Below are 72,089 nucleotides of genomic sequence, written 5' to 3'. Positions count from 1 at the left end.
TAGCCTTTGCTGGCCTCTTCCTTGTGTCATTGTGGAAGCCATTTGCAGATAAGGTCTTAGCTCGCAGAAAGAAACAATTAGATTGTTTTGGGAAGAAATTAATGTCTTCTGGTCTCAGCCTACATGACCCTTCCTGAGTATAGACCCACATGGGTCCATTGGGTGCCGGCCTCCTCATCACTCATTCCCCGCGTATCCTATCTTCTAATTACATGCTATTCGCTGACTTGTAACATTCTTGATTATCTCCTGTTTATCTGAGGGAACAGGGAAGGGGAAGAAAAACATATATGAATCACCTGTCATCGTATAAAAGGATAACAATGGCTACACAATTACTACATGTGTTAAGTGGAGAACAAATTGCTGGAAATAGGTCACAGGGAACTTAATGAAGGAAGGAGAAATATTTGGGTTGTGTATAATGTATTGTGCTTGTTGTGTCTGCTTTTTATTACAGCAAGACTGTGCTATTGTTATGTGCTTAGTCAAAACGTCACTTTTTTTGCTATGGAATAAAACACAAGCTTTTTTTCACATTTACTTTGTGTGCTGTGGGGAGATTTCTTTTTGAGATATATATATATATATATATATATATATATATATATATATATATATATTGGCCCATATAAGAACTTTACCATGATACAACATGTGGATGGCCAGGTACATAGCACTGGCAATATAATGCTCTAGGAGATATTCTACTGGGAAACCATGGATTCTGGCAGTTATGTGGATGTTACTTTGACATGTACCACTTACCGAAACATTGATATGGACCAAGTACACTCCTAAATGTCAATGGTATTCCCTTAGGCTAAATCTCCACTTGTTTGTTTTTTTCTGCAGTTTTTGAGCCAAAGTCAGAAGTGTATTCAAAAGGAAAAGGCCACATAAAGGAAGGATTTGCACTTCTCCTTCCTTATGGATCCACTTCTGACTTTGGCTAAAAAAACTGCAGTGGCAGTATTCCAAAAACTGGCAGAAAAAAAAACCAAGTGGAAACTTATCCTAATAGCAGCAGAATTATTTACCCTGGTGCACTGCAAAAATTATTCAGGAATGGCTTGAGAAACATAATAAAGACTTCTAGGTACTGACTTTGCCTCCATATTGCCCACATCTCAATATGAATAAGCATTTGTGACATGTACTGCAAAAAGAGTTACTTACAGGACATTAAAGGGGTTATCCAGAATCAAAGATAGCTGCTTTCTTAAAAAAAAAACTCGGCTCCATTCACTTCAATGCGACTACGCTGCAATAGGACTCCCAAACTGAGGACAAGAGGGGTGCTGTTTCTGGAAGAAATCAGCTTTGTTTTTCTAATCCTGGATAACCCCTTTAAATATCTACTCCTAATGTCTTGGTGCCAGATACTGTACCACAGGACACCTTCCGAGATTTTGTAAGGCCCATATTTTTGGTAACACGAGGGGACCCAACATAACTGTAAAGATGTTAATGTTATGAATGTGTATATAGCTCAGGTTTCACTGACACCGAATATGCTGGGTTTTCTGCCATTTAAATAGTCACAGTTTCCCGCCTTAACGGGGCTACAGTCTTACAGTGACCTTGGTCATGCACATAAAATAAGAGCCCAGGTTTCAAGTGTCAGAGAGTCAGCTACTGTGACTTCTCACTTCTCAGAGACAACACCATTATACTAATTGTGGGATTTTTTTTAAGCCCAAACATGGTTCTCGGAGCGTTAACAATACTTGTGGGAATAAGGTCGACGTGTGTAGCAATAGACTTGTGTAACTCTTCGGGGATTTGAATATGATGTGATTTCCCAGTCATCAGTATCAATGTAGATATTAGAATTGCACCATTGACTCCATTGACTATGTTGCGGCTATTTGCGCTAGTCTTGAGAAACCATTTGTCTATATAGTAGAAAGTGAATCAGTGTACAGTGCTTACAATGAAAATGTGAACGGCAATGAACAGATAACAACCGGCTCAAGGGACCATCCTGAGAAATGAGTTTCCAACGTGCTTGAATTGTTTTCTATGAACTCAACATGTTACTTATACAATCACTGCTGACTATGGATGAACATACCTCCAATCTCAGGTAAAGTTGTACTGCATATAAGATAAAGAAATGTGTCTTACACTTGGATACTTAAAGGGGTATTACCGGCTTTGTACATCCTATCCCCTATCCAAAGGATAGGGGATAAGATGTATGATCGCAGGGGTCCCGCTGGGACCCCTGCGATCATACATCTTATCCCCTATCCTTTGGATAAGGGATAAAATGTATAAAGCTGGAATACTCCTTTAAGGCTAGACACCTTCCCAAGAAGGTACCTATATCGATGAAGCCTAAAATCCACCTGCAACATTAAAATCATAGAAATCTAGACATAATATTGTATATCTAGTCTCATCTAAAAGACACCAGTGTACAGTTTCACCCTGCACCAGCGGAAGGAGCTGACTTTGGAGTTTTCTTTTTGTATTATTCTCTTGCTTTGTTTAGGATCTTATCAGTGATTCAGAAGCCTTTGATGTGAAATCCCAGCTCTTGTGCACTATGTACTTAGTGCAACACTGATGGGGGATGTATGTTCTCCTAACTTGGGCTTAGTTTTTATTTTGATTATTAGAAGTCTGACAAGTGTCCCTGGAAATATTTCCTGTAGTGTCTGGCTGCAGATCTTCATATATATATATATATATATATATATATATATATATATATATATATATATATATATATACACACACACACACACACATATATATATGGTATATATGCGTCTGTGTGTATTAGTCTTTAGCAGTTCAAGAGCCCTACTCCTAGAATCCATTTCCCACTGACTTACATTATATATAAAAAAAAAAATAATTGCAATATATATGTGTTTTTTTTTTTGCTGTATACAGTATTGTAGTTGACTACAATACAGCAAACGTACTATAACGGACACAGTACAACAGAAACAAAAATGCAGAGTGAGCCCAGCTATGGAATATATTAACAATCCTATCTATTCACATACATTTTAATAAAATAAAATCTCTCCTGCTAATAGCAAACACCACAAAATAAATACCGGTAATAGGAATGTATTTTAAATGTACTGAACGAGTCATCCCTTCCGACACGAAAGTCATTAGGTGGCAGACAGGGCTTAGTTGTAATAATAAGAGGAGACTAAATGTTTTTAGCCCGTATAGAAGTAGTAGAAACACACGGCACTCGCGTATTGCTGCCAAAGAGGTGCTGGTTTTATTCCAAAAGCAGGTGCATACAGCCGATCACTTAGAGGGAGCGGAGCAAGATGGACAACGTCCGTTTTGCGGCGTCAGCCGCTTCAACCGGTCCTACGTCATCAGCCCTGGTGGCATCCTTAAATCTAAAGCAAACTTTATGGTTCCATACGCATGGTAGCAAGACATCCTTCATTAACCCATGCGTTACTAGTGTTAAGTTCGCCGCAGCCAGGGTTGCTGATCGTTCACAGTGCTTCTATGAAGGAACAATCCGGTTCAGGCACTTACATTCAACACAGTGAAATATAATAAATGTGAAATAAAACATGTGCATCAAAGTGTCTAATATTAATACAGTTATACAATCCTACTTTTTATTATATGTAGCAGAGAAGAGGGCTCCATTTTTATGTGAACACATTAAAGGGGTTCTCCGGTGCTTAGAAATCTTATCCCCTATCCAAAGGATAGGGGATAAGATGCCTGATCGTGGGTGTCCCGCCGCTGGGGACCCCCGGGATCATGCACGCGGTACCCCGTTTGTAATCAGTCCCCGGAGCGTGTTCGCTCCGGGTCTGATTACAGATGACCACAAGGCCGGCAGCATGTGACGTCACGCTCCGCCCCTCAATGCAAGCCTACGGGAGGGGGCGTGATAGCTGCCACGCCCCCTCCCGTGGGCTTGCATTGAGGGGCGGAGCATGACATCACACGCCGCCGGCGGCGTGACGTCACACGCAGCCGGACTTGTGGTCGTCCGTAATCAGACCCGGAGCGAACCCGCTTCGGGGACTGATTACAAACGGGGGGCCGCGTGCATGATCCCGGGGGTCCCCAGCGGCAGGACTCCCGCGATCAGGCATCTTATCCGCTATCCTTTGAATAGGGGATAAGATGTCTAAGCATCGGAGAACCCCTTTAATATCGCTGTGCTCATTTAGACCGCCCAGGCCTAATACCCGAGTTTTAATGATCATGGCTGTCTCTTTTTGTAATAATTTATTCCGATCGCCTCCCTCGGGAATGTTATCCACATGGACGAGACCCACAAATTGAATGTCGGTAAGCCTACCATCATGTACCTCACATATGTGTTTGATGAAGCGTGAGGAACCCTTTCCTGTGCTTAGCGATCTTACATGTTCGGAAAACCGCACATTCAATGCACGGATTGTTTTCCCATTATTGAACATTCCGCATGAACATCTGAGGGTGTAAACCACAGACTTTGTGCGGCATGTTATATAATGGTCAATACGCAGATATTACGATCCTAATTGTATGCTCTGGGCACGAGCACTGACACCAACGGCAAGAGCCACACTTAAAGTTCCCTTTAGGTAAATCCTTGCGCAGCCAATTGTCACTCACATTAGAGAATCTGCCCTTCACAAGTGCATCACGAAGGCTTTTTGTTTTCTTTAAGGTAATTAAAGGCTTATTGTGAACCACTTGTGAACCACTTTTTTAAATATATCGTCCTGAGCCAGCACATGCCAGTTCTTATGAATAGAGTTTTTAATCATTGTCCCATAGGACTATGCTGGAACGAAAAAATGAAGCGCCTATCACTAGGAGTGGCGCTGCGTTTTTTCTTCTTCGTAAACAAAGTACTTCTATCAAGAGCCCTCGGGCCCGATGGTGCGCTTTTTCCAATAACGTTTTTGAGTAGTTCCTCTCTTCCAAACAGGTCATTAGTTTGGTCGCCTGTTGGTCAAAGGATGAATTATTATCATGAATGTGGCATAATCTAACCAGCTGTCCATATGGTAGACGTACTCCTGGTACTAACTAAATATCAAAATGCGTGAGTGAAAATCAAAGGATCTGGCACGCTTTGCACTGAGCACCACGGCAGGCGCCCTGGCCGGGAATTGTGAGTACATGCACCTCCTCTGTTTTGGGGCATTGTGGGACTTGTAGTGCGGAGCCACCATCATCTCTCCTGCAATTGTTACTTAATGTTTTTAGATGGTGTGTGTCATGACTTGGAGACCAGGCAGCAGGAAGGTAATAAGTGTGTTTAGAGAAGAGGCTGCTCAGCTCTACAAGATCAGGAGGCAGAACGTTTACCTTGTAACCAGGAAATAATGGAACTAATGGGGGAGAAAGTGACGGCTTCAACACCCCCGACTTGTTCTACAATATACATCTTAAATCATCACACACATTCATATGTACATAGAGCTTCTGCTTTGTGTCTCCTCTTCATACTTACATCTTCTCCAATGCCTTACATTTCAAGGAAAATTCCCTCATACTACATAGAATTTAAATAACTATGTCTGATCTTCTGGTCTTGTTTCATATTTTTATTTCTGCTTTTAACAATGGGACACACACACACACACACACACATATATATATATATATATATATATATATATATATATATGTTTAGGAGGATAATAAAATCCTGCCACATTTTATTCAATATAAAGAAGCTTTAGGGTATGTTCACATGTGCGGATTTACAGTGTATTTTACGCTGCAGATCCGCCGCTGAAGGACCTCTGTATGGTGCCCTTAAATGTGCCTGCTTGGAGAGGCAATAGGCCGCTCCGAGTGACCCACTGCAATGTGCGAGTCGCCGCGCATGCGCGGTGTACTCGCACACATTGCGGCCGCTTCCCCTGCTCAATGAGCTAGGCCAAGAGCTGCCGCGATGCACGAGTATACTGCGCATGCGCACGGCGACTCGCACATCATAGTGTGTCTGCTCGTAGCTGTGTATTGCCGCTCCGAGCAGGCACATATAAAGGCAGCATATAGGAGGTCCTTCAGCGGCGGATCCGCAGCGAAATACACAGCGAAAATCTGCACGTCTGAACGTACCCTCAATTTGGATTTGGTCTGCTGGCACTATTAGTCCTTTAGTTCTGCTACAGTGTGCTGCATCTATTTACCCCCCCTGTGTATCTAATCTAATCAATCTTTCTCACCACCTTATGTGTATCAGTAATATCCTACTAAATTATTAATATTGTTCATATGGAATGCTAAAGAAATGTTTATAAATGTCCATGCTATTCCCATACTTCTTCACACAGGACATGTGTGTACACATTTGTAACAACTAGGGGAGATATCAGCCAGTGTATGCTTATCAGAGCGATTGTTTTGCAGGCATATTTTTAGCAATAAAAGTTATATTTGGAACCAGTGGAAGATCTCCACTTCCTTTAGTTTACTTGGAAGAAGGATGCAGCGAAGAGAGGTCACAATTTACTCACACTCCTTACACATCTGTCACACCGTGTGCTATTTAAGACAAAACAAACAAGAAACAAGACAGGAACTGAAGAAAGAAAATATCTCTATTTTTCCTAAGCGGTAGACAGGGTCTGGCCCCAGATGGGCATTGCAGTGTCCGTGTCCTGTAGGGATGGTTCCCAGTCACATTTAAGCACAGGGCTGGACACATGAGTTGCTTATGTTAAAGCTTGTAATTACTCATAGCTGCTGGTTTTGTGTTTGGGTATTGCTTGTTTTGTGTACACTAGTTGATGGATATCTGTCCAGCAGGGGCCCAGTCTCCAAGTAAATGTGATCTGAGAGCCAGACCCTTTATCCTGATGAAAACCGGATCCACGACCTTTGTGAAACTGCAAATTAAATTAATAGTTTTTACAAAGGAGCCCTTTGGAAAAGTGAGTGTCAGAGACAAACTGCTCCCTGTCTTTGATGGTGCAAAACACATTTCTTAGATAAGAATCCACATTCACTCTGCAGCCTGGAAATATGAGCAAGGCCGGGTAGAATGGGATGGATTGCAGGTTAAGAGAAACGGAATTTGGATCTCTTTTCTGTACAAATCCTTTAGGAATGGCCCCTGCATCCCTCAGTAGTAACAATAAAATAAATGAATACATAAGTAAACGTTATGAATCATGTGTCAGGTATTTGTTATATCTAATGTCGCCTTTCACTTCTGTTTTGTCTCCGGAGAACGGCAAATTTACCAAACACTGTGTCTTCAGCAGCTGTCAATCAAAGCCCTGACAATAGAAGCTTAGTCAGAGCAGTGAGCACTGAATCCAAGTCTTCAGTTAAAAAACTAGACTGGTCACAGCGCACCCATTGTCACTGGAGACCTCTGATGACTGATGAAGTATTGTCTCACAGTCACACCCTCCCCACCCATTATCTACAACACTCACAGGCCTACTTTCACTGACATTCACAAGCAGGAATATATATATATGTATATATATATATATATATATATATATATATATATATATATATACATATATATATATATGTATATATATATATATATATATATATATATATATATATTCCAGAAGAGCAGCACTACTACAAAAAGAAAAAATAAATAAAGAGGGTGCTCGCAGAGGCAATAGCCTTGGTCAGGGGCTCATTCAGTATAGCAATCCAATGATTCCACAGCACACCAAAACGATTCTTTCCAAAATAAACGGTGATTTTATTCCATATCTAGTGTTACAAATACGCTACGTTTCAGCAGCCTCTCGCCGCCATTTGGCGACGAGAGGCTGCTGAAACGTAGCGTATTTGTAACACTGGATATGGAATAAAATCACCGTTTATTTTTGAAAGAATCGTTTTGGTGTGCTGTGGAATCATTGGATTGCTATATATATCTCTCTCTCCTCATTTTCAATAGAGAACCTGAAGTATAGCCAGAAAGTATGCAAACCTTTTAAGAAGGAGAGGTTAATATCCTGTTGCTCCTGTTAAATTACCCTTCTAAACTTGTCAAGACTAGGGGTCCCATCCATAGCTGCTGAAGAGTTACTTATGCCTTCAATTAAAGGGGTACTCCGCCCCCTAGACATCTTATCCCCTATCCAAAGGATAGGGGATAAGATGTCTGATCACAGGGGTCCGCCGCTGGGGACCCCTGCAATCTCCCTGCTGCACCCGGTGTTCGTTTAGAGGGTCGGGTGCAGCACCGGAGGCTCGTGATGTCACGGACATGCCCCGCTTGTGATGTCACGGCCAGGCTACCTCAATGCAAGCCTATAGGAGTGGGCATGACGATGTCACGCCCCCTCCCATAGACTTGCATTGAGATGGCATGGCCGTGACGCCAAGAGCCTCCGCCCTGCATCGCCAGTCATCCAGCACGGAGCAAAGTTCACTCCCTGCACGGATGTCTGGGGTGCCACAGCCGAGATCGCGGGGGTCCCATCGCTAGGGAAGGGGATAAGATGTCTAGGGGCAGAGTACCCCTTTAAAGACAGCGGCAGCCATGCATGGTACACATGACTACTCTACACTGAGATACCCGTCATGTCACTGAGATACACTTCTGTACAGTACATGTACTGTACTGTACACTACATTGTATCTTAAGTATCCACAATTCTGTAAACAGACGCAATATAAGGCTGGGTTCACATCTTCATTTTTTTTTATTCCATGACTCTGCTGGATACTTGAGCAAAAATGTAAAAAAAAAAAAAGCCAACGGATCTGATGCACAATGGACTTAAACATTGCCTGATGGCCCCCATTTACTTTAATTGGGCCATTTGGTTTCTGACATAGTGTTTGGTATGTTACCAGAAAAAAATAGAGCAGCATGCTGTAATACTTTGTTCAGATGTTTTGGCTGCTCCTTCAAATGGTGTTTCTAACATAGGAACCATATGTGTGTGTGAGTGTATATGCCTGTGTGTCTACAGGTATGTGTCTAACGTGTGTGTATACAGTATGTGTGCACTGTGCATGTGCCTAATGTGTTTGTTTATGTGTGTATAACTGTGTGCACTGTATATGCCTGTGTGTCTACAGGTATGTGTCTAACGTGTGTGTATACAGTATGTGTGCACTGTGCATGTGTCTAATGTGTTTGTTTATGTGTGTATAACTGTGTGCACTGTATATGCATGTGTGTATATAGGTATGTGTCTAACGTGTGTGTATACAGTATGTGTGCACTGTGCATGTGTCTAATGTGTTTGTTTATGTGTGTATAACTGTGTGCACTGTATATGCCTGTGTGTCTACAGGTATGTGTCTAACGTGTGTGTATACAGTATGTGTGCACTGTGCATGTGTCTAATGTGTTTGTTTATGTGTGTATAACTGTGTGCACTGTATATGCCTGTGTGTCTACAGGTATGTGTCTAACGTGTGTGTATACAGTATGTGTGCACTGTGCATGTGTCTAATGTGTTTGTTTATGTGTGAGTATAACTGTGTGCACTGTATATGCTTGTGTGTATATAGGTATGTGTCTAACGTGTGTGTATACAGTATGTGTGCACTGTGCATGTGTCTAATGTGTTTGTTTATGTGTGTATAACTGTGTGCACTGTATATGCCTGTGTGTCTACAGGTATGTGTCTAACGTGTGTGTATACAGTATGTGTGCACTGTGCATGTGTCTAATGTGTTTGTTTATGTGTGTATAACTGTGTGCACTGTATATGCTTGTGTGTATATAGGTATGTGTCTAACGTGTGTGTATACAGTATGTGTGCACTGTGCATGTGTCTAATGTGTTTGTTTATGTGTGTATAACTGTGTGCACTGTATATGCCTGTGTGTCTACAGGTATGTGTCTAACGTGTGTGTATACAGTATGTGTGAACTGTGCATGTGTCTAATGTGTTTGTTTATGTGTGTATAACTGTGTGCACTGTATATGCTTGTGTGTATATAGGTATGTGTCTAACGTGTGTGTATACAGTATGTGTGCACTGTGCATGTGTCTAATGTGTTTGTTTATGTGTGTATAACTGTGTGCACTGTATATGCCTGTGTGTCTACAGGTATGTGTCTAACGTGTGTGTATACAGTATGTGTGCACTGTGCATGTGTCTAATGTGTTTGTTTATGTGTGAGTATAACTGTGTGCACTGTATATGAATGTGTGTATATAGGTATGTGTCTAACGGGTGTGTATACAGTATGTGTGCACTGTGCATGTGTCTAATGTGTTTGTTTATGTGTGAGTATAACTGTGTGCACTGTATATGCATGTGTGTATATAGGTATGTGTCTAACGTGTGTGTATACATTATGTGTGCACTGTGCATGTGCCTAATGTGTTTGTTTATGTGTGAGTATAACTGTGAGCACTGTATATGCTTGTGTGTATATAGGTGTGTGTCTAACGTGTGTGTATACAGTATGTGTGCACTGTGCATGTGCCTAATGTATTTGTTTATGTGTGTATAACTGTGTGCACTGTATATGCTTGTGTGTATATAGGTATGTGTCTAACGTGTGTGTATACAGTATGTGTGCACTGTGCATGTGCCTAATGTGTTTGTTTATGTGTGAGTATAACTGTGAGCACTGTATATGCTTGTGTGTATATAGGTATGTGTCTAACGTGTGTGTATACAGTATGTGTGCACTGTGCATGTGTCTAATGTGTTTGTTTATGTGTGTATAACTGTGTGCACTGTATATGCCTGTGTGTCTACAGGTATGTGTCTAACGTGTGTGTATACAGTATGTGTGCACTGTGCATGTGTCTAATGTGTTTGTTTATGTGTGTATAACTGTGTGCACTGTATATGAATGTGTGTATATAGGTATGTGTCTAACGTGTGTGTATACAGTATGTGTGCACTGTGCATGTGTCTAATGTGTTTGTTTATGTGTGTATAACTGTGTGCACTGTATATGCCTGTGTGTCTACAGGTATGTGTCTAACGTGTGTGTATACAGTATGTGTGCACTGTGCATGTGTCTAATGTGTTTGTTTATGTGTGTATAACTGTGTGCACTGTATATGCCTGTGTGTCTACAGGTATGTGTCTAACGTGTGTGTATACAGTATGTGTGCACTGTGCATGTGTCTAATGTGTTTGTTTATGTGTGTATAACTGTGTGCACTGTATATGCTTGTGTGTATATAGGTATGTGTCTAACGTGTGTGTATACAGTATGTGTGCACTGTGCATGTGTCTAATGTGTTTGTTTATGTGTGTATAACTGTGTGCACTGTATATGCCTGTGTGTCTACAGGTATGTGTCTAACGTGTGTGTATACAGTATGTGTGAACTGTGCATGTGTCTAATGTGTTTGTTTATGTGTGTATAACTGTGTGCACTGTATATGCTTGTGTGTATATAGGTATGTGTCTAACGTGTGTGTATACAGTATGTGTGCACTGTGCATGTGTCTAATGTGTTTGTTTATGTGTGTATAACTGTGTGCACTGTATATGCCTGTGTGTCTACAGGTATGTGTCTAACGTGTGTGTATACAGTATGTGTGCACTGTGCATGTGTCTAATGTGTTTGTTTATGTGTGAGTATAACTGTGTGCACTGTATATGAATGTGTGTATATAGGTATGTGTCTAACGGGTGTGTATACAGTATGTGTGCACTGTGCATGTGTCTAATGTGTTTGTTTATGTGTGAGTATAACTGTGTGCACTGTATATGCATGTGTGTATATAGGTATGTGTCTAACGTGTGTGTATACATTATGTGTGCACTGTGCATGTGCCTAATGTGTTTGTTTATGTGTGAGTATAACTGTGAGCACTGTATATGCTTGTGTGTATATAGGTGTGTGTCTAACGTGTGTGTATACAGTATGTGTGCACTGTGCATGTGCCTAATGTATTTGTTTATGTGTGAGTATAACTGTGTGCACTGTATATGCTTGTGTGTATATAGGTATGTGTCTAACGTGTGTGTATACAGTATGTGTGCACTGTGCATGTGCCTAATGTGTTTGTTTATGTGTGAGTATAACTGTGAGCACTGTATATGCTTGTGTGTATATAGGTATGTGTCTAACGTGTGTGTATACAGTATGTGTGCACTGTGCATGTGCCTAATGTGTTTGTTTATGTGTGTATAACTGTGTGCACTGTATATGCCTGTGTGTCTATAGGTATGTGTCTAACGTGTGTGTATACAGTATGTGTGCACTGTGCATGTGCCTAATGTGTTTGTTTATGTGTGAGTATAACTGTGTGCACTGTATATGCTTGTGTGTATATAGGTATGTGTCTAACGTGTGTGTATACAGTATGTGTGCACTGTGCATGTGCCTAATGTGTTTGTTTATGTGTGAGTATAACTGTGAGCACTGTATATGCTTGTGTGTATATAGGTATGTGTCTAACGTGTGTGTATACAGTATGTGTGCACTGTGCATGTGCCTAATGTGTTTGTTTATGTGTGTATAACTGTGTGCACTGTATATGCCTGTGTGTCTATAGGTATGTGTCTAACGTGTGTGTATACAGTATGTGTGCACTGTGCATGTGCCTAATGTGTTTGTTTATGTGTGTATAACTGTGTGCACTGTATATGCATGTGTGTATATAGGTATGTGTCTAACGTGTGTGTATACAGTATGTGTGCACTGTGCATGTGCCTAATGTGTTTGTTTATGTGTGAGTATAACTGTGAGCACTGTATATGCTTGTGTGTATATAGGTATGTGTCTGACGTGTGTGTATACAGTATGTGTGCACTGTGCATGTGCCTAATGTGTTTGTTTATGTGTGTATAACTGTGTGCACTGTATATGCCTGTGTGTCTATAGGTATGTGTCTAACGTGTGTGTATACAGTATGTGTGCACTGTGCATGTGCCTAATGTGTTTGTTTATGTGTGAGTATAACTGTGTGCACTGTATATGCATGTGTGTATATAGGTATGTGTCTAACGTGTGTATACAGTATGTGTGCACTGTGCATGTGTCTAATGTGTTTGTTTATGTGTGAGTATAACTGTGTGCACTGTATATGCTTGTGTGTATATAGGTATGTGTCTAACGTGTGTGTATACATTATGTGTGCACTGTGCATGTGCCTAATGTGTTTGTTTATGTGTGAGTATAACTGTGAGCACTGTATATGCTTGTGTGTATATAGGTGTGTGTCTAACGTGTGTGTATACAGTATGTGTGCACTGTGCATGTGCCTAATGTATTTGTTTATGTGTGAGTATAACTGTGTGCACTGTATATGCTTGTGTGTATATAGGTATGTGTCTAACGTGTGTGTATACAGTATGTGTGCACTGTGCATGTGCCTAATGTGTTTGTTTATGTGTGAGTATAACTGTGAGCACTGTATATGCTTGTGTGTATATAGGTATGTGTCTAACGTGTGTGTATACAGTATGTGTGCACTGTGCATGTGCCTAATATATTTGTTTATGTGTGAGTATAACTGTGTGCACTGTATATGCTTGTGTGTATATAGGTATGTGTGCACTGTACATACATGTGTGTCTATAGGTATGTGTCTAACGTGTGTGTATAACTGTGTGCACTGTATATGCATGTGTGTATATAGGTATGTGTGCACTGTATATACATGTGTGTCTATAGGTATGTGTCTAACATGTGTGTATACAGTATGTGTGCACTGTACAAACATGTGTGTATATAGGTATGTGTGCACTGTACATACATGTGTGTCTATAGGTATGTGTCTAACATGTGTGTATACAGTATGTGTGCACTGTACATACATGTGTGTCTATAGGTATGTGTCTAACATGTGTGTATACAGTATGTGTGCACTGTACATACATGTGTGTCTATAGGTATGTGTCTAACATGTGTGTATACAGTATGTGTGCACTGTACATACATGTGTGTATTCATGTGTGTAATGCGCATGTGTGTGTATAGGTACATGTGCACTGTATATGCATGTGTCTGTGTGTCTATATGCATTGTATATGCATTTGTGCAATGTGTATATGTACTATATTTATGTATGTCAGTGCGTAATGAATAATAAAAGGCTCTACAGTTGTGGTAAGTAATTGTAGTGTTTGTGTTGTCTGTGGCCCTTATTAGGGCACATGGACATCATAAAGGGGATTCCAGCCTGTGGTTCCCATCTATGATTCAGAACAGAAAGCCATTTGTACACGCTGGTGGTTACCATGTATTTATACATTCCCTCTGCCGTGTTCTCTGCAAAATAAACTGGTTATTGGGGGTGCTAGGAGTGGGACCTGGAGCGAATGAGTTCTGATGAGACAACCCTATCGGTTTTAAATGTGTTTCCAAATTATTCAGGGAGTTTAATGGGTTACTGTCATGAAAAAAAAATGTTGGCATGTCATGCAGACATCTCTCATTATAGGAGATAGGCCCTGTAATAGTCTATGGAGCTTGTCACCTGCAAAGTGACAAATTTAGCACTGAGTTGGAGAGTGAAGCACATTACTGCACCCTTTACCCGGCTATATCTAGCGATCAGTGGGGGTCCCAGCAATGAGGCCCTGACTGATTAAAACCTTTGACCTGTCTGCATGACAATGGGAAACGTACAGAACTGTATGTGCGTACGGTTCCATCCGGTTTTCACCATACAGTTTTTGACTTTGCACAGTTTTTTTCTTGGAATTTCAATTAAACAAGTGAAACTTTATTCATAATGGAATGAAAAGTTAATAACGTATACATTTTTTTCTTTAAAAACGGATGCAACCGGACATCATTTTTCAAACCGTATAACGATTAAAATTTGTACACAAGTTTTTGACAGTTTAGTCAGGTTTTGAGGAATCCGTTTTTCTTTTTGTTGTTGGTTTTTTTTTTTTGCCAAAAACCTGATACGGGAACTCTATTGCAAAAATGTGGTGTGAACCCAGCCTAAGACAGTACACTGCAATCTAGATACAGTATAATCTTATCGACAACAATGGTGCTTAGATACACCCCATTTAGGCTAGGTCACATTACACTGCGGCTTAGATACAGTACGATAAGTTTAAGGCTAAGACAGTACATTGCAATCTAGATACAGTATAATCTTATAAACAACAATGGTGCTGAGATACACCCCATTTAGGCTAGGTCACATTACACTGCGGCTTAGATACAGTACGATAAGTTTAAGGCTAAGACAGTACATTGCAATCTAGATACAGTATAATCTTATAAACAACAATGGTGCTGAGATATACCCCACTTAGGCTATATTACACTACAGCTCAGATATAGTACAATTAGTATGGGGCTAAGACAATACACTGCAATCTTGATACAGTATAATGTGATAGATTACAATGGTGCTGAGATACACCCCATTTAGACTAGATTACATTACACTGCAGCTTAGATACAGTACAATTAGTACAGGGCTAAGACACTACACTGTACAATAAATACAGTATAAACTATGGTGCTTAGATATACCCCAGTTAGACTAGATTACATTACACTGCAGCTTAGATACAGTACAATTAGTATAGGGCTAAGACACTACACTGTACACTAAATACAGTATAAACTATGGTGCTTAGATACACCCCATTTAGACTAGATCACATTGCACTGCAATCTACATACAGTGCTATTTCATTTGGTTCAGCAGAATGCTGCTGAGATACACAGTCATGCAGAAAAGGCACTGAAAGGGTTAAAAAGAGTTGAGCGTAGGACCCAGAAGAGTCTTCCTGAAGTCAGATCTTAGAAGTGAGTAGCCGCCGCTAGTGGGCGCTGTGACTCCGTGGAAAGGCAGCGTGTATAGTAATAGGAGAGGCTGCTAGAGCGGAGCTCTGACCTCCCAGGCTCATTGCCTGAGACAGCAGCGTGTATGGCAGTGTTTCCTAACCAGGGTGCCTCCAGCTGTTGCAAAACTACAACTTCCAGCATGCCCGGACAGCCTTTGGCTGTCCGGGCATACTGGGAGTTGTAGTTTTGCAACAGCTGGAGGCACTCTAGTTTGGAAACACTGGTGTATGGAGCTGTTCATAGACGGGGGCTCTGCTCTGCTGTGATAATATATATATATATATATATATATATATATATATATATATATTATTCAGCTGATCAGACATGTTATGGCACTGCTCTCCAGGCACTGCATCTAGGGTGGTATTTATTTTTTTTAGGCCTCAGTAGAAAGTGTGACAGTGTGCAGGCCTGGGAGTCCCCTGGGATGGGTGTCTGCAGGGGAGACAGCCAGGCTCAGCTCCATTCCTAAAATACCACCGCCACATACACTGCATGTAGTATTCTAAAACCCAATGGCCCAGATTTATCAAACTGTGTGAGAGAAAAAAAATAGTGATTTTCCCCCAGCAACCAATCACAGCTCAGCTTTCACTTTACCTCAGCTCGTTAGCTGAGCTGTGATTGGTCGCTGTGGTAAATTCACTCTATATATGGGCCTATATCTTTGTATCAACCGCTGTCATGTAAATGATTTATTGTTAGGACAAGAAATAGTGTGACAGAAAATGGTGACCCGTATGGTCATTGGGCCTCACAACGAATTATTGTTACCAAGCGGTCACATTGTCACATATAGCTCAGGGTCGCTTTTATTTGCCGTGCTAATGTGTGCACTCGTATCGCCGCGGAGCACGCTGAAACCGTCCATTCATGTCAAGGCAAAATTATCATTAGTCAATAATGAAATAAATAAATATATATATTTTTTTAAATAAATATTATTATTTTATTTTTTTATGTTAATATTGGACAGATCTCAGCAGGTTGTTAGCAAATATACCATATTGTTAAATATTGTTTTCTTCTTTTTAGTCTATTGCAGTATTTCCCAACCAGGATTATTTCAACTCCCAGCATGCCCAGACAGCCTTTGCCTTAAGTTATAGTTTTGCAACAGCTGGAGGCACCCAGGTTGGGAAATACTGTACTGGACCCTTAAGGTAAATCTACACAAGATGGATTTGGTGATTTGGTGCAGCCATTTTCTGTAGCAGTGTTTCCCAACCAAGGCTGTCTGAGCATGCTGGGAGTTGTAGTTATGCAACAGCTGGAGGCACACTGGTAGGGAAACACTTGTCCAGTAGCTGGAATGTCCTGAGAAGCGGGATTATAGACTTCCATTCTTTCACTTTTTATGCACACATATTATTAAAGGGGTACTCCAGTGGGAATTATTATTTTTTTTTAAATCAACTGGTGCCAGAAAATTAAACAGATTTGTAAATTCTATAAAAAAAATCTTTACCCTTCCAGTCCTTATTAGCAGCTGTATGTTACAGAGGAAATTCTTTTATTTTTTCATTTCTTTTTTGTTGTGTCCACAGTGCTCTCTGCTGACACCTGATGCCCATATCAGGAACTGTCTAGAGCCGGAGAAAATCCCCATAGCAAACCTATGGTGCTCTGGACAGTCCCTGACACGGACAGAGGTGTCAGCAGAGAGCACTGTGGACAAGACAAAAAAGAAATTCAAAAAGAAAAGAATTTCCTCTGTAGCGTACAGCTGCTATAAGTACTGGAAGGATTAAGATTTTTTAATAGAAGTAATTTACAAATCTGTTTAACTTTCTGGCACCAGTTCATTAAAAAAAAAAAGTTTTCCACTGGAGTACCCCTTTAATTATTATTTTTAGCTATCATTTTGCTCGTTTCTAAGTGAAAATATCATTGCTAGTATTAGTTCTCTCTCCACAGTGACATTTCACCTCTTCTACTCACAGTAGCTCTAGTCCCAGCTATTTCCAGGACAGGGTCAGATATGAAGCTCTCCTCTATCTGCCGTTACTTTATCCCTTCATCCAAGGTAATATCTGCTGCCGTAACCCCAGGAAAAGGTTAAGCATGCAGGATCCGGGCCTCAGATGGTCCTTCTAGAAAACAGAAGCAATAAGGCTAACAATATCTGTAACCCGCTGTACACTCAGTGCCGCCTTGTCTACACATCTACTGCTCCCTGCACTCAGGGGAATTGGGTGTCACCCCCTTACAAAATTGGCAATTTCCCGCACATTTTCACCGTACCTTAATTACTGACCTCAACTACTGTGGACACAACTGTAATACAAATAGAATGTAATGGACAGAACATTACATATAGAACGGAACAGGTAATCTACAGAGAACGTAACGGTCGGATAATAAAGCTGGATTGAACTTAACAAATGGTAAATAAATATAAATACAACGTAACTGATAATATAAATAAATTGTAACGGTCAGATAATATAAATACAACACAACAAATAATATAAATAAATTGTAATGGTCAGATAATATAAATACAACACAACAGATAATATAAAGAAATTGTAACGGTCAGATAATATAAATACAACACAACAAATAATATAAATAAATTGTAATGGTCAGATAATATAAATACAACACAACAAATAATATAAATAAATTGTAATGGTCAGATAATATAAATACAACACAACAAATAATATAAATAAATTGTAATGGTCAGATAATATAAATACAACACAACAAATAATATAAATAAATTGTAATGGTCAGATAATATAAATACAACACAACAGGTAATATAAATACAACACAACAGGTAATATAAAGAAATTGTAACGGTCAGATAATATAAATACAACATAACAGATAATATAAATGCAACACAACAGGTAATATAAAGAAATTGTAACGGTCAGATAATATGAATACAACACAAGAGATAATATAAATAAATTGCAATGGTCAGATAATATAGGTAATGTATGTGTCAGTTAATATATGTAGAGAGAACAACAGATAATATTAATAGAATGTAATGGTCAGATAATACTGTATACATATAAAAATAATATAAACAGAATACAACATGTGGACAGATTGACAGTATGTAATATACACACACACACACACACACACACACATATATATATATATATATATATATATATATATGTTACACATTGTGATATATCATCTATTATTTATCTTTACTTTATCGATCGATCTTTTTCAGCTATCATGTATCTGTCTCTATCTACTCTATCTATATCTGTTTGCCTGTCTATGTATCTAGCTCAGTATTTCCCAACCAGGGTGCCTCCAGCTGTTGCAAAACTACAACTCTCAGCATGCCCGGACAGCCAAAGGCTGTCCGGGCATGCTGAGAATTGTAGTTTTGCAACAGCTGGAGGCACCCCGGTTGGGAAACACTGAGATAGATCCATAGATATATCTCTCTAAAATGTATTGATCTATCTCTATTTCCTCTATCTTTCTCTACTATCTATCATCAATCTGTCTCTATCTATATGTCTGTCTATAATTTATCGATCAATCTCTATTATTTATCATCTATCTCTCTGTTTATCTATACCTATTCCTTTTTATCTATCATCTAGCTAGCTATCTGTCTAGCCTTTGTGTCTTTAACTTAACTTTTAGCACGTAGTTAAAATCCATGAAATGACTGTATACACTGATGTATGTGATGTCATTATGGCCAATGAGTAGATCACTGTGCAGACAGTAGTGGCCATTGAGATGTGTTTTAGTTGATGCAGTTTGCACGCACTGTATTCGACAGGTGATAACATTATAATAATAAGGTTCTAGTGTCTGGGCTCCGGGCACTAATGAGGGTGGAGTCAGTGGGTCTTATCATGAATATGAATGAGTTCATTGTACTTTGCATGGGAGGTCTGTACCTATCACATACAATACTCTGGAATACACAGTTTCAGCCTTTTTTTTTTGTTTGTTTTTTTTGTTTTTTGTTTTTTTATAGCTTTTTTTTAATTAAAGTTTTCAGAAGTATTAAAAAATAAAAAAATAAATGATAAATCATTGCTATCACCCCATGCTGTACAAAATAAGCAGATAAGGTTCATAGATTTTAAGATGCACAACTGTGTATTCATGAGGTCATATAACAAAGGACACACAAGGGGGTAAGCTGGATGGTAGGGAGAGTCACGCATAGCGTATACTTTATTCACAATCTGTTGGGACAAATATAATACCAATGGGTGTACAAAGAGTTATACCTCTTTAATATAACTCGCAAAAGACAACCAGACCGCTTATTAAAATATGTTAAGGAGAGAAAAAAAAAAAAAAAAAAAGCTTCACGCTGCTCCTGTATTGGTCATTCAGCTTATCAAAAGGTAAATCTAAACAACAAAATAATAAATCGCACAAGTATAAAGCGTGAAAATAAAATGATAAAGCATTATGTGCCACTGTGCAGATCCATCATCGCTTCTTAAACTCAAGCCATTTAGCCCAGGTGATATTCCGTACTGGTCTTTGTAAGGTGCGAAGATTGTTTAACCTTAAGGCAACCTCATGGGCACACCAAAGCATGGTATCAGACACTCGAAGGTGGTCATTGTGGTAGAAGTATTCCTTTATTGCATCCATCGTATGGGTGGTGGAGTACGTAAGAGTTAGGACACCCTACGGAATTATGAGGGACCAAATTGTTATCTCAGGTTAAGTATGATGGGGCTTTGATCTGACCATGTTATTGTACCCACCAATGTAGATTCTACTATTAAAGGCTGCTCTTATCAACAAGGAAAAAGTCTATTCTGGAGTATGTTTCAAAATCACGTTCACCAGGGTGCTGGATCCTCCATGGGTCATATAGTTGGTGCAAGGATAAGGTTCTGGTATAAGGTGTAGGTTCAGGCCCAGAGTGGGGAGCCGTGGAGTCCATAGAGGGTCATATTAAAGTCTCTGATTAGAAGTAAAGGACCTATGTGTATGGGCTGGATCAGTCTAAGGACCTTTAAGAGGCAGTGGTGCTTAGTGTCCGGGCTATATATTTCCACAACTAAATTATGGGAGGTAGTGAGTTCAACCATGTTATTTTATAATTGATTTGTGCATTCACCAATGGATGCTATATCCTCCTTCATTTTAGTGACCAGGCTTATTAAGTCTGTTGAGTTGTTGGGTTATCAGCCCTCTTCATACCCACTGCTGTGGGAAAACATTCTATCAGCTTTAGAGGATTTTTTATATTATTTTTCCCTGTCATCACATCTCTTAGTTACAAAAGGTCATATGACCAGGAAATTGGAAGTTTTAAACAGTAAATATATATATTTATAATATATATATATATATATATATATATATATATATATATATATATTTATTTTATTTTATTTATCACAGTATGTCCATGTAATTATGTTTCTCTGTTACTTTGTTGTCACAAAACACATGTCCATTAACCAAGCCTTTAACTAGGTCACATGGCTAAATTCCAGTACCACAAGTCCTTATATACAGAGTTAAGCTGTGGGGTCTCTATAGGGTCCACAGCAGTCCTTTCTTTATTCTTCTAGTATGTGTTGTGCTGCTCAGTGTGATCACAGGTGACTTTCCACCCTTCAGTGTCTCTGTAGATTTATTCTTCTGCTATTTTCAGTGCTGGGGATACAACTAACCCTTGGAAGCCCCTCTCGTCCCTGCTCCATTCACGCAGTGCCTGTACAAAGCTGTATGTCTCTCTCCTCAGTGCACAGAGTTTATCCAGCAGTCAGACCCCTGTAGGTTCTTGAGGCAGGGGCTACAGCTGATCCCCAGCAGATACAGTCCTATCTCTCAGCACTCCCTGCACTCACCAATGTGAATGTCTCCTGGGCTCAGGCTCCTTTATCTTCTCAAGGCTGGGACTACATCCCCAGCAGCTCCTTCCATTACGGCTCAGTCTCCTCAGCGTTCCTACACCTCTGTCACTCTCACTCACAGGGTGTGGAGCGTTCAGAGGCTCGACCCCGGGCTCAGGTTCCTTCTCTGCTCTCTCCCAGCTTCTTGCTGCCCCTCCCCTCCTTCACACTGCTGGGGTCGGGAGGCAGACAAATACACAAAGAGCTCACAGCACAGCACTTCTGCACTTTCTTCAGCTGCTTCAGTCCCAGAGTCTCCACTTATCTCATGACAGAGGCACTAAGAGGACAGGAGAAGCGGACCCCAAACATTCACCAAGCCGGTCAGTGCTGTGAATCCCTGCCCTGTAGCTTCTCCAGCGTGTGAGCACTCACATGCTCAGCACCAAGCCTTGATTGACTTAAAGCACAGCCAATGGTGGCAGAGCCTGCAGTCGTCAGCCAATGAGAGGGGCGGGACGGAGGGGGCGGGAGCGGTTTATAGTCACACTGCTCGCTGCTGTCTGCGGTTACTTTGGATGAGTGTGGCTGGAGGAGCAGACATCACATAGACAAGAGTGGAGGAGCTCCTGGCACACACACTGCCATCTCCAGCCACTGGCACAGGACCGGCCCAGGGATTTAGCAGCAGGCATTGTCGCCGGGCATTGGAGTATATGGACTTACCTTGTAGAGTTGGATCATTCAGTGCACTTTGGAATCATCCATCACTGTGGGCTGGTTCCCCCGAGGATCAGTGGTGCCAGGTGGGCACAGAGAGCGGATGCTGGGCTCCCGTGTAATTCCTGTGCTCGCATGTGATGCCTTAGGATACAGTGTATCCCAGCTGGAGTTTTCAGTGTGGAGTTGATTCTTTTACCCCAGAGGGAGGACTGACCGTGTTGGGCGATCTGGTTGGATAGGGTGCTGATTGGCCACTGGACTCGCTGTACGATCAGGTCCCGGGTTTCTGGATAGAGGATTCCACATTGGCCGGGGTGACACTACACTACTATGGCACTCAGCAGGGACTCCGTGTGGAAGTACAGCCTGGGAGTGTGGATCCTGTTGATCAGGACTGCTATCTCCAGATCTGCAATATTAGATCCTATTTATTGGAATTCCTCCAACCCCAAGTAAGTGTCTGCAATCAGCTGTCACCTATCTATGTGACCTCTTGTGTTGGGCTACTGTGGGCTATGCTGAAGGTTGTACTGGGCTTCTGTGGGCTATGTTGTTGGTTATGCTGGGCTTCTGTGGGCTATGCTGTAGGTTGTGCTGGGCTACTGTGGGCTCCTGTAGTGCTGTAGTAAGGGACTCATAGAGGCTTTTGCCAGGCTACTGGATGGTAGTGCTGAAGTGCTGTTCTAGGTTGTGATGGTCTACTAAAGGGATATAGTGGAGTACTGCCTGCTTCTAAAGTCTAGTGCTGAGCTACTGAAGGGTAGTTCGAGGACTTCTGGGCTACAATTATAGGGAGATTGGGGGTCTGGAAGTGGATCCTTTAAGGACTGGGGATTTGTTTTTTGTTTTTTTGTTTTTTTTACTGGGCTTCTGTGTGTAGTTCGGGGCCACTGGAGGATTGTGATGGAGACCTGGAGGGTTACTCTAAGCTTCTGAAGGGTAGTGTTGGAGTAGTGAAGGGTTATTCTTCTTCTGTTGTATAGTGCTGGACTACTGAAGGACTACAAAGGGGCAATGCAGGGACTAAGAAGTATACTAGAACACTGAAATGTTATGCTGGGATTTTGCATAGTATTGAAGTACAGTAGGATCATGCTGGGCTTCTTGGGTTAGTACTGGAGAGTCATGCTGGGCTTCTTGGGTTAGTACTGGAGGGTCATGCTGGGCTTCTGGATATAGTACTGGAGTACTGCAGGATTATGCTGGAGTTCTGGATGTAGTAATGGAGTACTGTAGAATTATGGAGTACTGTAGGATTATGTTGGGCTTCTGGGTATAGTACTGGAGTAATGCAGGATTATTCCAGGTTTCGTGGAGGGGCAGTACTGGAGTACTGTAGTGTTATGCTGGGCTTCTAGGGGAAAGTAATTAAGTATTGTAGAATTATGCTGGGCTTCCTGATGGTAGTCCTGGAATACTGTAGGGGTTATGCTGGGAAATACTGGAGTACTGTAGGGTTATGGGCTTTTAGAGGGCAGCACTGTAGGGTTATGCGGGGCTTTAGGCGGCAGTACTGGAGTACTGTAGGGTTATGCTGGGCTTCCCGATGGTAGTCCTGGAATACTGTAGGGGTTATGCTGGGCAATACTGGAGTACTGTAGGGTTATGGGCTTTTAGAGGGCAGCACTGTAGGGTTATGCGGGGCTTTAGGCGGCAGTACTGGAGTACTGTAGGGTTATGCTGGGCTTCTGGGAAGGCAGTGCTGGAGTACTGAAGGATTATATTGGGCTTCTGGGGGGGAGTACTGGAGTACTGTAGGGTTATGCTGGGCTTCTGGAGGGAAGTACTGGAGTACTGCAGGATTACGTTAGGCCACTGTGGCACTATTATGTAAACAGTGTATGGCTACATTGCAGGAGCCCCGGGTGATGCTCTCCAGGATTGTGTGTGCCCTGCATGGTTGGGTTTGCAAGCTCTTTCTATTGTAAAGCCCTGTGCAGATCTCCCTGATGTGCCGGGACTGGGTCTTAGCCATATGTACACCAGGGATATAAGAGACTGTTACAGATCTCAGGATTGTGTGAGCCCATATATGACTGTCAGTAGCAGATATATAGATATACTAGCCCCAGTAGGGCCTTGTATGCCCCGATCACACACAGCTTGCAGGCACTTGTTCTCTGTGCTGTGTGTCCCCAGTGTAAGGTGCCTGATGTGCGGTGCATAGTGATCTTCTTCATTGTAGGCTGTGTGTGGTATAGGGAACACAAAGGATGGCATATCTCTCTAGTGCAGTGTGCCAGCTCCCCTAGACTGGCACTTCCAGGACAAGCTGCTTGTGTTAGGCCATTAATCAGCTCAGTGCTGGGACCTCAGCTGGCATACAGCGGGTCGAGGTGCAGGCACAGTATGGGCACCCTCTTATTTCTTTAGTCTGTATCTCGGATTATAATCTTCTTTACACAGGGGACTTTATAGTATATGGAGTATTTATGTGTTGGATGAGATGCTTCACACCTTACTTATAAAGCTTGAGATATGACTCTATACTGTAATATTAAACTGCTGTAGATTGGACAAAGCACAACCCAAGCCTTTAGGAAGCTTTTACTAGGCGATGACTGTGTCTGGGCTGAGGTCACTGCTCTGATGTGCTGCCTGGTAGAGCATTATGCACCGAGGGGCTGTCTGTGTATTAGTAGCAGGGGCATTAATGCTTGTACTACATGACAAGGGGACTTATTCACTGACCCAATATCAATTCAGGTGGCAGTGTAACCTTTTGATATGTATTGATGAGTAGTAATGCGTTTAGTGCAATGAAGCCATCATGTATTTCAAATGCATAGACTCCTTTTAGTGTATAGTTTTCCAGAACTCAGCTGTGATCAGCTAGACCATCTATGTCCAAATTGTAGCCCTCCAGCTGTTCCAATACTACAGGTCCCGGCATTCTGGGAGTTGTAGTTTTGCAACAGCTTGAGAGCCACAATTTGAAGACCCCTGAACTAGACAACAAGGCACTACTAAGCGCATTTTCTCCAGAAATCCTTATTAGAATGGAAGTGATGTACCTACCCTGTACAGTATTGAGAGGGTTAAATGAGAAAGCAATGTTGGCTTTTTCCAATCTCGCACTCCGTGGTAGCTGGCAGAGGATTTGCCATTTAATATAGCGCTGTATGGAAGTACAAGGCGAGCTATCCACTAGACCAGTTGTGTGTATCATTGTCATTGTATAAATTATCGTGAGTATATTACCGAGCTGGCAAACCTGAACTCATCCCGTTCCTCCCAATATATTACTTTCCAAAAGGTTCACTTGTTATGTTAAAGAGACATTTGGAAAACCAGTGATCACGGCAGTCCTACAGAGGTCACTCTTTCAATGCACAATGACGGCTCTTCTTATAGACTCCTATGGTTTCAGCCCATGTTAAAAGCCAACCATTTGATGGCCTCACCGCATTTGAATTTTTACATTTTTTATTTTATATAATTATTCAGTGTTGTGTTTAGATTGCTGCACATTGTAGATTACAATATTATTACTACGATAACACAATTCTTTGCTGTTCAGTACTGCACCCCATACATGAAGCCATTCCAGTATATGGCTATACACCTATATTTAGTTTTTCAGATAGTCCAGTACAAATGGCAGCAGTGTGCTTTCTTCTCCTCTGCGTTCTACAGTAGCTACCTATCAGTCATACAGAACTAACATTAAGTGCGTCACCTATCCCTCCCGGGGCAGTACTGTGCTCTAGTTTGTTCTCTACTGTGTGTCTCCATGATGCAGAAAAGTATTCCTCTACTGCTGTTATTGTCACATATTAGGAGTTAAACCACAGTCCTATATTTGCATTCGGCGGACATTATCATTGAATAATACATGTCATCTTCTTCTTTGGGGATTGGCGATTAAATATGAATGTCGCTCTCTTCACATGTTAGTGTGGTCCAGTGATTTCTTGAAGCACATTAAATATCCAAATATGACTGTGGGGGATATGGAAGGAGGAAAACTTTCATTACTAGTTTAAAGAAGACACATCCTCAGTCTCTCCTATGATCAGAGGGCCTCTGCTTTCATGTTCCGGCCCTTTCAGCCAATATTATGGATCTGCATTATTCTCATGGCTAAACAGGGCTGCGCTTGAATAACCGCACAAGATATAAACACATTCTTCATAGTTTATCGCTTGTCACTACTAATACTCTTAGGAAAAACATCTCTTTTGTTCTAGATTCTAAAAGGAAGGTATGTGCTGGAGACGTCATAGCCATGGCAATCAAAGGTTTTTGCATAGATATATTTATATATGTCAGGCTGCTGCCTTTATGGTGTTAATTCTTGGATGAATAGTCTGATTCACAAGAGATCATATAAGGGTTGAGTATATTTGGATTACATCTAGTTCATTTCATTTTCCAACTAAAACTGGAAAGAAAGCCTTTTTAGTGTGTGTCCATGTATTGGCTTGGTGACTACTTGGTTAATCACTACTGAAGGTAAAGGACCAAGCTGAATGTATATAAGAGGCATCTAAGCATTGTATGGCTAAGGTAGAGTTCTGTGGGTAAACAAGTGCACATTCAGTTTTATGTGAATACCCCCTTGAACTCTGGCCCTGGGTTCCCATTTAGGTTAATCATGTCGGTTTTAATATAGAATGGGAAGAAAGGAGAACGCACCAGGGGTGGAATAGTTGCTGCTTTTACATGCACATTCCTCACATTTTGTCAGCATGATAAACTGAATGCGATGGTCCTTGTTCCAAGGGGACAACTGAGCCAGCCCTTGAACAAAGTGCCCGCTGAAACCATATCTCAGTCTCTGGTAAACTGCTGTAGACAAGAATTTATTTAGGAATCCTTTCCCCTGGGATGGCCCTTTTAACCCTCCCAATTACAGCTTCAAGCTGAGGAAACAAAAGCCGCGGATAAAATGGTTAGCTAAATCTCCCTCACCCAAAGTTTGGCTGAAGACACTTGGAGGACTAATGCAAACATCTTTATTTCATTATCCTTTCCCATTGCTTTGACACCTGTGCACCATATTAGCTCAGGTAAATGACTGACATCCACTAGACCCAGAAGAGGCTGAGATCTAGATATACTGATTCCCTTTTATCTTTCTTCCATGGTTCATCTGGGGTTTAATTGTTACATTATCTCTTGTAATTATCTCCAAGACTCTTATCTATAAAGCTGGCTCAGGTAAAGCGCTTTGTTTGGCTCGGTAATTGTCTTTAGATTGTCACTGCAAAGTAAAGAACAATGAAATGTATTTATTTGCAGGTACATTTTCTTGGCCCTGTTTACTAACAAGCAGAACAGTATGGGAAATCTCCTATATGCAGTGGATTACTATAAATCATGGAGGCCGCTCTCACATATCCCCGGGTTCATAAAGCGAAGGGAAATATCAATTACCAGGGAGAATAATGAAAGACCTGACCATCTGTAATCTACCATCTTCAGTCAGTGCTCACATTGGGGTTTACCTTGAAACATGTATAGAATGTCAGATGCCTGTGAGCCACAAGGCGATGCTTGCACCAAATACGCTCCTAATGCCCTGCTGCAGTAGACGACGTGTAACAAGGAAACCAAATGACACCGAGTTCTTGCATTTTCCTTGGTAATCTGTTTGTTGAAGCATTTTATTGAAGGTATTACTGTCAGCTCATCCGTCTTCCCTAAAGACTTACAATGTCAACCCTCCTAGCGATTGCCAGCCGGACAAAGCCGAGTTATGCACTTTGTCACTTTGATGTGTTGCATTTTCTTCTCATGTATAAATCATAAATATCGATTCTTCCTGTAATTCCCAGAAACACAGTTAAGCTATCCTGAGGAATATTTTAGCATGGAAATATAATGTCAGATTTTTCACTCTGCCCTTCTGGAAAATGAGGCCTGAAAGCAGTTTGTAAAGTGGTATCATGGCCCATAATGCAGATGTTATTTGTAAATAATATTATATTAGCACTCGTCGGCCATAAACAAGGTTAAGTCATCATTCCATCTAATATCCGGATAGAATCCATTGCCTTGTGTTATTTATTACAAGACACACTTTATGGAGGGCTCAAAGGGCAGTCACGGCTCAGCTGTAGTCTGTCTTGGTGAACGTGTTAAGATGATTTCGCATTTTACGGCAAGCTTTCATTACAGGCCTATAAAGTGGCTATGCTTTCTATTTGCCTACAAACAACGTCATGATCACCCGGCAATAACCAAACATCAGCATTGTCAGGTGGCCAGTAAAATGGATCAAGCAACTATCTGCCATTATTTCATGCTGTACAATATACAGTAGATAACGCTTTCACCTCAGTACATGGACTATATTAACAAACAAGAAATAGGTTCTTAAAGTAGTAAACAAAGTATCATAGTGAAATAATTCAAGAATTCTCCACTAAGGCTGATGCCAACATTTGTTAAACACAGCCACAGATAAGAAATAGGTTTCTGTAAAGTTGAGCCGTCCTCGTTACTGGATGAGATGAGGCCATTTTGCATGTCAGGTTATTGCAGGGTGATCATGATATTGCCAGTAGCCAAATAGAAAGTAGAGCAAGTTTATAGGCCCGTAATCAAAGTATGCTGTAAAATGTCATGTAAATATCATTGTAAAGTTTTAACCCTGTCCGCCTACATTTCTGTGATTCACAGTGAGCATGGTAGCCATTTTGTGTGCAATCTTCCTTCCTTAAATTTTTTATTTTTTTTTTTACTGCCGGTTATGAGTGCCAGGAGCTATGTGCACTTTTACAAATCTTTTTTATTTTTTCCTATTGAAATACTGTTCCTAAAGCATGCTGTATTTTTTTTAAAAACACCAAAAGGTGTAAAAAGTGCCTGCTTCCAGTACAGTTTATAGTTCACTATTGATCTATAGCAAACATTTGTCTATAGACATAAGACATTAGAAATCAGTATTTTTTCTTAAAACGTGTCTGATACCTCCATGAGGTCGGTAGTTTCAAGCCTCTATCTCAATGATGTTGCAGTAACAACCATATATATATATATATATATATATATATATATATATATATATATATATACATACAGTGATCCCTCAACTTACAATGGCCTCAATATACAATAGTTTCAACATACAATTGTCTTTTCTGGACCATTGTAAGTTGAAACCAGATTCAACATACAATGCTACGGACAGTCCAGATCTGTGAAACGTGTCAATGGCTGAAAGAACCGACCAATCAGAATGGGCAATTTACTGGTAAAACCCCTGTATTACTGAAGTGTATGCACTGACTGATGTCTGGTAACGCCCCCCTACAGTACAGGGAGGTATTACATGTTCTGTACTCTTTACCTGTATTACTGAAGTGCATGCAATGATTGGTGTCTGGTAGCGCCCCCTACAGTACAGGGAGGTATTACATGTTCTGTACTCTTTACCTGTATTACTGAAGTGTATGCACTGACTGGTGTCTGGTAGCTGTACACTTAACCTGTACCAGGGTTAGCTGCTCCTTTGGACACCAGGTGAGGGCGACTCCATGTTACTTTTTTAGGACACTGTGTCTACTGTACAGGACCCAGAAGAAGCTCCTGTCCTCTACATAGACCAGTGTTCACCAAGCAGGGTGCCCCCAGCTGTTGCAAAACTACAACTCCCAGCATGCCCGGACAGCCTTTGGCTGTCCGGGCATGCTGTGAGTTGTAGTTTTGCAACAGCTGGAGGCTCCCTGCTTGGGAAACACTGACGTAGACAGTGATTTACAGCTCCCAGCAGATCTTTCTTACTTTTATATGTAAGGATTTGCTTTATCTATATTAGTTATCTACTTATTTTTCTTTACTCCTCACTTTTTCCTATTTTTGATGACATTTTTGGGCTTCAGAACCAATTACCAGGATTCCATAGAGTTCTGGTCTCAACATACAATGGTTTCAACTTACAATGGTCATCCCAGAACCAATTAATATTGTAACTTGAGGGACCACTGTGTGTATATATATATATATATATATATATATATATATATATATATATATGCCATTAGTATACTTCTAGTGGTTTCTAGGCTATCTTCCAGTTCACACTTCTTGATACAGTGATGTCATTAGTTTCTAGGTTGTATCTGTTATTAGTTTTACAATGGCTTCGCCTCAAATAAATGAGAAACAAGTGTTTCCCTGGCCGGCCAGACTTTAAACATGACTTACATGTATACATAGCAGACAGGTCATTTATTGAAGTGTTGGTATGTGTGTAAGCTTCTGTACAGGCCGACGAAGGTAAAACTTGTTTTTCAGGTCACCCATCATACATTTTCAGAGACTTTTTATGTGCTTAGTCCTTGTGCCACATTCTGGTAATTAAAACGGGTGTGTTCAAGTGTTTCAAATATTTAGATCCAGGGACTAAGAGGCTAAAACTTCTGTCCAGATTTCACCTCTTCGCATTATTTTTATCCATATGGTATATGAAAGCCAATGGTCAGTATTAGAATAGCGTGGAAAGCTCCTGGGGATTCATTGTTTCCTCAGAGGCAAACAAGACAAAAGACGTGAGCATTTCAGGGCCTGTCTCATAAAGAAAAATGTAAACCATTCACACAGCTTTCCTGTTAGACTTGTTTAATTCTCATTGGAAATTCAGTGCCATACTAGCTGTGTGAAATCTGCTGATTTCTCTCGTAATCCATTTTGTAGCTTCGACTTAAAGACAAAGCTAAAACAATTTGCTTTTTATTTTTAAGCAAATCAAGCCATGGCCATAGTTAATAAGGGGATTACAAGGACTCTGGCTCGATCTATACAGAAGTGATTTCAGTCCACGACACCCTCTAAAGAAACTGATCCCTTTTGATTGAAGTGTGGAAGAAAGGCATGGTGGAGGGAACAGCCGTAACCTGATTGTACGGCAATAGAACCACCGTTTCACGTAGTCTTACAAAACCTTAAGGCAAATAAAGGGTGTAACCATAGCAACACATAGATTAGCTTGATGTAAGAGCTGACACGTATCTGAATGGGTTTATAGACTGAATAACTTGCATGGGGCCTTTGGGCATTTGTAGAGAGCACTAAACTTGGAAGCATGAAATAAACCTTGTGGAAGATGAGCCCTACTTGCTTAGTTAGGTGATCTCTCATGGGAGCCAATGGTGAAAAACAATTTTTTTATTTTTTATTCAACTGGTGCCAGAACATTAAACAGATTTGTATATGACTTCTATTTAAAAATCTTAATCCTTCCAGTACTTATCAGCTGCATTATCTTTTTACATTTCTTTTCTGTCTGACCACAGTGCTCTCTGCTGACACCTCTGTCTGTCTCAGGAACTGTCAAGTGTAGGAGCAAATCAAGAGTAGGAGTAAATCCCCATAGGAAACCTATCCTGCTCTTGACAGTTCCTAAGACAGACAGACAGGTGTCAGCAGAGAGCACTGTTGTCAGACAGAAGAACAACTCGACTTCAGCTGATAAGTACTGGTAGGATTAAGATTTACTTTTTTTTGAGAAGTGATTTACAAATCTGTTTAACTTTCTGGAGCCAGTTGATATGAAAAAAAAAAATGTTTTTCACTGGAATACCCCTTTTAATTTCAAACACACTACAGACAGAAAATAAATGTTAAGAAGAAAAGAACTTCCTCTGTAGTATACAGCAGCTGATAAGTACTGAAAGGGTTAAGATTTTTAAATAGAAGTCATTTACAAATCTGTTTAATGTTCTGGCCCCAGTTGATTTGAAATAATAAAAAATGTCACCGGAGTACCCTTTTAATGTGTCTCCTAGTACTAACAAACCTGTATTTTTGCTTTTATTTTCTATGCTATTTCTACTTGGCAGATACTATAGGTTTTTACATTAGCTTAAAGGGGTTATACAGGAAAATCTTTTATATATATATATATATATATATATATATATATATATATATATATGTATATATATATATATATATATCAACTGGTTCCAGAAAGTTAAACAGATTTGTAAATTACTTCTATTAAAAAATCTTAATCCTTTCAGTACTTATTAGCTTCTGAAGTTAAGGTTGTTCTTTTCTGTCCAAGTGCTCTCTGATGACACGTGTCTCGGGAACCGCCCAGTTTAGAAGAGGTTTGCTATGGGGATTTGCTTCTAAACTGGGCGTTTCCTGAGACACGTGTCATCAGAGAACACTTAGACAGAAAAGAACAACCTTAACTTCAGAAGCTCATAAGTACTGAAAGGATCAAGATTTTTTAATAGAAGTAATTTACAAATCTGTTTAACTTTCTGAAGCCATTTGAGATATATATGTATAAAGTTTTTTCCTGGATAACCCCTTTAATACAGTGTTTCCCAACCAGGGTGCCTCCAGCTGTTGCAAAACTACAACTCCCAGCATGCCCGAACAGCCGAAGGCTGTCCGGGCATGCTGGGAGTTGTAGTTTTGCAACAGCTGGAGGCACTCTGGTTGGGAAACACTGGCTTAATAGAACTAAACTGGATCAACATATTGTTACCTAGTTGATAAAGATCCATCAAGATAAAACCACTTCCCTGCCTTCTTATTTTTAGCTACATTTGTGGTAGCTGTGTTTTTGAAAATAAGCCCTACATTAAATGTAACATATTTAAAGGAAGTGTTTAAACAAACATGTCATGTGGCATATCTGATACATATTTATTAAACACGTTTCTATTCCTGGAACACTTCATCTCCTGTTCTCCCAGGTCTTTTGGCTGCTGAAATAAGAAGGGGGGGTTGGACCTGGTTGTTTAAGAGCAGTGCAGAATGTCACATTAAATGCATCAGGCTCTTCTTTGTTTAAAGCCATTGCTCTTTGTTATGCAGTAAAGCAGTTCAAGGAAAGATGATTTCCTGACTTCTGCTCTCCAGCTGAATACAGCCCTGTAAAAGCAAGAAAGAAAAGGCTCTTTGGCTTTTGTTTCCCCCTGCACTTTGTCACTACAGACACAAGATCCACTGAGGAGTGACACTAAACTCCATGCTGAGATGTGGTAGTACAGGTGCAAGAGCCGGAGAATATCTGTTTTATAGCCCAAATGGCTGTTCTTTATGATGGAAGAAGAATAGTCTGGGCTGGGAGAAAACACAGAAGCGAACAGTAACCGTTCTGTCTGCACAAATAATCCTAAACACGCTTTTTTGATTAAGTGCGTCTCAGATGATTTCATTAAATCATGTTCCTTGGCAGGACCACTTGGAGAAGTTTCCAGGTTTTTACATCTTTCTTTGTTGCAGGAAATTCAAGAGCATATACCCTAACGTCACATGGTCTGTATGACAGATAAGGCTAAAAAAATAACCTGTGAGATAAAACGGTAACAGAAAGCATAAAGCCAGGGAGCTGATTTATTTCCACAGATGTAGCAGAGGGGAAGTTGTCATTCATATGTTCTTATCTGAATTTTCATAACTCATCCCGCCGCTAGGGACGCCCACGATCTCAGTGCAGCCCCTGGCAGAATGCCAGGGGCTGCACCGAGATCGCGGGGATCCCTAGCAGCAGGACCCCTGCGATCATAAATGATATCCCATATCCTTTGGATAGGGGATAAGATGTTTAAACCCAGAATACCCCTTTAAAAGGGTACTCCCATGGAAAACTTTTTTTTTTATTTAAATCAACTGGTGCCAGGAAGTTAAACAGATTTGTAAATCACTTCTATTAAAAAATCTTAATCCTTCCAGTACTTTTTAGAAGCTGTATACTAAAGAGAAATCCAAAAAAGAAATGCATTTCTTCTGATATCATGACCACAGTGCTCTCTGCTGACCTCTGGTGTCCATTTTAGGAACTGTCCAGAGCAGAGGAAAATCCCCATAGCAAACATATGCTGCTCTGGACAGTTCCTAAAATGGACAGCAGAGGTCAGCAGAGAAATGCATTTCATTTTTGGATTTCTCTTTAGTATACATCCCCTAAAAAGTACTGGAAGGATTAAGATTTGTTAATAGAAGTGATTTATAAATCTGTTTAACTTTCTGGCACCAGTTGATTTAAAAAAAAAAAAAAAAAAAAGGTTTCCACAGGAGTACCCCTTTAAGTTGGTAGGTTTCACCTGAAACAAACGGATATTACAATGACAAACTCAGCTCTGCTGTATGAATAAATTCAGCTCATCTCTCCATCTACTTGGGTGTCTTCCGATACAGGAGATGTGTCAGGGTCAGCTGCAGTACTGATCCAGACATTTGGACAATATCCCTGTGCAGTATTGAATATAATAAGGCTCTTAAGCTTTATTACCTCTTATTTACCTCATATTTACCTCTTATCACTTAGTCCAAATATTTAAGATCCATTTTATAGATACAAAAAACATTCAATGGATTGTTCAGTAGGTTCCAATAAAGGGTGCACCCTTTGCTAGTGGATCTGGGAATGTGCCAACGTGTCTGTCTTCACCCTGTGCAGGTGCAGACGTACCTGCATAGGGTGTATCTCGGGAGCCTGAGGAACACCTTTAGCATATAAACTAAAGCAGTACACAGTGTATTGATATGCTGTCAGCCAGTGTACATGTAGGTAGCATGTATTTCCTGGAATAACATGACTCGTGACATTGTTTTTGTGGTCAAAGAGTGAATTTAAACAACATTAAGGACAGTTTTACACAAGTATATTTTAAATCTGTATCATGAAGACGCCCATCAGTATTTACTGTACAAAGTACGGATAGAATACTGATGACACATTGATGGGGTTTCATCTGAAATATTTCTGTATTATGGGCGTAATCAGATACGCGTCTGTGAAGCCAGCCTTATGCCAGTTTCACCCTTTTTGTTTTTGTTTTTCCCGAAAAACATTTAGATTTTTTTTCTGTGGCATTTTTTATAGCATTTTTATTGGCATTTTTTGTGTGAGCTAGATGTGTCAGCTGTATTGTTCCCTTAATACAGCATGCACTGTGTATGGTGGTTTTCTCTGAGGCTTCTATAGGATTTTAAAGTGCTACTCTATTATACATTATCGAAAATGCTTGAGAAAAAAGTTAGAAAAACCACATGAAACGTTTGCGTTCTTTTACAAGCATTAAAAAACACTAACAAAAAAATGTGTTACGTGTAGACCTGAAAGACCTTATTGCTTGTGGTGTGATGGTGTTCACCAAGGGGCCATTAAGTCCAAGTATTTATGGAGTAAGGAAGTATAACATTTTGTCTGTGTGTCCAGCAGGCTTTCTGGCTTTTCAAATGGAAACCGGTGCATATTTATGGCATTCAGATGACAAAAGTGAATGGCTTTGGCCTACTGCTTATTTGTATAAAGGAAAGGCTATAGAGCTGATGTAAAGCAGGGCCTGTCTGTCTCTCATTTCCTTTAACTACTGAATGCTTTGCTTTCTACATCTGGCATGTGCCATATCATAAATGTTGTTACGTGCCACCTATAAATGCCTGCACGTCATGCTGGCCAAGCGGGGTAAGTTGTATCCCAGCCATTAGGTACCTGGTAATCCTATTTCTGTCTTCTCTGCAGAAATAAAAGGAAGCAGGCGCCTACAATGCTATTCACTTGTCTGCATTCATTTCTTCACTGACAGTCCACAAGGTTTGGCAGCCTGTAAAGAATAATTCTATTCTACCATTTTCAAGCATTAAAGGGGTTATCCAGGATTAGAAAAAAAAATAAAAAGAGTAAATTTCTTCCAAAAACAGGACCACTCCTGTCTTGAGGTTGTATGTGGTATTGCAGCTCAGTTCCTTTGAAGTGCATGGAGCCAAGTTGTCATACCTCTGACAACCTGAGAATAGGTGTGGTGCTGTTTTGAGAAGAAATTTGCTCTATTTTTCTATTCCTAAATAACCTATTTATGTAAAATCCAACAATGTGAAGACATAATGTATGATGGGATGATGGCGATCAGCCAGTGTGGTAAATGAGCGATTGATAAGCATAATGAGACTAGTGCAGATCATGCATTTTAATGTGTGCACATCTAATGAGGGGCAACTGGCGTTTGGTATCACCCTCCCTTTTTTGGGTCTAGCTGGCAGTTTTCTCAACAGTGTGGCGACATCTGCTATTCAGCATACAGGGCACTGCGTCACCTGATAGGGTGGCGTGACTCACACATTGACTCAGTTAATTGCCATCCCAACCACATTCTTCTTGTTCCTTATCACTGGTTTGGAAAATACTGTAAACTGAAAGTAGGGTAATCTTTAGATAATATTAGCATTATTCTATATGCCAGTCATCAGCTTTCCTTTCCAAACAAATATAGTTTCAAAGGCTAAATGTTTCTCCCCCCCCCATCCTGGCAGCTGCCACCGGCCAACACCCTGTATTTCATTGCGGGATATGGCTGTTAATTACAAAGCAGCTGATTTAGAGCACGACATAAATATTAAGTTTTCTTTCTACCCGAGATTTTAACAGAATTCCCAGGCTACCGAGTCATATATTTCTCCGTCTGTGGCAGGAATATATGTGTTCATGTGGTGAAATAAAAAAACAAAAAAATCTTAAAATTTTGCACAATATCAACAAACTACATATATTTTTATCCTAAGTGATGTCAGCCGCAGCATAGTAGGCCAGACAACTCGCATGGCAGTCTGGAGGGGATATTATGAAGGAGACGGGTAGTCAAACAAATCTAGCAGCGGAGCAGAATAGGAAAATTCAAGGGAATAGAGGAGCACTGTGAACGTGCATATTGCGAGAATACATTTTATTGAAAGTGACACTAAGTAAGGACGGGAAAAAGAGCCCATTCTTGGCACAAGGCATCGCAGCCAACGTAGAGGCGTACAGATCTGGAGATTGAATATGTAATAGAGGTAGAAATTATGATGTCTCACCGAGAGGTTTCACCAGAGATAGCCGGGCAGTGATGTCAGCAGTCAATCTAGTTTAGGCTGAAGTGTGCAATTGAGCAGGGGAGAAAGGATGACTTGTTTTTCTTGCATCTAGTCGCGGTCGAATGACATTTAATTTTAAGGTCGAGAAAGTTGCCAGTTTACAGCTTTTCAGGGCTAGAAAAGTTGCCCATCATGGCCTCTCCCTCCTCTATCGGGAATCCTTATTGTAGTGTTCTAGGCCCGAGTTATAGCAAGCTTTAGGCTAAATAGAATAATTATTTGACTTGAAGATTCTTTTTGCTTAGACAACCAATTTTTTTGTGTGTAAAACACAAGGGATATCCATTGAATTAAAGTTTTCATTTTCCAACTGTTTTTCATCCAGTAAAATACTGTTCTTTATTGATATTAGGTTTTCAAACACCATTCATTCATGGAGATTGTTAGCCTTGCTTAGCCTTTCTATAAGAAACCGTAAAAAAAAAGTTAAGATAGTGACAGATGTAATAGTCGGACTCCCATACTGAGACCTTACTTAATGCATTTTTAACATGTATTAACACCTTCTGTCCTGACGGCTTTTAGTAAAACCTGGAGGGCGACCAACAATAGCCATGCACTGGAAAGACAAAACGGGACCCAACAGAATTCGACATTTTATTGTAAAACCACACTGACTCCAGACAGTTATATGTGGAAAAAGTAGGGTAAGACTGGAAAAATGAGCAATTTTTACTCTTCTGTTACTTCTGTGTAATCTAAATACATTCAGCACACAGCAGTATGGAGCAGCATATGGTGTTAATACATGGCACATAGATTATGTAACTAAAATAAATCTTTAAAATCCCTCACTAGGGTATTAGAAGTAAAGTTAATGGAAGAGAGTACTGTATGATATAAACTGTGTCTGAGCGACAGGGACAGTGTTACTTGACTGCGGCTCTTCTGGTTGCCTTGTACGTACGTCAAGAGTGCAGCCTTTATAGCCATGTTCCCTGAGAGAGAATTACTATGAAATAAGTGACAGTATTCTATATTCTGTTCATACAGTGTTATAAGAATGTTCAGAGAGGAAGCATGAAGAAGAGCTCTCCTCTAGAAGGAGCTTGCTCTCCATTGCCACCTATCTGAATAAGCTTTCCCATAAAACAGTGCCCAGCCCTTTAAAGGGGGAACTCTGCTGCCCCAACGTTTGGAACATTTTGTTCCGAACACTTAGAGCAAGCGACAGGGGTTGTGACGTCACGGCCACACCCCCTCAATGCAGGTCTATGGGAGGGGGCATGGTGGCCACTACACCCCTCCCATAGACTTGCATTGAGGGTGTGTGGCATGACGTCATGAGGGGGCGTGACCATTATGTCACAACCCCTGCCATCCACACCCAGCATTCTAAACGAACGCCGGGTTCTGCACAAAGATCACAGGGCTCCCAGTGGTGGGATCCCTGCTATCAGACATCTTATCCCCTATTCTTTGGATAGGGGATAAGATGTCTAGGGGCAGAGTACCCCTTTAAATATCCTTGAAACATGACAAGGGAAGCATCTTCTCCATAAAGAAGAGTTACTCATCAGTAGACCATTCTTTTGGGGGTACTGTACAGACCAAGGTGCTGGCTTGCTGGAAGAGACAGTGGAGATTCTTTACCATGCATTGTATCACCTAGATATTAGGCAGTCTTTTTTTTTTTTTGCATATACTGTGTGATACGGTGATGTAAAATTATGGGTTAAAACAGATCCACAAATCTAAAAAAAAATAAGGAACGTACGTGTTGCCATTCAACTGCTAATTGCATATCTTGTATGCATTTGAGATTGACTGTCATATCATCTGTCACCCGCAGCAAATGGTAGATAAATATTCCTTTATTTACTGGCATGATGCAGATATGTCATTAGCATTTTTTTAAAACCAGTTTAGGGGAAAAAAATGACATCACTCAGCATTTGCATTTGGCATGAATTATTTTCCAGGCTTCTGTCACTGTTTATCTAACGCCTCGCCTGCACATAGCAAGACAGGACCCCACCCTCCATTGCAGTCTGTGGTTTGGAATCTTGCTGCTGGGAATCTGACTGTACAGGTGTGAATTACCTGCATATTAAACTGATGGTATGCTATAAACTAGATTATGATGGGGAGACATCTGTCCATCTGTCAGCCGGTCTTATCCATTGATTTATGGCTTGGATGTAGAGCCAGTTGTTTAACAGGTGCCAGTAGGACTGCAGGAAGTCTTCCAGCACTTCTCTAAGAGGCACTGGTAGCTGTTGAGGTCCTTTTTCCTCACTAGTTAATAAAAGACCTGTATGCTGCTATAGACATCCTGTGTTATTTGTCTAAAGTGTAACCTTCAAATAGACACTTTGTTCCAAGGCATCAGATACAACCTTGGAGCTGAATAAGAACCATTCATATCAATGTATCAGGAGGATCATTGGATCAGTATACCAAAAGACATTAAGAACTGAAACAATAAAATATAAAAGTTGTCTTCTACTCTTAGATATGTTTCTGGTAAGCTTAAGATACAACTAGTGTGACTACCATCACAGCATTCCAATAGGTTGGCATTTTGAAATAAAGTGGTAATACATGTGAAATTCCCTTACCATGGATTACCGTGGCAGGTTTGATCTGGCGCAGATTGGTGGAAATGACGTTATGAACTATTTCTTCAAACAAATAGAAATGCCTTTGTGTAGGTTTATTACCTGATAGAATAGAAAACTCAAGCACATGCTGTATATTTCTTTATTCTGAAGGATCCGACCTTGGTGATGGCATTGCACCATTAACCAAAGGGTTCGACCTGTGTCAGAGCAGTGAGAAAAGCTTCATATCTTTTACTGTTTACATGGTTTTGTACGTTATACAGATTGACAATACAATGTGATACTTTGAATATAAATACGTGTGGATACATTACCCGCACTGATGAATTGAACAGACCAAGGAAAGGTATCCGGTGCTAAAAGTAAATTGTGCAGATGTGAATGGTGAAATATAATATTATTGTTACATCAATAGCAATTGTGAGACAGAGGTGGGAAATTGATTAAGAATTGAGTCAAACTATACACAGCCACACAGGTTCTTTGTTACGGAGAACATGAGGTCACTGGGGGTAAGAACTGCCCCCTCTAGCTTTGTCAGTATAAATTACTATTTAGTAAATAAGAAAGCCTTCGATTGTACTGCCATACAGAAATGTGCTGGAACACGCCTAATAAATACTTGTTCAACTGGTTCCATTTCATCTGAGCACCACAGTAAAATAGTTCCTAAAAGTGCCTGTAGTTTCAAATCTTAATAGCAATCTTTTATCCACAGAATGAACATTAGAAACACTTTGTTAGCCAACCAGATATATAATAACATTATGTACTACTTATGTTTAGAAACTATAAAAGAGCTCTATTTATAGCCAGGGAGAAATTGTCTATTAAAAGGATGGATAAAAGAGTCTAATTACTAGTTTGGTCCATAAAACATACTGTAGGCATGGCAGATGTAATACTCTGGGTTGTCTTTTATGTGCGTTACATTGAAATAACATTTAGCGAGCCTATTACAAGGCTTGTCTATCGTGCTGGGAGGGTCATGTGAACGATTGCTGTGTCGTTCGTGCAGCTCTTTGCTTTATTCCTTTTACTGTAGTACTTCCCGTGTTATGCGGGTAGATGTGCAGCTGACAAAAAAAGATTTTTTTTAGCAGGGCAAAATGAAGCAATCAGCCAACTGAATGAGCTCATTTGTGAGCTAATCTCTGACTGCATTACACTGGGCCCAACCAGCCCGATCGGCTAATAATTGCCCTGTGTAGTAGAGTCCTTTTACTCTCCCATCTAGTGTAATGGACAGACAGGGGTAAGGGATGTCTATGCCACAGATCACACAGATAAGCTGTTATATACCCATCCAGAGGTTTAACATGTTCCTTATGGGCCCTCTAATTAAGCTCTATGTTTACCGTGTACCATTTATTATACTGGTATTGTATGTGGCCCACCTCAGACACCATGACCTTAGTGAGACTTCTTCCTCTATAGTTACACCCTAGTACCCACCATAAATTCCATTTATTATATTTGGGCCACCAAAGAGTGAGGTTGCATTCCAAGAAAGTATGCCACATGTGAATTTAGCTTTGTAGTTCACACAGGGGTTGACACCCAGCAAACTCGTGAATTTAAGATCATGCATCATTGTAACTTTAAATACTCCATGTATAATGCCCTCATGCCACCTATCCCATTGTTGTGTTTGCTGCACTTATATGAATGAGCACCTCCTAAGCACTCATCTCCTCTTTATGGTTTATTAGAAATATTATGCACATCCTTTTAGAGATGCTGAATAGAACAAAAGAACCATGCCTATAGTTTGGAAAGGCTTTGTATGGAAAATGATTGCCAACCTCTTGAGAGGGAGGGATGCCCATCTGAAGTACTGAAGTGTGCGGCTGTGTCATGGGTCAAGAGCTGGCCCTTCTCCCGACCAGAAAGCGTCATTTATCAAGAGTAACAAGCAAGAGCAACTAATTACAGCACCCGCTGATTTTTTTGTGCAGTCACAGATAGAGTATTAGTCGGGAGACTTTACAATTACGCTTTCCTTCTTTCTCCTCTTTAATAACTGGTTTTCTTACACAAACACCAATTTCACCTTTGCCTCTCTTCTAGTACATTTATTGTGGAGTGCTTGTACAGCACTTGTATGCTTTACATTCTGTGTATTGCATATTTTCTCCTTTTATTTCACTCTGCTATAATAGATTTGTATAGACTCGCCTGACTTTCTTAAATAGGTAAATCTCCCAGACTATCGGAGAAGTGATTTTCCTTCTAATTGCTACCACTCAGTAGTTCAGTACAATGCACAGTAAATGGTCCAATCATAGATTCAGAATATTACATGTTTTTATTTGTATGGACTCATATTTATCTGAACCAGAATGCTGTATAACTGAATGCAATCTATCATTCTTTGCTATCAGCCATTTTACCCTAGGAGAGGCTAACTCCTTACTGGGATAGAAAGTAGAGAAAATGTCAACTCCTATGATCTCTGCTTCATCTTCAACACTTCGCTACATATGTAACAGTCTGTACAACCTCTTTGTTTCCGGGACTGGAGATGTGATGTCACGCCATGCCCCCTTGTGATGTCATGCCACGCCCCCTCCATTCATGTCAATGGGAGAGACAACGTCACGTCCCCTCCCATAGACATGAATGGTGGGAGCGTTACGTGACATCATGAGGGGGAATGGCGTTACATCTCCAGTCCCATAAATAAAGGGGTTTCCTAGACTGGAGATGCAGGCCCGCAGAATGCAGGTGCTGCACGGAGATCATGGGGGGTTCCAGCGGCAGGCCCCCTGCGATAAGATGTATTTGGCCGGAATACTCCCTTAACGTTCTTCAGCAAGGAAAGCTAGCCTAATGTTCAATGTAACCCCTGAGTGACAGAGCTGCAGCATCACATTACTCTTAACACCAAGATAAGCGTTCTGCTAGCTGCTGTGTGATTGCACATAATAGCTGCAGGGAAATAAGCAATGCTCTTCCTCGGCTTTGATTACCCATAATGTTAACCAACAAAAGCTGTAAGTATAAAGTTAGAAGATCAAATACGCTGGAGCATGACATTCGCTTGCTAGGCCAAACATGGTGCCTTTCAGTTGACATGAGAATTGATTTAGCAATTAATAAAACTTACCTGGTGGCCTTCTCTGGCCTCACCATGGAGGGATTTCTGGCTACAATCTTTGTTCTCAGCGTTTCATATTTTAATGAGCCTGCGGGCTTAGCTGCTTACAAATGAGCGGGGATTTCTAAGTGTGGTGTTTAATGTCTCCGCTCCGCAAAGGATGTTGATTAGAAAGCTCTTGTTTCAATTTCCCACAGGCTTTTTGCCGCAAGCAATACATGAAGAGGCTAAGCTACAAAGCGTGGATGCTGTACTGTGGCATACTGCGTCCGAGCATTAGCTGGCCTGCACACCATGCACCATCTACTCTGTGGATCCAAATGAACGACTCAAGGGGTGTCAATGAGAAAACACGAGAATCAAATCTGTTGGGATTATTATTTTTCTTTTTCCATTTTCTGCGACTGTTTCCATTTTGGCTAGTACAGTACTATTAATTGTATCATGCTAAAGACATTAGGACAACTCTAAAATGATCAGGTCACATTGACTAGACAGAAAGGCGTTCCCTGCTGGTGGTTGAGAAATATAAAGTGTCAGAATTCTCTTGGATTGCTGGCGCGTACAGTTCTGCTGATAATGGCAATCCATGCGTTAAGGAGACGATTCTCCAGCTTTGAAATAGACACATGAATACTGAGTCATTCTCAGCCAGGGTAAAAATAGGTCTGTGAAGGTGGGAAATGCTTAGTGCATGACTTTTGCTCCATAAAAAAAAAAAAAAAAACATACACAACTATTTTTACAGAATATTGGATGAGTCTGCTTCACTATTAGTGTTTGATATGAGAAAAATCATATAAATTATTAATGTGGACTGTAAATATTTGCATTTATAAACAGCAGTCTGCCATTAATTCACCGGCAGAGTAGTATGGTTCGTCTCTTCTGAAATTTGAAGGGCAGTAAAGAAAAAAGTTTGACATATCGCATGCATTTGTATTGAAAATTGGCTGTACTAATATACACTATTTGGAGAGAAAAAAATCTATCATGGAAGAGAAAAAAAGAGGGGCAGTTTTTGGTGGTGTTTTTTTCAAGTCAAAAAAAGCCAGACAGAATTTGTGTCTGTTTTTAGGCATAAGCTTGGACTACATGGAAATTTCTGATCATGTGATCAAAAATTGCTGCTTTTGTGATTTTCGTAAATGGATTTCTTGTTATGGTGGGGTTGTGTTAATGGGCACTTGTGGATCACAATATGACCCCATTCAAGTGATTGTCAGATAGTTATTTGGTGCAAATTGTCTGAAATCTGGCAAATTTTCAATAGTAAACAGGCCTAAGTGTGAACTGAGGATTATAGAGTGCACAGGTAGTGGCCATAGAGCCAGAGAGGTCCAAAGTATTATACTATTGGATTAGTATTGAGATGAAGTATAATTATAGTATTGAGAGCCATAGTTAGGTCTTGTCTAAGTTAGCTTAGTTTGGGTGTAGATTTACCATGAATTTGCTGTGGATATTAAAACCTGCTTGTATTTCATGTGGATTTTGAGTAAGATTTTTTGGGGACAAATCCACAAAAGTGTATCACATATGAATCTCCCTTTCAAGACCCAAATGGATCAATACCCTGCTTACCCAGCCCTGTGAACAGTGTTCCTTATGTATCATTGTAACTAACTAGATTTTGGGTAAAGTTGGGATACATCACTTATGGAAGCTCTCACGTGTTAATAAAAAAAAGCTGAGTTATTTGTGTGTATTCGTGTTTATGTCAAATACTTTTATCTAACTTACACTTTTTCTTTTTCTTTTTTTTTAACAGATTTCTTCCTGGCCAAGGGCTGGTATTGTATCCGCAAATAGGAGATAAACTGGACATTATTTGCCCCAAAGTGGACTCTAAATCTACTGCCCAATACGAGTATTACAAAGTCTACCTAGTGGATAAGGAGCAGGCAGAAAGCTGCTCTATAAAAGACAGAACACCTTTGCTAAACTGTGCTAAACCAGACCAGGATGTGAAATTTACCATCAAATTTCAAGAGTTCAGCCCAAATCTCTGGGGACTGGAATTCCAGAGGAATAGGGACTACTACATCATATGTACGTATGCTTTTGCCGCACTTCATTTGTCATATCAAGTTTTAACTTTATGCAAAAAAAGCTATGTGCAGAATGAAAGCTATCTTTTACAGTGTCTGCTGGTAACCTGATCAGAGACGGAGTAAGAATATATCAGCATAATCCCCTTTCTAGAAATCAAGAGTGGTTTCATATTGAAAATAGATTATCATTGAGGTCCCATAGCACAGGGAATAAAAGCTACTGGATCTGTTCGGTAAGAGTGGGGTATCAGAATTTCCTCCAGGAGCTTGAAGTAGAGTCTAAATGAATAGAATCTAATGCTATGAAATATACATTATGTCCCCTGCTTTTTAGTTGCATTAAATGGGTTTGCAGGCCGAGAGCTGATCAAAGCCTGCAAAGCAAGAAACACACTTTCATTACCTCAGCCCTCAAAGCCCAGTTACTAACCTTTTAGAAAGTACTGCCCAGACTATCATGAAATATAATCATTTTTCGGCTTCCTAACATCTTTTATGACCTGTGAAGTGGGTAAAGAAGTGCCTCGGGAAACATTCTCCTGAAAACCTCCAGCTTGCATGCGGACCTCATTAGTTCAGCTTACAGTCAGACGATCATTTATTCTGACATGCACACACTCAGATATGTAGGGTGCCCGAAATGTTTTGTCCTCTCCTTTTTTTTTCTTTCCTTCCCATTTCGACTAATCTTAATTAATTGGCCTCTTGCTTCAATGCAAACTATCTCATTCTCCAACCAGCTACATGAGATGATGAAGTGGAATGCAGTCGATGTAGACCCTTCTAGTCTTCTGAGAACACCAGTGTAGTTTTATCAAAGACTATATAAACCATTAGGAAAAACATGGCCGATTTGTGTGGCAGGTTTATCTGATTATACAGATTAGCAAGACCTGGTAAGAGCGCCTGTATGGTAATAATAGTCACGCACTAGCTTTATCGCCAGCAGACCAATCAATTATTCAATGCAAATAGACATGGTGGACAGAGGGGCCCTCAAGTGCTCTTCCTTCCCAACCAAACAAAATGCAGGCCATATTGTTCTTCTGATAATACTATTCTTATAATATGTTAAATAATATGATATTATACTGTATAATATTATACTATTATTATTATGCAGTTACCGTTCAAAGTGGCCAATTATTGCCCCATGTTAAAGACACAATTACACATTTGTCGACAGATTTTAGGGATTGTTTGGCTCTAAAAGTCGTTGTTGGTCAGCCATACATATCCATTTGACAACACATTGTGCAGCAGACACTGATGCAAGTCAAGGCCATGTGAACAATCCAGCCATCATTCATGCAGCCCTGATCACACAGTCTGTAAGTCACGTGATAGGGTCATTAAATGAGCACTCATCTTCTAGATAGGCAGAGGTCTTTCTGTATAAAAGGGTACTCTGTCTGCCCTTATGGGTCAGTCTTGCAAAATTCAACCTCACTGACTTGAAGGCATTCAGCTAGACTCAACAATATCTGAGAATGAAACGCACATCATCTAGATGATGGTAAGCAAGGAAGGTTTTCATGAAGCACCATTAGGAAAACATTATGAATGTCTCGTAATCTCCTCTAGACTGCATTGTAGTTTTCAGGCCAGTTCTCATAGTTTCCATTTGCAGCTAGAGATCTCCCAAACAATGTCTTAAGTGCAGACACAGAATGGAAGCTGCCGCTGCTGCTCCGAGGTGAAAATGATCACTCCTGAGCGAGAAAGCAGCTCTTATACAGCACACACAATTATATCCATTCTTTTTAGAGTTTCTTACAAAAAAAATGACATATAATTTGCAGCCATTGATAGCTCAAGTTGAAATCCACTGTGAACATTTGTAATGTTGGTAATCAGGATGTGAAAAGGAAACACGAAACATTGAACACAAAAAAAAAAATCTTCTTTGTATCGGGCTTTCAATTTTGCAGCATGTCACTTTACAGTTGTAGGGGCAGCCATTTTGGTGCCTGTTTTGTATGATATATTTAGCCTTCACTTCAGAAAGGCCCCCATTTTCATTGAAAAGCTCTTCCTCGAGATGGAAGAATTCTGTGTTCTTCTCAAGTTTTCTTTAAGGAAAATATTGAGGTAGTTTTTTTTCAGTTGGCTTTTTTTTTTTTTTTAATAGGCAAAAACTGTTTTCTGTAGACTGTCTATTGAATGAAGCATATCTCCATTAAGGAAAGTTCACTGAGAGGGCAGAGTCTAACCATGCCATTTATTGGGTTACCACTAGGACATAGTAAACTGTGTCACGTCCATTATACAATGAGAAATAAGGGGCTTTCTAATTTGTAGTGTTATATTCTGAACTGTCAGTTGGCATTAACTCAGTGAGTGGTAAAATCTCACCACCAAGAGGTGAACTCTGCCTCAAAATGATGTTTTCCACTTCAGTGCCACTTGTAACGCAATTACTGGGTCATTAATATCATTGCATGCAATTAGTGCCAGGAGAGCAAGCTTGCGGATCCCTGCACCATGACCCTGCGCCGGCCAGGGAATTCAGCAGATCAGCTCGCTCTGTCTTGTCAAGAGCCTGTTTTTATTTTCCACCAAACATCTGATTGGTGTAATTACAGCAATAGCAGTGTTGGGTGAGCCACTGAGGCATGAGATGGGTTAAATCACCTGTGCTGTAGTCCTCCACGCATCATCACCATATTGTCCGTTACATTATCACTGCCTGTTCACACCTCCTGTGCCTTCCATTTGTTGCCCACAGCCCCCTTGGTTGTTCCTTTTACAAATGGTTGTTAATTTCTCCTTTTATCGTGTGTCCCATCATTTTTAATGTCAGCCCTCCAGTCTTACTTCAGAAAGGCCAAGAACATAAAAAAGTAAATATAAATTCTAAGACAATTTAGCCTGTATTGCTAAAGATGCCCTACGGAGTCAATCAGGTTGAAGTCAGACAGAAAATTAGCTTGTCGTCAAGTAATAAAAATATTTCAGCTTTAATTTAGCCAGCTTTTAATGTTTTCAGTCCATATCGTGCTTATTTAAATCGAATATACTGCTCAGTTCATGCATATAATGCAAAATAAAAAGGGTATGTATATTAATCTGGATAAAAAAAGGAATATGGCAATAGGACACCCCCCACTGAGTCTCTATTCTCATTATTGTATACAATCACCTTAAATAAAACATACGCCCCCCTGATCTGCCATGACTGTGCAAGAGGAGAGACAATTTATTACTGCCAGGACTATTTGATCTTCTTGAGAAAATGCAGGCGTATTGGGCTCTGGCCTGGGAAGGTACTTGTGTCCTTGTCACTCTCTTATTTTTTTTTTTTTTCTTTTTTCCTTTGCTATCGGCAAGGATGGCAGTGAACTGTGCTTTACAAAGACAGCTGTGGCCTGTGAAATCTGCGCTCATTAATTCAAGCCACTCAGGTTGTAATGTGTTCCTAGAAGCTATTGAGAGGCCAGGACATGAGACATCCTTGGGATGATGTGCAGAGGAGGGGTTAAACATTTGGGTTTTCTTAAATGGTTTCTCTTTTCTTCATAAAAATCCCCTAGAACAGCTCCTATAATGATTGATAGGGCGGTTCTTAGAGATATTCTTAGGCTCCTGCAATGGATTTGTCCATCTAAAAACATTCTAGAAGGAAAACACTCGATGCTTTAGATAGTTTTGGTGTCAACATTGGGAAACTATGGTAAACTACAAGTAGAAGTCTCAAAGAGCATTACAATAAGGCCTGCAACCTGTAAGGAAGTTCAATGTCTTATCTACATTTTCCAAAATATTCCTTGTTACCATCCATTTCAGAATGGGCAGATATTGGCCCAGATTTATCAAACTGTGTGAGAGAAAAGGTGGAGTAATTTTTCCACAGCCACCAATCACAGCTCAGACAACGAGCTGAGGTAAAGTGAAAGCTGAGCTGAGATTGGTCGCTATGGGAAAATCACTCCACATTTTCTCTCACACAGTTTAATAAATTTGGGCCATTGAGTGCATTATTCAATAGCTTTATCGGCAGGAAGTCCAGAAGGATGTTCACCTTGATGGCTATGATCCTCTCTGTATTGATATGTCTCAGCAGTTCCATCTGTAAAATGCTCTTTGGGTTTAGTGCCCTTAGAGCATTGTTTTGTGAACAGCACATCTCCAGTTGTTGCAAAACTATAACTCTCAGCATCCGGGAGTTGTAGTTTTGCAACATTTCGAGGCATTGTCACTGGTTCGGAAATTCTGCCTCGGAGGGTATGTCCAATTTTTAATACCAATGTATATGCAGAATTTATCAAGATAGAAAGTGCGTTATCCTCTTCCTGATACTTTATTGTCCTAGAAACACTCTTGAATGAGCAGTGAAAGCTCTGAATTAAATAGCATTATGAATGCGGCTCTGGACAATAATACATAATGTTACTCTAGAGCAGTGGTCTTAACTCCTTAACAGTGCAGCACATATGTTTACATCCTGCGCCGTCTCCCGCGATATAACGCAGGGTCACACGGAGACCCCGCGTCATATCGGGTCGGTCCCGGTGGCCATCAACAGCCGGGACCCACGGCTAATACAGGACATCACTGATCGCGGTGATGCCCTGTATTAACCCTTCAGATGCGGCGATCAAAGTTGACCGGCGCGTCTGAAGTGAAACTGAAAGTATCCCGGCAGCTCAGTCGGTCTGTTCACGGCGTCCTGAACAGCTTACAAGACAACAGGAGGATCCCTACCTGCCTCCTCAGTGTCCGATCGGCGAATGACTGCTCCTTGCCTGCGATCCAGGCAGGAGCAGTCAAGCGCCGATAACACTGATCAATGGCATGTTAATACATGCCAGTGATCAGTGTAAAAGATCAGTGTGTGTAGTGTTATAGCCCCCTATGGGAGCTATAACACTGCAAAAAGAAGTGGAAAAAAAAGTGTTAATAAATGTGATTTAACCCCTTCCCTAATAAAAGTTTGAATCACCCCCCTTTTCTCATAAAAAAAACCCAGTGTAAATAAAAGTTAATTAAACCGCACGGTCAATGGCGTACACGTAAAAAAATTCCAAAGTCCAAAATAGCGTATTTTTGGTCACTTTTTATGCCATTAAAAAATTAATAAAAAGTGATCAAAATGTCTGATCAAAACAAAAATATTACCAATTGAAACTTCAGATCACGGCGCAAAAAAATGAGCCCTCAAACCGCCCCGTACACGGAAAAAGTTAGTTATAGGGGTCAGAAGAGGACATTTTTAAACATATAAATTTTCCTGCATGTAGTTATGATTTTTTTGCGGAAGTACGACAAAATAAAACCTAGATAAGTAGGGTATCATTTTAACCGTATGGACCTACAGAATAAACATAAGGTGTCATTTTTACCGAAAAATGCACTGCGTAGAAACAGAAGCCCCCAAAATTTACAAAATGGCGTTTTTTTCTTCAATTTTGTGGCGCAAAAAAATGAGCCATAATATAGATTTTTTTGGGTGGAAAATTGAAAGGGTTATGATTTTTAAAAGTTAAGGAGGAAAAAGCGAGAATGCAAAAACTGAAAAACGCTGAGTCCTTAAGGGGTTAAACTGTGGCCCTCCAGATGTTGCAAAACTTCAACTCCCAGCATGCCCGGACAGCCGTTGGCTGTCCGGGCATGCTGGAATTTGGAGTTTTGTAACATCTGGAGGGCCACAGTTTGAGACCACTGCTCTAGAGTAGTACAAGATGGTATCCAATGGTGGACAAAAGCTTTATAGCCAGTGTTTTGTTGTCATATAAGAAATCCCAAAGGTCATGGAGTCTGAGATGATTGTGAATGTCACTGCATCCTGCTGCAGATGATATCATTCCTTATATACACTTACCCCCATGTACATATATTCTGTGTGTCAGTGCATTATGACTTGGCTGATGTCTATCCGCATTAGTGCAGTAATACGCTCCCTCTGCATGATTACCAGTGCAGGCTTTCCTTTCATGATTCTGTAGTATTCCATTTATTTGCCTAATTGAATGGGATTTCAGTGCACTTTGCTTTGAAAGGGAAATTTCTCTGAAGAAAAGCTCACAAACTGCAATATATTCCGTGTTGTTGGATTACGACCTACAGATATTTGTTTGATTATCAACTGATGGCTTTTTTTTTTTTCATTCCCTTTCAGAGCTGATGTAAAATAAATGTCTGTCTACCTCTAAATGAACACATACCATTACAATGAAATCACTGTACAGAACAGTGGCTTCTCTATATGTCATCTCTATGGCATTTATAATATGTTTCTTTTTAATGAATCATAATAGAGATGTTTTTCGATGTTTCTCTAAAGCCCTTGATTATTTTTTTTACCTTTTAAAAACACTACACAGCTTGTCATATATTACATTTAAAGCCAAATAACGTGCCTGTGATTTTTGTGCATGGGGTCTCATTGCGGTCCTTTGATGGCAAAATTATGAGAAAAGGGTTGGGCATGTTGGGCTGCAGTAGCCAATTATTATTGTTTTTAATATTCCTGTGGCTTTATTCTTTTGAATTATAGTTGTTGTATATTTGCCTTAAAGGGAATCTGTCAGCTCTATATCATGCTTAGATGTTACAAAGCATGCATACCTCCTCACTTATTGACATCCAGCACTTAACCCTGTACATTAATCATTGAAGGCAAGAAGGGGTGGGGGAGGGAAAGGGCATGCATGCTGCAGCTCAGTAAGGCTGGTTTCTCATATATATGGCGTCCGGCATAGTCTACCTCCGGCGTGCACCGGAGGGAAACTGATGCTAGAACTGATCCCATTAATTTGAATGGGACAGATCACAATCATCCAGCGTCTCAATTTTGACACCAGATGGTTGAACACGCCGGATGGCACCGGACAGGGGAACACAGCTTGCTGTGTTCCCCTGTCCGCCTTCTAGAGACAACGGACGCCGGATGCTATACAACTGATGACAACTTGTCATCAGTTGTGGCATCAGTTGCGTCCAGATCTAGGCTGAGTTCACCTATGATGGATGCTGGACATATGTGAACCCAGCCTAACACCTCCTTGACACTTGAGCATTGAGCATGATATAGTGCTGACAGATCCCTTTGTGACAAAATAGCAAAAAATTTTGAGCAAACGCAAAAAAATATGAAAATAGCTACTTCCCTACATAAGCAATAGTAGTGTAGGTTGCCATTTGTTTACTATTTAAGAAATAGGCCCTATTCTGCTCCTGAAATGTATAGGCAAAGCATACTGTTACTGTACTTTACCCTCTTTTGTGTGTATTCTGTTTGTTCAGTTACATGACACATACTGACATGTAGTTCACTCTGAGCGCTTTTACATTTCCGACCTTCTAACATGACTTTTACCGCTATGACTTCCTTGTCTACTTTGGTTTACGCTCCGTAGAATAATTCCTTATTAGTAAGAAGCTCCTCTCTTCTTTTAATATTAGAGAATGCTACCATAAAACACTATAGAACCTATGGCAGAGTCTGGTTCCCGGAGAATAAATGCTTCTTGCTGCTGTATACATAAAAAGATATTAATATAGAGGCATGGATTACCAGTGGATTATCAAACTGATGACAAGGCGACATTGCATTAACTCATGTTGTAGGTTGGTCACATACAGTATAGTGTATAGGACAGGCTGCTAAGACAGTCCAGCAGAATGCACTATAAGGCAGGCAGACAAATGAAAGGAGCCAGAACGTGCTTGCAGGGTCCTGCCGCCAAAGGATTTTCTTTGATAAAAGAGCTGTGAGCTTGATAATCCTGTGAAGCGGACATTAGATCAAGTACAGCTCGCAATAAGGATTGCTTCTTAATAATGCGTGCTTCTAAAGGCTTTCTCTTTTTTTTTTCTGTTTTACCGAGTAAAATAGATTTTTTTTTTTGACCGAGACGAGGGATGTTTATTACACTTGCTTTCCTTCTCTCACAAAGCCCAAATGGATATGACTGGAGAAATGAATATTCGTTTAACTAGGCTTTAAAAACTCACAGGTAATTCATCTCGCGCTATGATTAAATTACCATGTAGCGTGAGCAGAATGGAGGAGAAGCGACATTATAGACAGTAATTAGAAAATAGACACTCTGTCTTCAACCATCTACCATGCTACAATCGACTGCGGAGGATGGATTTGGCTGTTATTACTGCTTTTTTTCTTCAGACCATCTAAGTGAAAATATATGTAGAAGCAGAAACCCAGCCAGCTCAGTGCTCTATGTGATTAGTGCAGTGTTACTGTCTTGATAGGCCAAAATCAGCCAAGATCTATGCAGCAGCTTAGTCTCCTGGGAAGTAGGGTAATAACGATCAAATGAAGACATATTAAAATGTAATATTACTTCCCTTCCATGGGGACTGTATAAAAATCATAGCCAGAAACAGATTGTGCCTGCTGCTTCTGTTTTAGCTGCTGATTCAATAGCTTTTTCAATTTGAGTTAGCATTTCTAACGCTAAATGGAATAGATATATAGACAGATACAGTAAATAGTCAAAGCAACGTGAACCATGTGCTACAAACACAATGTATAGAAAGCCTTGGAAAAGTAGCAGAATTTCCACATAGCAAATATAATCCATAGCACTGGTGTTCAGACCAGTGTTTTACAACCACTGTGCCTCCAGCTGTTGTAAAACTGCAACTTCCTGCATGCCCGGACAGCCGAAGGCTGTCAGGGCATGCAGGGAGTTATAGTTTTGCAACAGCTGGAGGCAACCTGGTTGGGAAAGACCTTATCATACTGTGTTGTGATAAGCAAAACTGATGCATTGTTTTGTAGAACATAACCTCCTGTATGGACAAGCAGATGTCTAGAGATCGGAAATAATGACAACTATGACATTTTTTAACCTTACTGTCATTAAAAACAACTTTGACATATCAAGTTATTGATTGCACCTAAGACCCAATGCCATTGTGAGTTATTGGCCAGGGAAACTTTTGACATGTCCGATCAGTTATGACACAAACGCTTGAGGGTACCGTCACACGTGCCATATTTTCCTGCATATTTTCCTGCATATTTTCCTGCATAAATTCAACTAGGTGTTTGGCTACCCATTGACTTCAATGGGTAGGAAAATACGCTGAAGCTAATATGCAGCAAAATATGGCACGTGTGACCCTACCCTAAATGTATATTTGATTGACAATGGACACTGTTTCCATGTTACTAGCACAGTCAAATGTATTTGGTTGGAATAAGATCCTTCAACTGTAATTGTTATAGGCTAAATTGGCCTAGTTTGTTTCATCGGTAGATTTCTATACATATTGCAATAAAGTATGGGCAAACTCTTACATGTCTGTAGAAGGCATTTAGAGCCACATTTATACAGACATGGACCCCCTCCCTTTAGTCTATTGTTCTAGCTGTTTGATCTTGCTTGGGACAAAAAAGCGTCTGAGTTGGCATCAGTGTTAATGGCCAAATGTCCAACAAACTGTGTAACACTCCTCTTTGTTATCAGCAGGGGTGGTGGGGGCTAAGTGACCAATAGGCAAACCATGTGCCATATGTTAGAAAGAACAACACACCTGTTATAGAACATAGATGACTAGTCTTGACAGGCTGAGTAGTAGTCAGTAGACATTGGAAGATGGTGTAAAACTCTTGTTCATTAGGTGATCTGTGGGATATGGAGGCCTCTAAAAATCACTTTCTGCACAATTAAGCCATATAAAAGGAATCTTAATCGAGTGCTGACCTACTAGATAAGCATAAAAAGTGGGCCCATGTCTGCCCATTACTAGGACAATTCTAAGACAATCCTTCTCTAGGACAATCAGATGTTTTTAGTAAACTTTCTATAGAGCATTAAAAACCAGAAACAAAGGCTGAACAATGATGGAAAACCTTTTCTGTAAAAACTGTATGAAAAAAAAAAAAAAGTACTGCACATCTATTTCATGTTCACGTCATTAAATGGTTCTTGAAAGGAGTCCTAATGGGAAAATTAGTCAGCATTACTTTTATGAAGAAGCATTGGGATTCCAATGTGAGATCTAACATTTCTCATGTTAGCTTTCACACCATGCTTTATAAATTAAAAATGCAGGAGCACTTTGTTCCTAGGACAACAATAGCCAAGAGCAAATGATAAAATAATTGGAGCAAATGCTCTAAAAGTAGGAACAGCTTTCGGCCTCAGGCATTAGAAATTGCACATTCCATTTTTGCCGCAGCGCTCTTAAGTTTTTAGCTATAGCATTTGCAAAAACAAAGAGTTTGGAATATTAATTCCCTTTTAAATGGCAGGAAATTAATATTGTGATTTTTTTTATTATGGAGCCAAATACCCAATCCACAGAAACCATAGCACAAATTGGGCAAATCTGTTCTTAATGTGTTATGATATTAAAGCTTTTATTTTTTTATTTTGTTTTTTAAGAAAAAGCTATAGAGAGCACTGTGAGTTATCCATCATTGAAGAATTAATATGGTTGCTCTCAAGAACCATTTCATCCTGACTTGCCTCATCACCGTGCCTCAGCGCAAGCTGCTGCATCAACACAAATGACTAATTCATTTTAGCTTTAAATGAGCTTTCTGACAAGTTTTAAGCATTTAACTAACATCTAAATTGAAAACAAAATCCATTATATGTGCAGCAGACGATCATGGAAGAACTCTCTGTGAGGCATGCAAAACAATAAAAATGCCTTAGTATTCAGAGCTCCTAAAAAACATAAAATCTCTCCTTTAAAGGGGGTTATTCAGTTTAATCTGAGGTTGTCTTCTCAGTATTTCCATTCTATTATTAATTGTCCCAATACATTACATCAGCTCTGTTAGATAGGAGAATATCTATCCACACATCAGTTGACTGTTTCCCATAGCAACCAATAGATCTTTTAATGCTGCTCTAGACTACAATACATGCTGTGACCCAAACTGCTATAAGAACAGTTTTCTGTGTCTTTAGAAAATCATGTATTTTAATGTAAAAAAAAATCCTGATATCTTGCAGGTTTCATTTTGGTCACTGAGCCTTCCTATAGAGAACACTTTTTGGCTTTCACCTCATTGTCTTCGCAGGCAGGGTTACAATGAAAGATGACACTAATTTATAGAGAACACTGGATCTATCATTAACAATAGGCAATCCTTTCTCCCCTCCTTGCACATTGACCTCTGCACAGGTCACAGAGCATGCCTAGAAAATTTTCCATAAAAGTCAGCTCCAGACTACAGGTTCCTATATTCCATGTAGCTACAGTGAATCATTTTTCTGAATGATGTTAGCAGAAACTCAAGCAATATGGCTGCCTTCATATGTAGAAAAAAATATAAAGTAAATAAAACAGATTAAAAAAATAACATGAGCACCTAGTTTTACTAAGGTAAAGAACTACAGGTAAAACATTCCTTTTAAATGCCTGTCTTCATTTAGATATTAGGGACACGGATCAGCTTTTCCTCTCCAGACTCGATTTCGGAAAAAAAAAATGATTTATAAAACAAAGTAACATTTTGGTTCCTAAAATCTAAATGAAATGCAATGTTTTCATAGCACCTGAGGCAAAGGGTGACTTCTGATACCTTTTATTAACATTATAATGTCTGAAATGTAAATATGGTCGCCTGATAGCTGCTGTCTTTGGTGGTTTCTATGGTGATTTTACTATTCGATTTAAAGGGTTTGCTTTAAATGTCATTGTCATCTGCTTAGAATACAAAATGGCCACAGAGAATACCCCTTCAATATCAGAAAGGCCTTCCAGTCATTTCATGTGTTTGCTTAATAAAAAGCCTTTATTGTGCTCTGAATAGGAAGCAAAGGAATTCATCCAAATTGCTGGTGTTCTGAATTTCCCTATAGAGGTTGTTACAAGTAGTCAGTTTTAATTAAGGGTGTAATGTGGCTTTGGCCTTTTGCTATGCTACCAGATAACGCTTCATTTTGAAGATGAGCTTTGCAGTGCCCAGAGCTATTTTCGGAACCTCCAAGAGATCATGCAGAAAGACTGTGACATGCAAAATTACTTAACACTGAGGCCTTCATGAAGCTAAGCATTAAAAAAAAATTAAATAGTGGTCGTAATTCTAAACTAGTATGCACTAATAGAAATGGTGAAACAGCTTAGGGTGAGCCGTGTTTTTATAGTTCTGAAGCAGAATACTTTTCAGATAGAGAAATGCTTGCTTGAGTCAGATTTATGTTGGCATTCTATTACATGAGGCTTCTAGCTCGAATTAGATCCTGACACTTCTATAATCAACTATGCTATAGGTGTGTTCCATTTTGTTACAAAATGTTGGGTTATATTAACTCCTCTTGTGCTGCACGCTTGCCATCCAGTCACAGTCATTATGTATAATGTGTGATTGACAGGCCACCAGTAGATGCAAGGCTCTTTTCAATAGTAAATACATTTTGTGGCTGACAAAGGACAAGGCACCCTGCAGTTTTCATTACAATTAAAAAAAAATGCTTTCAGCATAGCTCTAGCTCCGCTTTTAGTCTCTCTGCACCTATTTCTCCTCTATCTTGCTTGGCAGTACATCGGCAAATAGGTTGTAAAAAAAACACTTTTATCAAAGACACATTTGATTTATGTCTAGGGCTGCTGCTTGCTATTGATTTTTGTTTCCGCTGGAAAAAAAAACAAAAAACAAAACTATGTCTCCATTATTTTCTGAGCCTTGTGTTCTAGTGTCACGCTGTCAGATGTACTCATAGATTAAATTACTATCGCTTTTTTCCCTTTCCCTAAAGAAGGGCTTGGAATAAGAATACGTTTGATGAGATAGTTTAAGAGGGAGACATCACAGGAGTGCATCGGAATGCCTGTGCTAATGAAAGCAAGCAAGCCCTATGTAGACTTGTTTTATTGTAGATGTAAGCCTAAGATACACATGTAGACAAGTTAAAGAGAGATTTATGGGTATTGTGAGAGGTAGCGTCATGTGTACAATAGATGGATGGGTGGTACAAGCTTGCTGTACTCATACAATGGAGTGCCTGGACAATTAGTGGATGCAGAGTAAGTGTCTTTCTTTAGAGTATTGTGTGTGGATAAATACAAATGAAAGTTCTATTCACAATCCAGTCTTTAAGACTACCTCCAATTCGAAATAACTTTCCATAAATCAATAGTTAAAGTGAAGATAACAAAAGTTGTGCTATATCTTATTAAAAATGCCTCCTATCTCCTCCTCTCAGACTCCTTTTGCCTCTCAGCCAGAAATTACTGATAAAATCTGTACACATGAGGTGATATATTTTCTGCTTCACTGAGCGATCAGGTTATAGCAGCTTCCTATAGGAGCTTATAAAGAGGGGGAGTGGAGGAGAGAGCAGCTGCAGAGAGAGAGAGAGAGAGAGAGGTAGATGCTGCTTCTTGTATGTGTTCTACTCTCTCTGAGTTACATAGCTAATCTTCCTATACCTCAGTTAAAACAAAATAATAATTAATTGAAGTATATGTCCTGCAATGTTGTTCTGTATAGAAAGTGCCCAAAGACAACAGATTTTTCTTAGTTGATCCCATGTTTATCAGCTATGTCTAATGTCCCTATGCTTAAGTGGACAGTCTCACAACTTCTCATATTAGATAAAACATGGATCAAGGTGGATTTCAACCATTCCAATTATAAAGATAAACTTGTCTACATATCCCTCTCTGTGTTGAAATAACATGCAAGTTAGACCGAGCTGGACCTTCATGTTTATAGGGGACTGACAGGACTTACCGGCATTAACAGACAACTAGCATACATATTTGTCCAGCTTTACTTTTAAATAGTTTTTACTCCTACTCAGTAAAAAAAGGAAAAAATGTAAACTGTACTTTCCCGCTCTTCAGCCTCGTTCGTTCTAATGGTGCTGAGTCCCATTGCACAGCACTTTCTGGTGTCAGTCTAGACGCAAAGTGCTACACATCAGGACAGCTTGGCAGGGAAGCGGAGAAGGTGAGCATAGGTTACTTTCTTAGACCTGCCTGGGAATATTTACATATAAAAATAGTCCCCAGACAACTAATTTGACAACATCTTTTAGTTCTCTAGAAGCCCTTTGATGTGTAATATATGTCCTTGTGGCCCTCAGGACCTAACCAATTGTGTTAATCAAACTCATGTATCCTATATGTTTTGAAAACAAGACCATATGATGAAACGTTCTGTGATTGGTTTGACAGGAACCAGCTAACTATTCTTAATGGCGACAATTAACTGATACGTTACACCATGCAAGTAATTTCCTGATCTTATTTATACAATATAATAAATGGTACAAATGTGGGAAAACATTCTAAATCAGCAAATCCAGGTGGGAGCCTTCAAAGCCCCCGGTATAGAATTTACAGTGTATTTGGTCATAGCAGTGGACTGTAGACAACCAACAGATTGTACATCTGAGTAATGTATGCAGTACAGAATGTATTTTGACCATATTTATATATTTTTGCTCTACAGCTACATCAAATGGCTCTTTAGAGGGTGTGGATAACCAGCAAGGTGGTGTATGTGTAACTAAAGCCATGAAGATCCTTATGAAAGTTGGGCAAGGTGAGAACCTTTTTCTTATGACAATATTTATTTGTTTATTATAGTGGTGTTTGAGTTCTTTTGAATCCCAACATTTAGAAATGTTACAAAAAGGTAGCTATAGACATAACGATTAAAGTCAACAACCCAAAAAGTGGGACTAAAACAATTAATCCTGGCCAATGAAACATTTAGGAATGCTTGTATATATGTATAGAAAGTTATAGTAACAGCAGTTTCCAACTTGAGGTAAAAGAAATGTAGTCTTCAGTAGCTGATACGCGTAGCACGAAAACAGCATTCGGAACGTTTAGTTCCACGCTGGCCAGTGGAGTACCTCTTTAAAAGTTAACAACTAGCACGCTTTTGAGACCACCAGGTTCTTCATCTGGCAAAATAACCTACTAAGACACAACTTCCTTAAAGGGGTTATCCAGGGAAAAAACATTTTTTATATATCAACTGGCTCCAGAAACTTAAACAGATTTGTAAATTACTTCTATTAAAAAATCTTAATCCTTTCAGTACTTATGAGCTTCTGAAGTTAAGGTTGTTCTTTTCTGTCTAAGTGCTCTCTGATGACACGTGTCTCGGGAAACGCCCAGTTTAGAAGCAAATCCCCATAGCAAACCTCTTCTAAACTGGGCGTTTCCCGAGACACGTGTCATCAGAGAGCATTTAGTCAGAAAACAACAACCTAAACTTCAGAAGCTCATAAGTACTGAAAGGATTTAGATTTTTTAATAGAAGTAATTTACAAACCTGTTTAACTTTCTGGAGCCAGTTGATATATAAAAAAAAGTTTTTTTCCTGGATAACACTGCTTCTACCATAATTCTATCAAGACATACAATTATTCATGTGGGTATAGAGGCGATTGTCATATGCTTGTCCTAGCTGCTTTCTTCCAAAACAGCTCCACACTTGTCCTCAGGCTGTGTATGGTAATACTACTTGGCTGCATTTGCTTCTATAGAACTGTAATACCGCACACAAACTGAAGAAAAGAGTGGCAATGTTTTTCTTAAAAATCTGCTTTGTTTTTCTAATCCTAGATGTCCCCCTGTATGTAAATATGACAAGTTATTCACTCCTTTACCTAGCATAATAAACACCCTATAACTTTGCAAAAGTTTAGTTATGTGTAACTATATATATATATATATATATATATATATATATATATATATATAATGTATACATTTTATAAGAAAGTAATACAGCTGAAACTGTATCTCCTCTTTGGTGGTGTGTATTCAGCCCAGCTGACAGTGTTATTTAGAGAGTACTTTGACCTCTCCTCCGTCATGTAGACTAAGAAAATTCCCAGACACTGTTATATGTAAACTCCTCTTTTATTATTCAACAAAATGAATGGATATAAATACTGCTTATTCCCCCTTTGCTTACAGTAAATGTTGTTCCAGTAGCTTTTTTTTTTATCATATTATCTGTATAGGTTTCTTTGTCCCTTACATATAGATAACCGATTATGTGTCAAGAATGAATAATATTTCTAATTAGAACTTGCTTTAGTAGTCAATCAACTCGCTCTGTTAAATTGAAATGTCATTTGCCGAGCTTTGCTTGCCAACTGTGAGAATCCCTATAGTTTCTGCAGATGGCCTTACAATCTCAGCATCTAAAATAACTTGCATTGCATGATTTCTTAAAGGGAAATTTTTGCCGGTTTCTAAATGCCTGTTTCTTTCCTGTTCCTTTGTGTTCTTACTTAGTTCCTTTGTTTGGCTTGCTGTACTTTTTGATATATCTAGTATGTTAAAACTATTCCTTATTTCTTTATAGATCCTGCTTCTCCAGGTTTTAATCGGGATGCAGGTCCATCTAGACATCCAGATGAGGAGGCAGGTTCAAATGGGAAGAGCTCAACCACTAGTCCATTTGTAAATAGCCCTGCAAGTAAGTATCAGTACGACATTAAAGGGGTACTCCGGCACTAAGACATCTTATCCCCTATCCAAAGGATCTTGCACGCAGCACCCCTCTAAAATCAGTCGCCGGAGCATGTTCGCTCCGGGTCTGATTACTGTCGATCATGGGGCCAATGCATTGTGACGTCACGGCTCCGCTCCGTGTGACGTCACGGCTCCGCCCCGTGTGATGTCACGCTCCGCCCCCTCAATGCAAGCCTATAGCTGTCACGCCCCCTCCCATAATCTTGTATTGAGGGGGCGGAGTGTGACGTCACACGGGGTGGAGCCATGACATCACAATGCTCCGGCCCCGTGATCGGCAGAAATCAGACCCGGAGCGAACATGCTCCAGGGACTGATTTTAGCGGGGTGCTGGGTGCAAGATCACGGGGGTCCCCAGCTTGCATTGAGGGGGCGGAGCGTGATGTCACACGGGGGCGGAGCTGTGACATCACAATGCTTCGGCCCCGTGATCGACAGTAATCAGACCCGGAGCGAACATGCTCCAGGGACTGATTTTAGTGGGGAGCTGCGTGCAAGATCACGGGGGTCCTTTGGATAGGGGATAAGATGTCTTAGCAACAGAGTACCCCTTTAAACAGTGTTCCATGTCTATCTATCTGCAGACCTGTGTGAACATACATAACCTTTATCGTTTCACCCTAATGTGTTCTATTGTTATTTAGTACTATATTATATAGTGTTATTCTAGCAAAAGATTACTTTTAAATTTGGTAGTTTTTAAGATCAACAATCCAGATGCATACCCTCAAAATGTCTGTTTTTATATTTGGAGATCAAACAGACCATGTAAGTGCATCTGAAAATCAAATTCATATACTTTGGTCTGTATTTACCCAAGTCTAAATGCTGGGGTGAATGGTACATACATGATTTTGAACAAAGGCTATTGTTTATTGGTGAATAGTAAATCATATATTGCATTGATAATGCATATAATGTTATAGCTATGTTGTTGTGACTATTCATTTTAACGTATCGTATGGCATGACCCACTGGGGGGAGGAGTCTCACACCATGTGCTCATCCATAATGTCCCCCATTGTGCTCATTATGTTATATGTGCTTATTATTCTAATGAATTCATAATGTGCTGAGAGCACAGAATATCAGACTGTTCAATGTGACACTTTTTATTGCTTGCCAGATGTGCAGTCATTTGTTTAGTTAATTGTGTATTACATAAGCTGAATCATTAATATTTCTACTATGTTGCACAAATTAACTTTGGTTTCATGAGGGTAGATAGCTTCTTGCTCTGCACTGATATCTACATGAAATTACACCACATTCCAGAGGTCGGCAATAGTGAATGCTGTAGCTCGCATTAGGATATGGAAACTTGACTGCCGTTCCCTCAGGCACTAAACAGGTTAATCAGCGTTTGCAGCGAAATACAATAAGATAATGTTTCATACTGTTAGGGCTACTCCTCTGGGAATTTTGCTTCTGCGGTATAGGAACAGGACATCCAGCAATTGCTACGAGAAGCATAACGTAGTCTGGCTGTCTTGGTTGATGGATGTCCATAAAAGAAACAATGTTGTTGAACATCAGCTTGGAAGTAGGATTATAAGACACAAAGTCTTGTTTAATATTGATCGCTCTCTCCCTCTGTTTGCATTTCACTACCTATAAGGGTAATTGCTTTGTCAAAGTTCAGATAAGAGCCAGTTCATTGTACATGGTCTGCCGAGAATTCAGATTAATCATAATGGCCAAATAAAACAAAAGGTATTTATTTATTCCACCATTCTTATGTTTTTCTCATCTTGTCTTCATAGGTTCTAGCACAGATGGCAGAAACTCCGGACATACGAGTCTCATAGGATCCGAGGTGGCCTTATTTGCAGGGATTGCTTCAGGGTGCATCATCTTCATTGTCATCATAATCACTTTAGTGGTGCTTTTGTTGAAATATAGAAGACGACACAGAAAGCATTCGCCTCAACACACAACAACTTTGTCCCTTAGTACATTAGCCACACCAAAGCGCAGTGGCAATAATAATGGTTCAGAGCCAAGTGACATTATCATCCCTCTAAGGACTGCAGACAGTGTTTTCTGCCCCCATTACGAAAAGGTCAGCGGAGATTATGGACATCCTGTTTACATTGTGCAAGAAATGCCACCACAGAGTCCAGCAAATATTTACTACAAGGTCTGAGGATAGTGGTGGCACCTTTTGACAATATTATGGACACGAAAGGTCCGTTGCTTCCTGATGGGGTTTTTTGGTGATTCCTTATGCATAAACATGGACTTGCATTGGGGACCAGGCACAAGCGAAAACCTTTCTTCAGAGAAAGCCTCTTTAAGCTGCACAGCTTATGGGATCTGATGGTTTCTGTGAAAAGTGCTTATTTCAAGCTGGAAGACTATAAGAAAAATACCCATTCTGAAAGCTATACCCTGGTCATGTTCACTCTCCTTTTAAGCCATGAGCACCAGGCATCCAAGCGTATACAAAACCAGGTTAATACAGACAGAATCACCGACAATTTTCTTATTTTTCATTTTAGGCATTTTAAAGATGCTTTAGAATATTTATCTTGAAATGCAATCTTCTGATTTAATATCCATTGACTTTCTCAGTGCATACTGGATTTGTCAGAAACGTGTGTGTAAGACTTGTGGTGAAACACAACAAAAACTGCATTTTCTGCTTTTTTTTTTAGTCCATCACTGTTTCATTTTCTCTGTGTTCTAGGATAACTCTATCCTTCACATAAGACTTCTTTCACTCCACCTCCTAGATCACTAATGGAACATTAACCTTTGTAGACTCTTGCTCCATCTATTTCTACTGCAGTCACACTCGAATGGGTAATATATTATGGAAATTGTATTTGCTAATACAGAGCCTTCCAGCAAAGAAGTCATGGCTGTCAGCAAGTCCAGGGGTCCATAGGATGAGCTGTTAAACACAGTTAGATGCTGCTGCCTCTGATATTGGGCATAGGACAGAAACCTATACAGGCAGCGAAGCACTTTGATATCTTAGTTTTAGAGAGACGAATGAAATGCAGTGGAGTAGGACTGCAGCTAAGGGAATTCTGTCTGTCTAGTAGCAGTGTGCCAAAGTGCAGAATACCTTCACGATGAGGATATTTAGACAAATGCATAAGCAGGTAGAGAAGGACAATAGTAAGTGGTTCTGAGGCTAGACTGTTGGAGATATAGGCAATAAGAGGATGTTGTATGAAACTCCTAGTCTGTTGTGACTGAGCTTATAAGCAGACTCAGGTGCTATACTGACCACATTATTCCTCATCTTAGGAAAAGCTTTCAATAGCAGAAAGCCAAATCTGACCTGTGAGGTCACAGCAGAGCAAATATTCCACATGTCCGCTTAAATTATAATTTTTTTTTTTGTATATTTGTGAGAAAGCCATGTTACCTGGCCCTTTTAGAATGAATGATTGGACGGACACATTAGCTGTGCGGTCATACTGTCCCACAGGAGTGCGGCATAGGAATCTCAGCTGACATGGCATTTCGCTGGTGCTCTATTTCAAAGAAAAAAAAGCACATATGGCAAACATTTTACAGTTCTTAGGTATAAAATAAATTATTAGTATGGAGAACAGGAAAGAATTAAAAAAGACTTATTTAATAGGTGTATAGCACACAGGGGATATATAGTAAAAAGAGGAAAAAAAAGAAAAAAGATTTTACTAATATATAATTTAATATTGCACAGCCTGCCCCGCCAGAAGATATAAAATCCAGTTTTTCAGCAATCTCAACTGTTGGCATTACAGAACAGAGTCGGTTGCTGCTTCTGGGGGGGTGGGGGTTAAAAACAACTGTAGTCCAAAAATAACAATAGTGAGAAAAAAAGAAGGAAAATAACAACGTCCTCTCAAGGCGTCTCACACAAGAGCAGACTAGGAAGTTCAAGCCCAAAAAAGCAGGAAATCGGTGTTACTGCATCATACTTGTAACAAAGATGAGAAGATGTTTTGTCAGTCATTCTCTACATCAGAATTTCCTTTTTGCCTTAATGCACCAATGTTACTAGACTTCAGCAGGTTACAGAGCGCAATACCTAGTTTTTCCTTTATTCTACCTATTACTCCCCGTCACCATCTTCCCTTTTTCCTGTAGCTTTTTGTCTTTCTTCTCCTTCTTCTTTCTCCTACATTTATGTGCTATGCAAAACAGATATCATCAACACAGTCCTGTTTCTATGGTAACACTTTGCTCTCTGAATTGGAAAGAAAAAAAAATTAGTAACAACGTTTTAAGGTTCTGGAGTCTCTAAGGAGCACCTGCGACGACAAAATGTCAAGGAATTGATTGATCCTTTGTATTGCGGAACCTGAAAATTACGTTGGCATGAAGGAATAGTTGGGTGGTCACTTTAACAAAAGCAAGGTGGCACACCATTAGCATTGGCGACAAATACTATTTTCTAGTGTAATGCACAGAATTGTTCACTATATAGGTACACTAAGTTGATGGGAATTACTCATTCTGTGCTGCCATTTCTTTTTGAATAATTTTTTGTCATCCTATGTGCTATAGAAAGGACACTTTATTTTTATAACTCCTTTGACCATGTTCTTTTTTTATTTTATTTTTTTTAATTCAAGCTGTGAAAATCTTGATCACAAATGCAACAACCTGCAAATAGTGTTAAACCCTTTACTTTATCGTCTGTTTTGTGTCTGATGCCGAATGACAATCTTCAATCTGTTCCCTTTTGTTTAGAAGTCGGTTCAGGTTCGGAATTTTTATTTTATTTTTATTTTTTTTCTGTAAATGCCTTGCTTGTGAGATCATATGATCCTTAGTCACCCGACTTAGGAATTTGCACCATTATGTCAAAGTGAAGATGCTGTAAATATGTGGAGAACTGTATCTGGATTTGGGGTGTGTCCGTAGCCTTATTCGCCTTTTTAAATATTAATATAGAAAAAAAAAAAAAAAAGAAAAATTACACATGAAAAAAAAAGACAGAAAATGGATTTTCTTAACTAGATTGTGTACATAGAGCAATGTTGGATTTTTTTACAAAGTCTAAGCAAAATGTTTTGTATAAAATTGAATTTTTGCTATGTATTTAGCTACCGCTTGTTTAAAGGCAGTGTCATTTCCCTTTGCACTGTAATGAGGAAGAAAAGGTAAAAAAAAAGGTTGCCAAATTGCTGCATATATGTGCCGTAATTGTGTACCATGAATATTTATTTAAAATAATTTTGTCCAATTTTGTAAGTAACACAGTATTATGCCTGAGTTTATAAATATTTGTTTTCTTTTTTTTTTTTAAGAAACAAAATAGCCTTCCCTAGGTTTACAACTTTTACTTTAGGTTCACATTGTATTTAGCCCTTCAGCCCCTTCCCTACCAGACAACAAAACTCTGAAATTTCACATTCCACGTCTGTTTCAAACTGAATTTGTTCTTAAAAAATAAAATATTTTTTCCTATAGATATTTTTGTGATCTGTGTTTTCTTTTTTTAATATTTTCCTTTTTTGCTGAAAAGAGTCTTGTAGGAATCTTGCACCCACATGTTAATTTTCATCTGATATCTAAGACGTAACCTCTCATTACTTTCATGTTGCCTGACCCAAGAGTCACCAGGGTAGTCCCCAACTGGTCACCCCATTGGTCTTGAGAGATCTCTCGCTAATTAGGTACAGCGAGAGAGCTAACAGTCATGGGAGAAGCCGCCTGGGACTGCCCTGATGACTCTTGGTTTAAGTGTGGTAGCCACGAAAGATTATGTTGAGGGTTATGATGGGTGTAAAAATGAACGCTACAGATACTGAAAGAAGCAGGTATGTATAAATAAATGCTAATTACCAAATAAGCGATATAAAATTCTCAAAAAATAAATAATAAACCTGCTTAATGAAGACATGTGCTATCATTATGATCTCCCATAACATACAATACTACAGAAAGTAATGGAGTCATTTTAGGAAAATTACAAAAAATGCTTTATTATTGTTACACATATAATATAAAATTGAGGACCTCCACCCAGATGGCGGAAAAAAACTAAAAAAACAGGTGACCCCTCAGGTCCTAATATGAGCTAATAGGAGCTAACAGGACATAATATGCAGAGCAAGACCATATAAAAGTATACACATAGCAAGATGTAACCATGTATCCCAAAGGACTACAAGACACAGCAATACCCATAGTGAAAAAGCATACTTAGTCTAAAAGTGCTCCAGGACAAACTGAGGGGACACCAACCCAACGCAGTGTTTCGGGATGAAAGCCTTTGTCGAGGCTCTTTTTAGTTTTTTCCTCCATCCGGGTGGAAGTCCTCCATTTTATATTATATGTGTAACATTAATAAAGCATTTTTTGTAATTTTTTTTAAAATGACTAGTGTTGCTCGCGAATATTCGCAATTCGAATATTATTCGCGAATATCGCATATTCGCAAATTCGCGAATTTCGCGAATATAGCGCTATATATTCGTAATTACGAATATTCGTTTTTTTTTTTTTTCTTCACAGTACACATCACAGTGATCATCCCTCTCTGCTTCCAACTTGTGTGGTGTAAAGAAGGCTCTAATACTACTGTGTGAGACTGGCGTGCGAAAATTCGCATATGATAATTTTCGCATATGCGCATTTTCGCATGTGCGAAAATAAAACGAGAATATAACGGATATGCGAATATTCGCGAATATATGACGAATATTCGTCCATATATTCGCGAATATTCGCAAATTCGAATATGGCCTATGCCGCTCAACACTAAAAATGACTCCATTACTTTCTGTAGTATGTTATGGTGGGTGTAGTAGTCCCTGTTGTATATGTCATATGGCAGAGTGATACTCTGTGACCCGTAACCTTTCGTTGGTGAAGATGTTTCCACATGCAAAGCACAGGAATGATATCTCAGATACGAGGATTCTGTGGAACAACTTCTGAATTTACAGAACTCCTTTCACAATTCACAGTAAAGATACAGTTAATTTGATAGAGCTTTGTTAAATAAAGCTTGGGAGTCAGCAGAATAGAGATTTGATCACTGTCCCTTTAATGCTTATAGCAGCATTGCTGAATTTAAGAAATGTTAAGAGCTTTAGAATGTGTATGTGAAGTGTCTACTGCAGATGTTAGGGTTCACTAGCTCTCAAGTCCATATGACTGAAACCATAGGTTGGTTTTCTGCAATACAAAATAGGACTGGTTGATAATCTGTGACACAACACTCATAAAGGGACATCTAAGAAAGTCTTTCTGACATGGCAGACAGGCAGCATTGGCCCAACCGTTTGTACACGTTCACCTTTATTGAAAGAACTTTTCAACTTGGGATTGAAATGTAGTAGATGTATCCTCACAGTGTGGACTGGAAAGGAAATCAAAAACAGTAAATTAATCCTATATATATAAGTAAGTTACATGTGGCCTATCTGGATGTAGGCCTAGCAAAGACAGTAGCTATCTGAAGCACATGTGGCCCTAGCAAAGGACAGGCCTAAAACAAACAGTTTTCTGGTCCTTTCTTTTCCACGGGAGAAGAAGGTTGGATCAGGAACCCTCTTCTGCGGTTATATTGCTAGGAGATGATATGAGACCAAATGACTAGTCAACTGGAATCTGACTGAGCTGAGACTGAGCAGAAAATACAGAGCAATATCAAGGAAATCTGACTTAGCAGAAAATACAGAGCAATATCAAGGTAGAAAACTAAAAAATAATAAAAATAAAGGCAGGGGTGGTTTATCATGATGGGGGCAGTGAACTGGGAGGATTATAACATTTAACACGATCTTGACAGGTACTCTTTAAGTGCAATGAAAATAAATGCATATTCAAGATTTTCCAGTACCTGATAAACACATTACACATCCATATATAAAAAGAGTCCCAGTTCTCAAGTGCCTCAACCAAAATGGATGTACAATGGATAATTGTACAAAAAAGAAAGTTGCAACAGCATTCTTGGTCAAAAAATGGAGGCTCTTAGCGCACTCTCTGATCAAAATGTGTCCCCCCATCCACCACGCAGAGGTGGCCTCATATCGGATGGGACCCTAACATAACTCACCTCTGCTGTGCATATAGCCTCCAACATGTCACACAGTCAGAGGCTATATGCACAGCAGAGGTGAGTTATCATGTGAGGGTCCCATCCGATATGAGGCCACCTCCGCGTGGTGGATGGGGGGACACATTTTGATCAGAGAGTGTGCTAAGAGCCTCCATTTTTTGACCAAGAGTGCTGTTGCAACTTTCTTTTTTGTACATTTTGTATTTGCCACAGCAGCGGGCACCTGTGTATTAGGTTGTTGTGCTGGCTATTTTTCCTTTTGTTTTTACTTTGTAAGTTGGGGGGTGTGGCACCCTCTTTAGCCGTGCACCCCACCCCTCTCAGACTGGAGGTGGCTTAGTCAATGGCTGATCCAACATGTCACACAGTCAGAGGCTATATGCACAGCAGAGGTGAGTTATCATGTGAGGGTCCCATCCGATATGAGGCCACCTCCGCGTGGTGGATGGGGGGACACATTTTGATCAGAGACTGCGCTAAGAGCCTCCATTTTTTGACCAAGAGTGCTGTTGCAACTTTCTTTTTTGTACATTTTGTATTTGCCACAGCAGCGGGCACCTGTGTATTAGGTTGTTGTGCTGGCTATTTTTCCTTTTGTTTTTACTTTGTAAGTTGGGGGGTGTGGCACCCTCTTTAGCCGTGCACCCCACCCCTCTCAGACTGGAGGTGGCTTAGTCAATGGCTGATCCAACATGTCACACAGTCAGAGGCTATATGCACAGCAGAGGTGAGTTATCATGTCAGGGTCCCATCCGATATGAGGCCACCTCCGCGTGGTGGATGGGGGGACACATTTTGATCAGAGAGTGCTCTAAGAGCCTCCATTTTTTGACCAACAGTGCTGTTGCAACTTTCTTTTTTGTACATTTTGTATTTGCCACAGCAGCAGGCACCTGTGTATTAGGTTGTTGTGCTGGCTATTTTTCCTTTTGTTTTTACAATGGATAATTGGTATAATTGTATATATTGTTGTCTTAAATCAAATCTAAAATTAGTATAAAATTACTCACAGGGCCCATGTGATAAACAAATAACCAATATAAAACATAAAATATATCAAGAGAAAATGGGGGCCTGAATAACCTACAAAGGAAAAAAGACCTCAAATGTCCAACATGCAGTAGTATATTCCTGTAATGCAAGAAAAAGTTCCTATGGTGATATAATGGTCCTGAATTGCTGAAAAGTGACCGTGCTACAAAATCCAGATACAGTTCAATGATCCCTTATGAAACCTGCAACAGTGTCACCACATGTAATATGTAACTAATGGTACCAAATACCGTTAACCTCGTACATTTTCTGTTGTAGAGCTGTCCGTTCCATTTTATTTATTACATAATACATCCAGCAAACCGTTTTACACTAGACAACTCCCTAGTGGGGAGAGGCTCCTTCTGCAGCTGATTATCTTACACCCAGACACAGAATTGTGGGAAGCATAAAGGAGAAAATGGCTGGTCTCCTGGGTCACACATATTAATTTACATATTTAGGGAGAGACTACTGTATTATCTATGTTAAGAGTAGTAAATTGACACCTTAAGAGTACACTAATGCAAAACGTCCATCAGATACAAGTTTACAAACTAATGGATCACAGGGTTTGAAATGCTTACAGATATTTGGTACCATTCACCAGTTAATACCTTAGGTCCAGTGGCTGCAAATACATTGTATTTGCAGCCAATTATGGGGAAAAAAATGGCCGTAATTACTTGTGTCAGTTTTTTCTCTGAACATACAGCCATAAATATTCTTTTTCAGTGTGTGAACATACCTTAACAATGTAAATGTTTTTATAAATGAAGCTGTCTGTACATACTGCAGTGTTAAAGCTTTGTCCAGTATCACAACTTGTAGCCTAAAATTAACTGTGATGCTCAATAATAGTCCAATATAAATGAATTGGAAAATTCCAATCTGTTCCAGTATTGCTGCTTGAATATTGGCACATGGGCAAAAGTGAATGTGATTGATGTTTTAAAGTTCTCCTTTTATTAGACTATTTAATACAACAACCTGACTTGGACACATGCATGTGCGTCGTCCTGAGTTCTGGTAGCTGATGCCAGTTTTTAGGCAGTAAAAATTACTGGCTGCTCCAATTTTCCAGAAAAATACCTTCTGCTTTAGCAGAAAGAAACATCCCTTGCTCTCATTCATTGTACATTTCATTATCTACCGTATATACTAGAGTATAAGCAGAGTTTTTAAGCACGTTTTTTGTGCTGAAAACGCCCCCCTCGGCTCATACCTCGGCCCGGCCCCCCTCAGCCAGGCCCCGGACTAGTGACGTTGCCTTGACGACGACGCACAGGGACGTCCCTGCGCATGAACGTCCCTGTGCATCGTCAAGGCAATGTCACTAGTCTGGGGCCGGGCCCGAAGTGGAGAAGAGGGCCTCCCGGGGAAGATGGACAGCCTGGAACGACCAACCCTCCCCACCGGACTGTCCCTGCAGCATAGATGGCCCGGACAAGCTCACCCTTCCTTCCCACCGAGGGGAGGTGAGTAGAAAACTAAAGGGGGGGTCTGGATGATGACAAAGGCCGCAGTGGTCTTCAACCTGCGGACCTACAGATGTTTCAAAACTACAACTCCCAGCATGCCCGGACAGCAGATGGCTGTCCGGGCATGCTGGGAGTTGTAGTTTTGCAATATCTGGAGGTCTGAAGGTTGAATACCACTGAGAAGGGATTAACAGGCGGTGATGATGAAGGGGGGGGGGGGAGATGATGACAAAAGCCGCAGTGGTCTTCAACCTGCGGACCTCTAGATGTTTCAAAACTACAACTCCCAGCATGCTCGGACAGCAGATGGCTGTCCAGGCATGCTGGGAGTTGTAGTTTTGCAACATCCCGA

General features: G+C 40.0%; 1 protein-coding gene across 1 annotated transcript; it reads left to right on the top strand.

Annotated features, from left to right (window-relative positions):
* The first annotated feature begins 22,067 nt into the window (after positions 1-22,067).
* On the top strand, positions 22,068-65,044 carry EFNB2 (ephrin B2). The gene is made up of 5 exons (XM_056555720.1): positions 22,068-22,678; positions 44,488-44,768; positions 59,157-59,249; positions 61,035-61,148; positions 62,968-65,044. Exons 1-5 carry the CDS (start codon positions 22,557-22,559, stop codon positions 63,348-63,350), a joined length of 993 nt encoding a protein of 330 aa, XP_056411695.1. The 5' UTR covers positions 22,068-22,556; the 3' UTR covers positions 63,351-65,044.
* The last annotated feature ends 7,045 nt before the right edge of the window (positions 65,045-72,089 follow it).

Source organism: Hyla sarda, chromosome 2 (assembly GCF_029499605.1).
Source record: "Hyla sarda isolate aHylSar1 chromosome 2, aHylSar1.hap1, whole genome shotgun sequence".
Classification (NCBI taxonomy): Eukaryota; Metazoa; Chordata; class Amphibia; order Anura; family Hylidae; genus Hyla; species Hyla sarda.
Note: the sequence above shows the minus strand (reverse complement) of the source record. Positions and strands in the feature narration are given on the sequence as shown.

What these genes read in the sequence shown, in the direction of transcription:
- EFNB2 (XM_056555720.1), top strand. Translation starts at nt 22,557, where the DNA reads ATGGCACTCAGCAGGGACTCCGTGTGGAAGTACAGCCTGGGAGTGTGG. An exon ending in TGGAATTCCTCCAACCCCAA is followed by an intron (nt 22,679 to 44,487) that starts GTAAGTGTCTGC and finishes TTTTTTTAACAG; the next exon opens with ATTTCTTCCTGGCCAAGGGC. An exon ending in TAGGGACTACTACATCATAT is followed by an intron (nt 44,769 to 59,156) that starts GTACGTATGCTT and finishes TTTGCTCTACAG; the next exon opens with CTACATCAAATGGCTCTTTA.